Genomic DNA, 72089 nt, shown 5'->3' with positions numbered 1-72089 from the left:
ATACTAAGAATGTTGCAATAGGATTGGTCCAGAGCTGATCACGTGATGAAGCGTAGTTTTGCCCATCACATCACCTGAGAAGAAAAGTTCGTTACACTCTATGTTGATAGTCCCTTTTGTTTCGCTGATCCCCACACAGTCCACATAGTCCTAACGCAAGATGAGTACGCGCGAAATAAAAGTGCGTTGCACTATGGACTATCATGTGACCTAGGTCACTTGATAGTACACAGTGCGACGCACTTTCACTTCGGTGCCGCGCGGTGCGCGCAGCAACTTCATTGTTTTGTCATCTACGCGCACACGTAGCCTAAGCCCTGGAAGGATACCTAAAGACAGCTAAAACGGTTTCAGATGTGGAATAAAATGGAAATTTCTAGGACCCTAGATGTGGAATATAAAGCAAATAATCAACTTTCAGTTTCAGGCGATGAGACAAACTATCACTTCCTCGGCGATCTGAATGTGTACGCTATCTTTCCTCAGCTGCGCTTCGGAAAGATAGCTACATCCAGATCGCCTCGGAAGTGATAGTTTGTCCCATCACCTTCACCAACGTTGATTATATGCTTATTAGTCACATTTATCACATTGTAATATTTCATGGGGTAATTGTGCAATTTAGTTATAACCGAAACTTTCTGAAACTTCAAAAATGTGCGATACGTACAATAATAAATCATATTATTTTACACGTACTGAAGAATTGTTTTTAAAGCTAGACATTATCATATTTGTATAAAATTATCATAAAAACAAACGTCAATTACATGTATATCTTCACAAAAGAATGATTACCTAATATCTTTAAAGAATATTTCATTTACATTTCTGATGTGAGTATGCATGAAACACTGTATTCCCATAAAATGTATATTCTTTTTTTTTATAGACATAAGTATAAATCTTATCACTTAAAGAAGCAATGATATATGCAAGTTCAGTTGATTGCCTGTTGTTCGTTCATGTACTTTTTTTTTAGCTCTTTAGTTTGTTTTGGTTTTGTTTATGTTTGTTGCAATTGTAATAAGAGTAGTAAACAGGGGGGGGGGGGGGGGGTAGCCTTGATAGGTCAAAGGCTTTTGCTAATCCAGCACGTCTGCTGGGCTTTCTTGTGTCAAATCTGATAATTATGATGTCATCTGATCTTGTTTCTACCTATGATATGTTGTGCTGTTTTTCATGTATGTTAAAAAGATGTGAAATAGTTGAGCCCCACAATTGGGAACAGCTGTTTCGCACATGCGTAGAACTCCCCCCCCCCCCCCCCCTAATAGGCACGTCGTATCATTAGTGTCGCAGATTTATAAAGTTACATGCGACGAACGTACCGCCATGAATCTTTTAATTGTATACTTTGCAACTGGATGACGCTTGACTATGCAGTAGAAAAGAAAGAAAACTCGAGGATTTCCTTTTTTTCTCATCGGTTGAGCAATTAAAGGCGCTAATTTTGACACATGCTATTTCAGTTTCTTTATGCAATCTGTCAGAATTAACAGCACTGATAATTCTTCGTAGAGCGCGCTTGATTGCATAAATCATACGCACGCATGCATTAATTATGTAACGAGTGATTACCCCCAATGAATAACTGAGTGATGTTGCGTAATACGACACCGACCGCAATGTGTACGAGCATTATTCGTTGGGTACTAGTACGTGTTCCGAAGGATGTATGTCTTTCTTACCCATTAACATTGCCAAGAGCAAAAAGGTCAAATTGTTGATTTGCATCATTGCATTCTTGGTTGTTATTGTCCTTTGTTACCCAAAGCATACTCATTTACATGAAAGGAGAGAAATGTTAGGTACTACATACAAGGTAAACCAATTCATTACACAATGATAGGGATAGTACTTAATATATTCAGCGTTGCCCCTTTCATTACTGTCCTTCCGAGTCCTGGAATAATCTGATAAAACAATTATCGTTCCCAACACATATGAGGTTAAATTGAAATGTTGCAAAGGAATATGGCTTATATGGAAACTTTAGACCTAAACATTGTGCATTAACTGCATATTTCTAAGCGAGTCATGTTTTGATGTAGGTAAGCCATTTAAGAGCTGACAATCCCATGCAATGTATTGTTTTCTAGCTTTGTTATGTAGAAAATGACCTCTGATATTTGAATGGAGTTAGAATATTAGATTGATAGTTAAACACATCTTTATTTGACACTTACAAGAATAGTTGTTGAGATTTTGTTTTATTTATGCCTCTTAATGAAATTTGTATCTTTTTATATTGTAAACTGTGATATTAATGTATCCGTACTGTTTTGGGTGCACCATGTGGGTTGGGGAGGATGGCCTGAGGACCCAAGTCATTTACTTGGCTCTTTCCAGACCCGGGCTGACCAACCCGGTGCACCCATAAATGTCCATTGTGTGTTCTGATTTTGAATATTGTAATATTGATATTTGTGACTGAAAGCCGAATAAACAATAATAATAATAATAATGATAATATAATAATAATAATAATAATGATAATAATATAATATAATAATATTATTATTATTAATGATGATAATAATAATATTATTATTAATAAGATTAATAGTAATAGTAATAATGATAATAATGATAATAATGATAATAATTCAATGTCATGAGAATATCTAGTAAGGCCGGTACTCTGAAAGCCACACTCCGTATATTCCAAATGTGCATTCACTATGCACATGGAATCGAACGTGCGAGGAATGCAGTGAAAAAGCTGCCTAGGATTTCACGACTGGGTAATTCCCAATTACACTTTGCTTTATCAAAAATGTTTCTTCTCTTCAGTATTTTTGAAACAGTGATCGTCACTGGCTTTCATTTTTCCTTAAAAAACGTAAATAAGAGTGAACGTCCCCAAAATAAAAAGAAGTAAGTCATGAAGAATGTATTTATGTTTATGATTGGCGCAGTCTTATTGATTTTTATACGGAATAGCTATACTCTCTTGACATTGATTTCAATACATACACAACAAAACACGTAGGTCCCCTTAATCAAAATAACGTAACTTTTTAGAGAAAAAAGAAACAAACCAAAACCCCACATCAGCGCCATCTTAATTAAGGGGTAGTTACTTTTGTTGTTGTTGTGTGTGGAATGTCCCTTTTTGTGTGAGTTGTCATAATGAATCTCTTGAAATGATACAAATTTACTGCCAAATTTCCAGAAAATGACATGACAAGTTTCAGGTCAAAATGTTCGAGCTGATCATAAAAGCTAACGCTCCATCAGTCATTACGTCTGAGAGCCGGTGTACCGCCTGTCAGTCAAGAGAAACCGTTAGCGGTTCAGACACGGTGAACATTCGCTGAACGATCAGAACCTGAGCTTCTCAGAACTAGGGAGGCATTGTGCCTCCAGGCACAGCCATCAAACACTCGTTTCTCGTCTGAATTTCCTTCGTGTTTTCACTCTCCGCGCCTCGGCTCCATGCCCTGTTTTCCGTGGGCGATAGACTAACATGTCAACGGTTCTGTAATTTCATGAGTGGTATTTTTCCTTCCGGCAAAGCAGCAGGTCTGTGATGAAGTCATGGACAAGTTGGCCAGCTTACTTTAATTGAACTGTGGTCGAAGCGATGCACGATGACATGGATGTCTCTACTGACAATGCTTGCATTCATTCCCTGGTATCTGTACCTGCATAAAACTTTTGCGTCGCAGAGAATGCACGCACGGAAGGATTTGCGCAGTATCATCCGCAACCACCTTTCGAACTTTTCGGTCATTTCATTTTCAAGTTGCTACGGATAATACCAATTCTGGGGAGCCACGAAATACTTTTTGGCGCTTGCGACACTGCAAGTCTGGCAATATTATCAATGCCGTGCTTCTGCCCAGGCAAGCTTTCTATGTAACGACGCGGCAGTAATCAGCGAAGTTTCTTATTGCGCCCTTTTGCACGTAGTGGTTTGTTAACTTCGTAGAATGCACGTGACTATAATGTTATTACCGTTACCCTTCGAATTGCTTTGATATCAAGAGGTAAACGGAGAGAGAACAGTGAAAGAAGTGCGCTGGGAGAGGAAACGGTTTTATTCTCACAGTGATTTGTTATTTGCGGTCGTGAGTGTATGATAATGTGCGTGCGTCTGTGAGTGGGCACGCGCGCGCTGCGGGGGGGGGGGGGGTTGTTAAAGGTAAGGTATAGTTTTGGCTATCTAAAGACCTAACTTCAGGTTTCTAACATTTCTTTTATAATGAAATATGAAATAGCATGCAATTCAAGGAGGTATTCAACATTTATTTGATGAAAATTGGTTTAGAAATGGCGGATTTATCCAAAACAGAGCGATCCTGGTAAAAAATGGAACCCACCTTTTATTAGGATTGCTTTGTTTTACATTGTTTTGGGATGTCTCAGCAATGCCAAAACTGATTTTCATATAATAAACTTTGAATTCCTCTCAGAATGGTATGCTCTGTATTATTTCATAGGTGGTTTCGGAATTCTTGGTATCTCGCAAAAAGTTGAAAGGCCAATTCTCATTTCCACCAATACTACACCATCCCTTTAAGTGGTGTTGACGCGGATTCCCGACGCTACGTCACTCTGATATCGGTTTCTTACTCCTGAAACAACACACTTATATGATCGGATTTCACTCGCTGAAGAGCAATGAATGTCTCAATCACGCCCAGTTCGACCCATAGCAGAGAAATTGTAGAAGGGGTTCCCTTTCCTTCCGATAGCTATGGCTTTAATCACAATTTGTCTAGCGCCTTTATTTCTTTCCAGCATTTACACAACATACTTCCCCTCCTCTCTCTCTTTCTCTATCTCTCACACTCAGTCACACACACACACACACACACACACACACAGTCGGAGCTGTTCAAGACAAGTTGCTTGTTGTCTCCATCATAAATAAACAAAAATGTAATCAATTGATAAACTGGAGGGAAAAAAGGTTGCCTTCCTTCAAATACTAATTACCAAAGTAGCTCCTGATTGATTTGCAAAGCTTAGCATTTTATCTGAATAAATGTTTCTCGTGCCATGCCTGCATTCTGTTATTTTTCCTATTTCCTTGTCTATCTACTCCTTCATTCTGTCTGTTTTTATCAAACTGGATGTCCTTTTGCTCATTTGAAGATTTTTTAAAGACCTGCGAAATCTCTTAGGACATTCGCAAATGTGGTTGCCTTTTATGATATGGGTTCTTGTTTACATGTTTTGTTTTGCCTATGAAACAATTCCCTTTCATAATAACTGATAACGTGTCTGCGTGTCCGTCAATCAAAATCCTCCATCTGCCCCGACTCAAAAATGAATATATGAATGTTAAAATAAAATCAAGCAAACAAACAAACCAAACACACATCATAATCAATGATGTTGCTATCTAATGCTTTAATTGGTATAGAGTAGAAAATAAGTCTTGTTAAGTTATTAAGTTGTTTTGTTCGGGGTTTTTTTGTTGGAGGCATTACCTCTTGTTCGACAACATATAGGATGGTGGTCTCAGATCAAGATCAATATGCTGAAAGGATTTCATTTAAAAAAAAAAGACAAACACGACAATGTAGAATTGTACATGGGCTGGTTTGACGACGGTGTTAAGGACTCTTATAACCTTTGCTTTTGATCGGCTAGGGAGAAAAAAAAAGCAAGTGCACTCATAGATGAACCAGAACATTGTTGGGGGATCTGTGTTTTTGTCGTAGATGCGTCAAGAAGAGTATCTGGTGTCCCTCTTACCTCCTATACCGTGGTTCGCTCACCCCGTGAAACCTGTCAAAACCCATACATCTGACCTATCAATTCTTCGATACTTCACCCATTCGCTTCGCTATAAATACCACCATGCGAGCCGAAAAACCGGTTTCACGTAAGCAGATAACGAGTGCAATAACAGATTTCACACACCGCACGGGGCAAGCAGCTTTCCAACGTGCCCCTTTACCCCACAAATAGAAATACTCTATACGGGGCGAAAGTTTAGACGTTCAGAGTTTGCACTTGAGAAGTGAAATGTCATTTTTATTACCAATAGCGTAATGCTCTTGAATTTGATACTCCATATGCAAGCAGCTTGTAATACAATTTTATTGTTGCCGGTATGTAAAGTGTAAGTGAAAAGTAATTTTTTTTTAAGAAAGCTGTTCTTGCATATTCGCCATACTTTCTAAGTCAAAGCGGCCTCAAAAACTTAAGCTCCGTGAAGTAAAAACAGTAATCGATTTCCATTCCAGATTGACCAATCAGATTTGAGTGCTGGGGGATCGCGATTGATCGCTGTGATTAGTGATTGATGGCTTCGTGTCATGTTCCAGGGCCACAGGGACGAGCCAGACACGGTGCTGAATTCGAACTGCCTCATGTCACTGACTCATGTGATAATATGTTGTTCCGTAGGCCTCTCGGGGCTGGAGTAGGGAAGACGTAAGCATCGTTTTAGTCTCTTCGGGTCGAAAGGGTCATGACCATCATAATGTAGTACTGAACTTTAAAAACTATATAGCGTCTAATAATGACGGGTGAAAGTATACGTGGGAAGCTTTCACGGAGCCATCGTCGAAAACTTGCAGATGCCGATGCTCGATCAACTTCTCGATCTACATTTCGACTATTGATATTTTGCTTGTTTGTTTGTCTGCCTGTCTGTTTGTTTGTTTGTCTGTCTGTCTGTCTGTCTGTCTGTCTGTATAGTAATTCTACTCCTGAAGTCCGCACGATCGTGTGGAGGAAACCTTGACCGTTAATCAAGCGTTTCCTGGAATAGAATATCAACTCACGTAACCAAACGTAATGAAGATCGGAGAGAGCGCTGGTCGCACCTGATTTTGAATGACTTGCTCTTCTATCATTCCCCATTCTTTTTCTGTTCATCTTTTTCAAACAAAATCTTTCTTCATTCTGAAGAGACATTGTGAACATCTCCATTTTCCCATCCTCCCCGTCTTCTTTTTTTAATGCTTCTTATTTCATATATGACTGGCTCATTGTTTGTGGCTGGTATCATAGAATAATACTCATTACTGTTTCACAGGTGAAGTCTCTTTTTTACCATCCCACGTTCAACTTTCTACCATTTTGTAAAGAACGAGTTTTTTTTTTCACTCGTTGAATGTATCTCTTTAGAGTATAGACCTTCACCTCTTTCTTTATTCCGAATCTGAGAGATGATTTCTTCGTCATAGACATTTTCATGAGGTTCAATACATATCAAAATCACCATATAGCTTCCTCGATTAGGTAGTGCATATAGTGAGTCGTAGGATCCCCTGTTATATGGTATACTTTCAGTAACTATCAAATTGCAAACCTGACTAAGGTTTAGTGAGTGTTTGCGTATATGTGCATGTACACATGTGTACTATAGTGCGAACAGAAAGTCTTCATTGAAAACAAAAATCCTTGATCGAAGTCCGACGAAAATGTGAAGTTGTCCAGGTCTAGAATTCTACTTCCTTTTCAGCAACAATAACAACTTCAACTAGAAATGTCGCTATGGCGACTGGTATGCCTCCGCAATAATGCATGATTCTCCTAAGAGGTCTATATAGTACGTCTTGACAACGTGTGATGACAGTTTAACATAACTAGCAAAATATTGAAATGACATTATTGTCACATATATGTTGAATGTTCGCTTTCCTTGAACTAAGTTTAATTGGATGAATGGCTATATTTTCTAAGAGAGCATGTATTTGGGGATTTGAGGATCTTTACTTGACTTTTGACTCTTTATAAGTTTATATGCATTGAGTAATTTTCAAGGGATGGAGAAAAAGTATAATTTCAGTATTAAATAGTAAATTGTTCGCATTTAACCTGGCATTTGAGCCTTGACCTTTGACCTTATGACCCTAATATTCCCAAGAGAATCACTGTCAGGCAGAACATGAATAAATAAGTACTGAGTTTCATGATACCTTGAGTCACTTCCTATAGATATGGAAGAAGTGAAATTTACCACTTTCACATGACCTTTGAAATTTTGACCTTCGACTTTTTTTGGCAAAAGACTTCCCAGAGAATCTGAAATGTGTAATACATGTAAACACTAAGTTTCAAGAAAAATCCTGCAGGTATTTCATAAACATTAGGGGAAAAAGCAAAATTTTGAGGGATTAATCTTGATCTTTGACCCCCTGATCTTTGACCCCATGAACCCCAAATTCCCTAGATAATCACCTCCAGTCAGTATATATGTATATGTACTAAGTTCCATGAAGATACCTTGAACCACTTCCGAGATATGGAGAAAAAAAAAGAAATCTTAAAATTTTCACCTGACCTTTGACCTTTGAACTTTGACCTCACGACCCAAAACTCTGTCTAGATAATCTTCATATGGTGGTACATGTACACACTAAGTTTCAAGAAAATACCTTCAGGTATTGCATAGATATGGGGGAAATAGTGAAATTTTGAGCACTTGACCTTGACCTTTATTGACCTTTGATCTTGAGCATGTGCACCCAAAAGTTGATAGGCACAACTTCGCCCACTCATACATACACATGTCAAGTTTCATTAGGATACCTCAAACGGATTTTCAGTTACGCTGTCCACAAAATCGATTACGGACGGACGGACGGACGGAAGGACGGACAACCCGAAAACATAATGCCTCCAGCGACACTTCGTGGCGGAGGCATAACAAAAATGAACGCACTTGTCATTTTTAGCCTAGCAAAATATAAAATGGTATCTGGAGCTAAAACCCTCTGCAGTGATGGGAAACGTGCAGAATAATGGGTGCACTTCCCTATTGTCCATTGTAAGTCAGCTTCAATTCATGAACGCCATCACAAGAGACGGTAAAACATTCACATTTTACTGCCATGCTCCATCAACAAAATAACAAATGTACGGTCAAACAACTGAACGTAGAATGCCCCGGTAATTACATAATTTAAAACTGGCGAAAATTAGAAATGAACGCTTAAATGTGCACCTAATGTTCTGATTAAGCGAAAACGAACATGAGGGATTACACGAAATCTTAGAACTTTTATTTCATTGTTGTTTTGAAGTAATGTCTTCAAAAAAAGAACCTGAGCACCCATATTGAATTTTTGTATGATAACAAACATATTTCAGACATTAGAGTTTATTAAGCAAAATTTATTTTTATTCATGCGGCGCATCAACTACCCATCTTAAGTCGTTAATTTGGCAGGATTCTAACACATTTTTATTCTCTTGATTAAAAGCTTTAAGAGCCTTATCCACTATATTGTCGCCCGTTGGAGTTCCACCGTGTTTACACTGCTTTTAGATAAAGAAGATACAGGCGTCTTAAAAGGTGGGCGAAAAGATGAGTGGAATATTACAACAATTTTTTTTACGGCAAGTGAAAATAAACAAAATAAAGTGAAGCAGAAGAAAATAAGCAGAAAGACAAAACAGCCAGATTTTATTCTCTTGACAAAAAGCTATAGAGCCTTATCCACTACATTGTCGCCCGTTGGAGTTCTATCGTGTTTACATTGCTTTTAGATAAGGAGGAGATGCAGGCGTCTTAAAAAAAGTGGTCGAAAAGATGAGTGCAATATTACAACAATTTTTACGGCAAGTGAAAATAAACAAAATAAAGTGAAGCAGAAGAAAATAAGCAGAAAGACAAAACAGCCAGATTTTATTCTCTTGACAAAAAGCTATAAGAGCCTTATCCACTACATTGTCGCCCGTTGGAGTTCTATCGTGTTTACATTGCTTTTAGATAAAGGAGGAGATGCAGGCGTCTTAAAAAAAGTGGTCGAAAAGATGAGTGCAATATTACAACAATTTTTACGGCAAGTGAAAATAAACAAAATAAAGTGAAAGCAGAAGAAAAACAAACAGAAAGACAAAACAGCCAGATGGAGAAAGCAATGAAATGAGACATGAAAACGAGTCATTTTCTTTTTTGCTCGTATAACCTGTAGTGAATACGCAAGCAAATGAAAGGCAGATTTGTAAAGAGCAAATCGATTGTGGTATCGCAAATGGCCTGCGGGCAGAATAACCTCATCTGTATCAATTTCGCGAAGCTCTATCCGAAGTCTACTGAATTCGGCACAATTTGTGCGTCTTTGCATATCTCTCTTTTTTTCTTTTTTTTTTCTTTTTTTGGTCTTTTCAAATATTGTACAAGCGAGGATTTCTCAGTTCGCTCAATTCTATGTAACTACATTATGTAAACGGAATTCACGGTTTGATTTACTTACAGGAGTTGACTACCTGTGACAAATCCGTTCAATCAAGAAATGCCAGTTTTAACATGGTTATAGTGAAAATAGACTGATGGTTATCGTTTCATCTAGGGACAACACAAAAATGATAATCAAGGTAACAAACGAATTCATTTCTGCTGGAAGATTGCAATTTGGTTAGGATTGGTTTGGTTATTGCAGAGTGATTTGGTAGTGTGAATTAGTTTCTGTATAATACTTTTTCAAAGGACAGTGACATGTAACGCAAAGTATGAAAAATCTTACTATGAAAATGAAACAAAATATGCATTAAGACGGAAAAATTAAATGTTATGGTATGGTGAACATTGTCTATCATATACACAAACTATAAGTATATAAATTAACATCACAATTTATCATAACAGTTATTGCATTATAATTGCAAGAAGGGTAAAAGCACAAGACTGACTTGGAATGAACCAACATGGTGTCATCTGCTTATTTTCTTGTTGTTCGTTTGATTTTTGTATCGCAAACTTGGAAACCTGTCATGGGAATATTTTGGTGATTGAAGGAATAATCATGCGTGAAATCGGAATCTCTACGAATGCAGCAGAAGTACAGTAAACAGACTAAAGACATTTCCTTCGCATGCAAAAAAAAAAACCCAACAAGAAACACCACAAACAACAGTTACAAATAGGACTTTGTTTCTAAAATGACATCACTGTCGCATGACTTTTAAGACCGTTTGTGATGTTGATATGAAACGAACTTGCAAAGGATGACTGTATACCAACAGTCAAAGTCTTTTAAATCTTTTTGTATTTTGCTCGACACGTTTCAGTTGTTCTTTTTAAAAAGTCAATATCCTTTCTTCCCTGCATGGTTTATTCAATGTCAGCTCTCCACTGTAACACTCTTTCAACTAAAAACTAAATTTTGTCTCACGCGTGATTTGTAAATGTAAAGGCAGTTTATCTCGCATGGTTAGCACCAACGTAAGCTTTTGTCGCCTCGGCTTAGTTATATTTCTTTAACCCCTGACCACTGAGACTCCTGACATCTTAATGGGGCAGCCTAAAAAAAGACGGCAGGCCAACGTGAAGCACCGAGCAACATTGAGTGAGGTTCATTTATTCGACGACCCGAGCGGCACGAAAACGTCAATGGCTTTAATTGGACTATAAACCCGCCTGTCGTTACGCGAAACATCGAGTGTCAAGATTCCTACAAATCGGGGTAGAACATCACCGCAAGCTTTCCATATTTTCTGCTTACTGAACTCCTTACGCATGATTAATTATCAAACGCCGAGACAGCAGAAAAAAATATAGATACTGGGGTATTTAGTATCAGTGTCCTTGGCATTCAAGCATTAACATTAATCATGTCATGAGCAAAACGAGGGGGAGTGAGAGCGATCGAACGAGAGCAATGAGGCCAAAATTAACAGTCAAACCAACGTATAGGTATAGAGAAAAGGGGAGAACTAAGAACACAAATCCGATTTATGGAAAGATACGGATATACATTATGGGCGTATCATTCCTAACAAATTAATGGTTTTGACGCAGATACACATCCGCTGCAGGAAAGGAGTTGAATGATCATTCACTGTTCTTGTTAACACATGTCGTAGTTTTGTGTAGAAAAGCGCCACATGATAGTGTGGTGCGATTTACAGTGTCTTGAATAAACTTGCTGGCGTGTAGAATGCAAGCTGTTTTTTAGCTTGAGTTGGTTTTGTCAAAACCCTCTCTTTCCCTCCCCCTTTTCTCTCACTTTTTACCCTCTCTCCTTTTTTTTTTTTCTCCTTCCCTCTATGTGCAGGGCAAGAAGCGCACGAGATCACGCACACACTGAGAGCACACACATACACACACACAGTGCACACACACACACGCCCGGCCGAGTTTTTCGCCACTTCATATTCCTCTCAGTTGCTGCTATCTACCACAGACGACAGCAGTGGCGCCCAGCTTGCATTGAATGCGAGTGGGCGGGCTTGGACGGACTTGTCGATTCTAACTTCCCAAAAGCACCCGGCTCTCCCATCTCTGTGCGCGCTGGAAAGGTATTAGAGGAATTACACTACTAGTGCGGGGGATCGTCGCCAGGGTGATTGTTGTGCTTGTTGTAATTTTTCCTCTCACTTTCTTCTTCTTATTTGTTTGGGTGGATACCACAAGAAGAGGGGGAAACAAGTTTTTACTCGGCGTGCAACTGGGCTTTCAGTTGCTTCATTCCTTGGTCGAAGAAGGCGTGCTCAACATTCCGGCGCGGCATGAGCGATCGGCCCCTCGCAAGTTTAGGTATGCTCGCTAAACTCAAACAGATTTACGCTCCTAGAAAGTTGTGGACACAACATTCACAGCTGTTGTGCCGTCCTTGTCTACCAGGTTTCCAACCAATCGTGACAATGTCTCGTTCTTTCATTCTTTTCATTGAGATAAAACGACCGCTGTTGCTTTGTAATTAAGTGTAGTACTGGAATGGTCTGTAGAGCGAACAGAGAATTGTGTTTGTACTAAAATTAGACGTATTTATGTTCCAGTCAAACATAGGTCAACAATATAATAGAGCATCGCAGAGTGACTCAGTAGCTGAGCAATGCGAGTTTTCAATACTTGTAAACAAGCGTTCGGTGATGATCAAAAAGTATGTGGGACCATCGTAGAAACTCACTAGCAATATCATCTATTTGTCCTATATCGAGTCTACGTTTTAAACTAGTGTTGTGGGATGCCTGCGTGCCATCGTTTGCGATTAAGAACATTACAACAAACCAACGCTAATTCCACGCAATACATTTTATTTGTATCAAAACTAATTGAGACTAGGCGTAAGAGAGCTGTAGTGACTGTTTATGTTTTGTATATTAATCAACTTCATTCTAACCGGTAGATACAAAAGTTCCATGTACGACTCACTCAGCAAAATAGATCAATCACACATAAAGGTTGACGGACAATGTTACACTGATAATTTGTAAAAAGAAGCTAGGTAAAGATTTCTGCTCACGTGATGTAGACCGTTCAGTATAAACAGTAGGCATGATAGTCGAAGTAGACATACAAGTAACATCGATATTTTTTCCGAGTAATATAGTTATAGCAATAGTTGGCTAATATTATCATTAAGAGTATTGTTATCATTGTAGTAATGCAATAGTGGTGACATATCTATTTTCAAGTATATCTAAATGTGAATTGTAATAGTAGTGACAAGCCCATTTTAAGTACAGCTAAGTGTGTTATATAAGGCTTACTATAATGTTTTGTATTTCATTGCAGAACACATAGAGTAGAATCAAATGAACCTGTTTTGTACTATATTGGACGGCCAATCTACTGCTTAATTATTGATTCAAGTTCTTTCTAATGCATCACAAATGCCATTAACTCCGAAAGAATAGTAATTACCATTATGTCAACGACGGGTAACGGTAATGTATACAAGCCATTACGAGAGTATCACTGATGATAATGAGCATACTTGCTTAATTAAAGTTATATTGGTGGAAATGGTACACATTCTAAAGTGCTGTATGTAGTCGTTGTCACTATTATGATATTGTAAAGATTACGTCATTGTTTTAATTCTGAACGAATCCTAAGTCTGTTTATCATTTGTTTCTTTGGCAAATCAGTTTACTATCACTGAATTATACGGATAGTTTCTTCCGAGGACCTGATAACGATGTATTCTATACTCATCAGTGCATACTTAATGCAATTTCAATACATGCATAGCTTGTTGCTACGTCGTGCAAGCTTCAGACAAGTCCTGTCCAATTTTTCTGGTTGTCAGGAAAAGTCGTTGTTTTAAAAACATCCAGACATGACAATTGGAAAGGCTAGTAAGTGCTCTATCGCAGTATCGTAAAAAAAAAACTGTGACATCAAAACAAGAGATTCTGGATTTGAATGCGACCCAACGAGTACATCATTGGACGAAATCTCTCTTTAGGCTGCTAAAGAATATAAATGGGAGTGTGTTCCGCGGAAATGATACTGGCAGGTTTCTTTTAAAGACCACTGACGAAAACTTATTAAGGTGCTTTTATTTGGCTAAATAAGGCCATGGTATCCTGTTAACATGAGTATTGCCATTATCAGTATCATTTAAATACCCATATCATTAACGTCATCAATCTTTAATCACAATTATCACAATACTTATAATTAGAATTATTGTAATCGTTGCTACTGTCATTTCATTATCATTATCACTTTTATTTTGTTTGCCAACGCAGCCTCCACGGAGGAACCATACACACTGGATATCCACGTGAGCATGGAGGAGGAGGAGGAAGGCGATGAGGAGGAGGAAGGGGGAGACCCGGATGATGACGAAAGGCGGAGGGAGGCTGAGGACGAGTTGGCGGTAATTGGAGACGACAGCGAGGAATACCCGGGGTCACGGATACCGACCCCGCCATCCTCGGCGGGACTCCACCCGACCAACACCAGCAACAGCCCAAGCAGCATTCTCTCCCAGCTGGATTCTAACACGGAATATGACGCGCTGCCACCCGCCACGCCTCACTCGGGCCACGACGAACCTGTCTACTACATCGGCAGCGGCGAAGCACACGGCTTGCCCACTGCCAAGCACGGCGACGGTCTGCTCCACCGCCTGGCTATCCGCGCGATTCACCTCTACGCCTCCGACACGGACGTCGATACGAACCCGTCGTCGTCGTTGGACGATAGCAGCAGCTTCGGCCCCGAGCACACGGGCCGAGAGGTCCGCCTCCTCATTAACGACAGCGAACCCCTGCTCAGGATTATAGATTACAACTCGGGCGCGAAGTTGCTCTCCTTAAACTGGAATGGCGTGAATAAAGTTTTCCTCACACCGGCCTGTGGGGAGCAGATCATTGTGATTTCAGTCGGATCGCCAATCTCTACGAGTGGGACTACGCAGCTCCAACATGACGTAGATTTTGTCTTCTTTGCCTGTGCTTCGAGACGACAGGTAAGTCAGAGTAGCCTTATTCTACAAAACTGACACCTACTGAGGGTGGAAAACTTCTCTTACCCTCATATTTCTCTTGTTACTCCGACAAGACTGTAATTGCAACTCCCAAAATACATATACATAGAGGAAACTGAACAACAGAAAATTTTCCACGAACGACAATGGCATAATAAATATAATGGAAGCTACGAATGTGCAAAAACTTAGAAATATGAATTGAACCGGAAATTGGTCTTTATCAAAGCAGTGGTATTGCCTACTGTGCATTAGAATAATAACAACACCAACAACGAAACAGCGGGTGTTTTTTTCAGGAATTATGAATGCTAAAATTCTGATTCATGAATTTGGGTACTAAGTATATGGATGGAGCTGTAATAAGCCCAGCAGCTCACCTTTGGAAAGAAAATCCCAGTCCCCAAAATACATTATCACCATGGTAATGCAGTATTAATAGTCTTGCATCACCTGTTGATGTCATTTTTTTCTTGTTTCAAACGACCAGAGACTTTCTCAAAAGTATTATGCTCTACATGTTTAAGGTTGCTCTTAGCATAATCATTCATGGCCTATATTTCCATTTGCAAATCCGTGCGAAGGCGACCGTACACACACACACGCACGTAAACGCACACGCACGCACACACACACAAACATACACAAAAACAAATACATCTAGATAACACTGTACAAACAATATTATGCCACCATATTCATCATATCGTCGATATGTTGAATTATTGATCAGTTTCCATGGAAATGTGCCTTTCCTTGGCATTTCGTTATGTGACCTCCCATTTCCAACGGAGTGAGGTCTTTACTCCAGTCTTGTGTGGAGATTTGTTTTTAAATAACATATCAAATGGCTTCTCGCTAATCTCGCGGGCTTGTGTACTATCTTACTACTTGCATGCGTGAAAAACCAAGAAGTTGAGCGAAAGGGTATTAGCTCGCATTACTTCTGAATGACATTGCAACGGAGAGAGATGTGGACAAGAAAATACCTTATACCGCATGCATATACTTAACGAATCTCACTTCCGACGTTAAGTAATGCTCGTGTTTGTGCACGTTGAAATGTAAGATTACCGTACGTGATGGATCGCCTGTTCTGCTACTCGATCAGAAAGGGAAGAGTCCGAGCTAGTAAGTGCGCGAGAGACCCATAAACTGGTCCCAATCACAAATCGGATTCGCGCTGTCTGTTTCACGATCCTTTTCTCAACCTCTGTTGAAAGCATGCTTTATCTGCTATCAGCAAGAAAATGAGATAAAGTATGTGCGAGTGAGAGATAGAGAGATAGATAGATGAATAGATGAATAGAATGAGAGGGGGAGTGATGTTTAATAAGGGAATGCATGTTACCTTCGATTCGTTCGCTGGGACGTGTTTATGATTCACTTCATTGAAGAGTAGGGCTATTCAAACCTGTAGAAACTAATGACTTGTTAAAGAACGATTACGCAACCTATATAGTCACTCCATCAATAGCACCGTCGCATGCAGAAAATTGCCTTCTCCAAATCACTGTAGGGGCCAACATCGTTTATTTTCTTTACAGTCGGGCGTCTTAATAATATTATGGTTAATAATCATATTCGTGCAAACTATAATAGCAGATGTAATATGTGTTTTCTACTCATTTACCCTGAAAGACTTGTCTTCTACTTCATACAGAGCATTCTTCAAGAGTATTTGAAGAATATTCCTATTACAATGTCTCATTTTCAATGCATAAGGTTACATGGAATCATAATGAAACATTATCCTCACATAAGTTTTCAGCTGTTCGCCATGCCTTCTCTCTGATAGAAGTTTCTAATTCTTCGTGATTTTGTGTCTTAGACGCATATAATGTATGTGCGTGCGTGTGTGTGTGTGTGTGTGCGTGTGTGTGTGCGTGTGTGTGTGCGTGTTGAGCATGTATGTGTGTACTGATATTGCATTATAGATACGACACTTTATACATGGACCATTCCACAGAACAATATTCATAACTGCTGTCAATGAGGCCAAGCAGCCACACATTTTTGGAAGCATGTTCGATGTGTCGAGTTTAGCGGACTGATGGTAAAAAAAAAAAAGAAAAGGAAAAATGAAAAAAGGTTTAGCTTTAAATTCAGAGTAGGGCCGTGTCCCCACGTAGTTGTGCCTGATGTGCTTGTTTTTATTTTATTTGGCGCCTATGCAATACCATACGTGTGTGTGTATCAACATGGCATGCCTGTTTGTGTGTTTTGTGCGCAACGTGAGTGTGTGAGAAGAATTTACGCCCACGCCGAGGTTAAATCATGTCATGCAAATTCCCACTTTAAGATTCCATCCTTTCCAGCCGGTCCGCTGATCATATTATCAACCTAAGTGAATTAAGTGATGCGAATTTCATAGATACTAAATAAAACATGGGGAAATAGAAACGCCATAAAACTTTCTGCAATATTCACGGGAGGAAAACGGCAAAGGTTGTATATGTGCCTCGGGATTAACATAATGTGTCCTTTGAAGCAATCAACGTGGAATATGATATCGAGCTCGAAGGAAGAAGAAGCCCTGTTACCAAGGATAAAATAGAATCATGCATTACCCGCAAAAGATCACATCAAGAGAGATAGAGGGAGAGAGAAGAGATGGCGAGAGATGTATTTTTCCTTTGCGGTTGATATTCAACCATGATACATAAAACCACTACTGAATTAAGATGTCATAGACGATGTAGTTTCCAGTGATATTGACAGAATCATTATGAAAATCCAACTTAACGGTCATCTGTAATGAAAATAGTAAGTATAGTACAGTGTAGTAAGTGGTGTAAGTCTCATCGGAATCAGAGGAAATCATGGGAATGGCAAGTTTAACATGTTTTCAGGGAAAAGTATTATTTTTTTTATTGAACATAACAGTTGAATTATGCAAATGAAATGACAGGATGATTTCCTCAGCACTCATCCAGTGATCTGCACAAAAATAGTTTGTATATCAATACAACTCGGCAACTTAGCTCCTCCCTATTGTAAGTCACCAGTGCTGTAACCACTCTGATATCTTCATGATATGAGGATATGAATTCAAACGTTTTCATTACAATGTACCCTCTGCATTTCACATTGAAAGCCTGTCCATAGGTATGCGTGGGTGAAATTTGTGCATATTTTGACTCATATGCACAGAAAATGATAAGGAAAAAAGAAATCAGTGCATGGAGACTGTGTGTTCATGTTCATAGAAGACTTCGGGTCTTGTGAGATAATCTCTATCAGCTCATGTATGTTGTACGACCATTCCCACTGTTTTATGGAAACATATAAAGAGCTTGCTCCCAAAAGGCGCTAAATCCATCATTTCCAGTGGATTAAGCGCCTTTTGGAAGCAAGCTCTTCATATACATTTATAGAGTTTAACATAGAGTTCCATTATAACTTTTTTATTCCATCACAGAATTATTATGTCAAAGTTGAAAGTAATTTTTACCGTTCTGTTTATGTGGTTTATATGCTTATTGTTGTTATGTCATCAGCGAGTTCTTTCTTCTGAGGGGGATGCTAATCACACAAAACAACAACAGCAGCAAAAACAACAACAACAACAACAACACCTATTTATTAGACTAATGAGTGGTTCGTTTTCACAAATACAATGTATATGAAACTTATTCATTTCTTTTGTGAAGAAAAACCTTGTGGATAATTATGTAGGGCCTAATGATATCTCCGTAGAGATATCATAACATATGATTCCTTGTATTTAAACTATATATGGAAGCAGAATGAACCGATATGGAATAAAATAGTTTGTAAAGTAAAGTGATTTCAAGTTTCAACATACACGTCACGTTTGTTTGTATGTTTAGCGCATTACATAGTACATGCATGCGAATGATCTGAGAATTATACCCGTGAGAAAAACAAATTGACTGCTCGTTGCATACGCCATGTAATAGAGACTACTTATTCAATTTGGGATTTAATGAGGGGGAACAACAACAACGCAATTCCATAGCTACCAGTTTCTGGGAAAATGGCTATATTTCATACAAGTGTGGCCATTGTTTGTTCTGACATATCTGAAACGAACCAATTTGCCTCCAATGGACCCATACCGCGCCGAAATCGGCGGGGGACGACACGGTAAGCGGAGCGGGTCAACACAATGTTACACGGAGCGGCGTTATTCAGCAAGCCCGTGAAGTACAAAGATGTTATGATCCGAGTTCGAGCTTGGCAGGGTCAGATTTTACAATCAAACATTAAACGAGTGTAGGCCTATTTCATTCCCCCTTGTTCGTTTACGAATCTATGCAGTAAGAAAAAAAAAGAACTAGAGGTAGAAAACAACAACAAACTCCGAACACATTTGCCTAGTCTGCAAATGGTTAGTTTAGTTTAGTTTAGTTTAGATACAGTTTAGATTTCCTGCATTTACACAGCAGCTATTTACAAGCACAAAGCTCGCCCGACATACCAACTACTAGTGAATGCTTATTTATTCAAAAATTGTATTCAGCATGTACATGTAAATAACTTTCTTTCTGATACTCTCTAAAATACAACAATACATGGATTCCAGTTTTTACGTTTTCAGTTTTTTTTTTTTTTTTCTATGGCGGGAAAGCCTCCTTCAAAATAGATGTCGGGAGCAGTTATTATTGTGTCTTACAGTCGTGCGTGGAAATGAAATGAGTGAACTTGTCTGTAAAATGTGTCCTTCATATGCCCTCATAAAGGAAAGAACACCGAAGAAATTGAAGTGTCCTATCAAAGCTCCTTGGAGCCTTTTGCTTATCCTATTCAAGAACCTCCTCAACTTATACTTCACTGATCGTTGCTGATAGGGCTTTGACCTTTTTAACAGACCCAATCATCTAGATGTTCCGCGTGACTCTTATTAAAGTAGAAAGATACCTGCTGTACGAGAGAATTCGAGGCGGTCCTCGTTGACAACGTGCCACGAATGTCATTTGAAATTCTTTTAGATCTCAACCTCTTAAGGATCATTCCCTAGAACATATACCACATCACTTTGTCCTACCAAAAGATTCTAGAATAACTCGGGGAAAAAGTCACGGCAATACCGGGCTGAAAATAAGTAATTGGCTATGATTTATAAGGGGGAATTTCCATCTAAAAAAAAAAACACACACACACAAAAACAAACACCACTATGTTTGGAGGCTGGACACGCTCTCTTTCAAATTCATATTCAAATTCAAAGAAAGTTTTATTTCCAATAGCACATTTTCGTTGATAAATGTTCAAGGAGAAAAAAAGTGCAATGTGTTACAACAATAATATACAGTATATTACAGTGCAGTAACCCACTATGTATATAGTGGGTTTTTTCTTTCTTTCGGACCGAGAGGGACTATGGAACTTGTTTCTTTAACCTTAGATTCATGAGACTCCTGGAAAAGGTGGGGTGAAACTGACCCCTGTTTGAGCTGATAACCCCTGGCAAACTTCAGGACTGAAGTGGAACAAATTGATCTTTCTTTGATATGAATCAAGAAAAAAAAAATCACTCATCCTTGCATCTTTATGATAGAGTATTTTGAAATTTGTATATTGTTTACAGGTATGAGAACAGAAAATTATCAAGGAGGCGCTGACAGGCGAGCCCTAGTATTTCCTTGACAGCAGCATGTCGCGATGCTTTGTCATTCATTATACAATATTACTTATTCGCTATCCAAAAAGCAACTATGATATGACGGTTACAAGGCGCTTAGATTTACCGACGCATCGATGTTAGTTACGTAAAATTCTGAATAAGTCTGTGCGACCTATCATTTTCAGCTATGGACCGAATGTAGTAGTGACACATCTATTGATTGAAATGCGTCTGACGTAAATTTTTATTTTCGTTTAAGTCATCCGTATAATTTGTCATGATATTGTAAAAATTATTCTCTGCTACATTGTTTCTACTTTTCCAATATTGTTGCTCATTGTATGTTGTATCAGCGTCTGCATTATCATAGTGAACAAAAAGACTACCATTGCTGTCTAAGGGCATAGCAAAACGGGTAGAGGGACGTAATGCACAGGGCGGTGATGGGACGGGCACGCGTACATTTTCTCTCATTAAAATCTCGCATTTCATGAGCGCGCAAGTACCCTCTCATGTTAAGATCAAAGTAAAGCCAAAGCAAACAAACCAACAGACATAAGGTCAGCATGTTTAACTCCAAACTCAAACTCTTACCATGTCATCTGCCATCATTTGAGATTTGTTAATGGATGTGGTACTCCAACTCAATAAAAGCGCAACGGAGCGCTAGTGTTATCTTTTCGCTCTGCATTTTGATTAACGCTTATCACGCGAGAGAAAAAAAAAGAACGCTAAGTGCAACGCACCAACAGGTCTGTGCTCTATACGTCGCGCATGCTTCTGCATCCAAACTTCCGTTCGTTTTTTTTTCTGCTTTGTTCCAGCGACGCATTCGCAGAATCCGCGAATAGAGACCGCCTTCAAAATCAAGCATCCGCTTAAGACGGCAATCTCCTGTATTTCTTTCTTATCAATTTGATTAGATAATAATAATAATAACGATATGGATTTTCCAATTGTATGATTAGTGTATTGTATTCCCTGATTAGTGGAATGTGATGTTTTTTCAATGTACCACATGTTTTTGGAAAATTCCTTTGAAATGTTACATTTATTTTATGAAAAAATTAACAATTCAAATCAAATCAAATCAAATCAAATCAAATCCATCGTTAGTTTTCTCTCTCTCTCAGTCGCTGTCCGCCGTGTGTCCCTCTATATAGCTTTCCAGTGGAGGACATAAAAACGTATACTCTTGCCCTCCCTTTACTGGTTTCAGAGGAGGTCTGTGTTGCCATGGCGACAGGAGGAAAGGAAGGGAGAAAGGGGCAGGGTCACAGCGACAGCCATCAACGGCGCGAATGTAGTGACGGACTCGCCAATGTTAAACATCGCAATATTTTTTATTTATAAATATTTGTGTGTGATATCAAATAGAGAAATATTCACTGCAACCTTCCGATGCACTAACCGTCTCCCTTGAAGGTGCTCTTCATGAAAGGAATTGATAAAAAGCATTGTATGAGAGGTATGTGGAGTACAAACACCCACAAGGTGTGCAGAAATGAGGATTGATAGACATTGGAGATAATGTTTTAATTGCAGAGTTTTCATAGTAGTGTGCGGTAACTGCATGAGTATGGGATGCATTATTAGCACGTAGCAAAACTCTCAATTTGGAAACTAACTCTTAGACCTTCAGGTTTGTATTAAAAAAGTCCCCCTCCATAATTTATATGTTTAATACTGTGAGGGCGTATCTCTCTCTCTCTCTCTCTCTCTCTCTCTCTCTCTCTCTCTCTCTTTAGTAACTCTGGTATACCTTACCAAACTTCGATTCATTAAAAGCTTCTGTGAAGTAACTTTAATTCAGAAATACGCATGTTTTAGTCGAGGCATGAATCTTGTTTACGTCTCTGGTCTGTCAATTAAGAGAATTCTCAATAAGATTGGTTTACAGCACTGACAGAGCCGGATATTCAACTTATATACATGTATATGTATATATAGATATGGCAATATGATAATCCACCTGCGAAAGTATCAGCCTTTCAGTGTACTTGGAGAGGCGTACACAGAGTTCTGATCCTTCCACTGTAACGGTCTACAGAGCATTTGCGCAGTCAGAAATATTACCTTTTATGTGGGGGGGGGGGGGGGGGGGTGGTCTCCAGAATGTCTTATCATGGTCCCATTGGCGTCCTCCGCTTCAACTTTGAAGTGTTCTGTGATTTCGCACGATGGGTCATATGAATACAGAATCGAGTAAATGCAATGTTCCGTATGTCACTTTATATCTGTAAAAATAGTCCAGTTATAAGTCTGTCTGGTAAGAAAGAGTAAAGTCTCATGAGTACAACATTGCAAATTTGATCATAATCGGACAAAAATTATGGGAGCTATGTGAAATTGTGAATTTTCGCTAGTTTCTGCAGAACAGCTCTCGTATACAGTTGATATCAATTTGAAAATGAGTGAACCAATGATGTCATCAACTCGCAATTTTCATCTGATCGTAGATAACAACAATAACAACAACAACAATGACAAAAGACTGGGGCGTAATCTGTTTGAATGAAAAAACTGTAAATTTCAAAATTCTATTTTCAAACCATATGGCAAGTTTTGAGGTGATGACATCATCACTTCACTCTTTTTATTTTCATAATTGCAATATGGACTGTTCAAGAACAGTTTCCTAAGAAATTAGCGAAATTTCAATATGTCATTTAACGTCTTTATTTTTATCCGATTTTGATCAAATTTTCATTGTTATTATGAGAAAACATTTACGTTTTCTTTTCAGACCAAGTATAAACTGCACTGGAATTCCCTTTTAAGAATCGACAATGCCATCCTATTAATCCTTCTTCACGGTATGAGAAAGTATCCCCTGTAAAAAGTACCAAAAAAAAAAAAGAACTGAAATACGCTAAAAACAGCGAAGAAACACAATGTAGAAGGACTGAGGTCCTCCTCTTTGAAATATTAAGCAATAATTTCGACACCAGCATTATGTGAGTGGAATTATTCTGCGTGGGTTAACGAAAAAACAACAACAAACAAAACCCAACTCAGGGTATGTGTATATGATCTACTTGCGGATCGGCTACTCACTTATTTGAAATGTAATAGAAATTGACCTGGGCGGAACGCGACGGAGTGTATTTCGAACTGTGTCATCCATAAGCGTGATTGAAAGAAATTGCATTTGCATTGCAATAGATGTGACTTTTATCTTCTGAGTGGGCAGAGGTCTTAATAATAAAGAGACGGCCGCCGCTCAAGGGGGGAAAAGTATTGGTGGCTCAATATTTTGACTTCTGAAATCATTCTGTCCGGTGTGATTTGTAGCAGTTCTCTTTTTCTAATTCTTTTTTTTTTTTTGGGGGGGGGGGGCAAATCGAGTAGAAGATGGGGGGGGGGAGTAGTTTCCAGAGTATTCGGTTCGTCGTCGTAATTCCAATTAAAAGCATTCCATCAAATTCCGTCAAAACGTTCCATCAACAAGTATAGATAAATTGCAATCTAGGAATCGGGCAACCACGAAATGCCTCAAAGATTCATTTTTTTTTATTGGAAAGAGTACGCCATACAGTACTATTACCCCTCATTGCGCCACACTCAGCGAGGCCGAGGAATAGTTGTTAAAGTATGAAGCCATTCTATATCCACCTTAACTAGGTCTGTCGCAATTAGATGTAGAAATTTAACTAGGTAATGTTCCTATCGCACCACAGCTCTCCCATGTCTTTCTCAATAAAAGTAATATGATACTATTACCTTCATCTATGATCTTCAACCTGTTCTACGTCACCACACTGCATTGCTAAATCGTCATAATTCAAACAATTTGGTGTGAGGAATGTATTCTTTTTTATTTTTACGTCAAAAAGGATATTCAGTGAAAATTTTATCAGGTTGAGGCTATTCGTACATCATTACCTTACATGATATGCGTGTTTTCCTTTAAGACTAATCATTCGTGTTATGAGAAAACATTTTGAAATTATGAAATCTTCTATCTTTTCATAGTTTGTGCCTGCTTTTTATATATTGCCCCGGCTCTGTTTATTAGATTTTGTCGATTCTTGAACATGTGGTCATGCATGTACTTTAAACGCATTTATGTGTTTCGAATATTCCTCCGCTTTTGTTACAATGCACAAATGAATAAAGTTTATATTCATTCAGGCATTCAACTGCTATCCATAGAATGGCTCGTTTGCAAACGGACCTCATTTTATCGCAATTATATTATCTTCAATTGTGCTGGGCTTTTAGTCATTCTGCTTGGGTTTTTTTTTTGCGTGTGTGTTGTGGGTAATCGAAAGACATTTCTTTCCCGTGGGCGTAGTTTGAAAGGTCACTCGTTTGGTAAGTTTTGATAACGGCAGAGCGTTGCAAAATGTTACATTTGAAAGCAATCAACTCCATATTTGAAGGCCCAAAGTGTCTCTGAAACTTCAGATCGATCCGGCGATTAGCGTCTTTAAAAACAAAACAAAACAAAACAAAACGAAACACACACACACACACACACACACAAATCGGAAAAAAATTAGAGACGATTATCTCTGCTTGGGTTACCGATGACATATCACGTCTACCTAACAGCGTGTGGATTTTGGTTAGTTGGTTTGTATTACAATTTTGTAAATTCACAGTAGCGTAGGGGCCTATACCTAAAAACTGAGCAGACTATTGCTAGTGAATCGTGCAAATGACACAACATATAGGTAGTGATTAATGAGATGTGCTTGGTTAATGAGCCACTATTTACTGCTATAAACAGCAATTGCTCTTCCATTAAAAGCTATTTTCGTCTATCAATAAACAGCATGTATCGCGTGGTCCATATTGATTATATAATATATCCATAAAACATTAGAATTGTATACGCTCGACATCAGTGATTCTAAGCTGATATACCTTGTTAAGGGTCATCGAAGGATGCGCTAATTTTAGAAGACAAAATTTCGTTTTCATTTCCCCTCTTACGACTCATCGAATTACTTTTATACGTTGTAGATAGGGACAGTATAGCTGTATATTCCTCACTTTTGACTCGAAGGGGCTAGGGTAGAGTCAAGGGAAGGATGCCGCATAAGATTTGACCATTTTCGTCGATATGAATTCACGTTTGCGATTTAAGCATATCAATGTATTGCTTACATTCTTTTTTTTTCATTTTCAAAGAAACCATTGCAAATCTAATAAACCCTCACACAGCCCTTAAAGGACAAGTTCACCTTCATAAACATAAGGATTGAGAGAATATAGCAATATTGGTAGAACACACCATTGAAAGTTTGAGGAAAATCAGACAATCCGTTCAAAAGTTATGATTTTTTGAAGTTTTTGTGCAGTACCCGCTGGATGAGAAGACTACTGCAGTGTATGAATAACTTAGATGTCACATGCGTACAACAATATAAGGAAAATATAAAGAGAATTTCACAAAATTCCATCTTTTGAAAAAAGTACACATTCCCCTGACTCGTTACCGACAAATGTTATGGGTAATATTATTCCCCCTGCCTTTAGAAAGAGGCAAGGTAAGTGCTCTTTTATTATGCGAAAAAAGTGAAAATATGTTGAATTTTCTTTTACATTTTCTTTATACTGTTGTACGCATATGACTCACAAGCTGTAGTAGTCTCCTCATCCAGCGGTTCCAACACAAAAATTTAAAAAATTCATAACTTATGCATCGATTGTCCAATTTTCCTCAAACTTTCACTGATGTGTTCTACTAATATTGTTGCATTTTCTCAATCCTTATGTTTATGAAGGTGAACTTGTCCTTTAACTGCACACAAACACATGCGCCCGCCCGCACGCACACACGCCAACACACACATACACATTCACACACACTCACACTTTTTCCCCAATGGTAGTAAGTCATTTATATTCAGATAATACAAAGGCAATACTATAGACTGATTCGCACACACACTGACACACACACACACACGCACACACACACACACACAAACAATTACATACAAACAATTTGTCAAACAAAAACAAAACAAAGCATTCTGAAAGCAATCTCCCTAGCAGCAACAGACACCTACCTGCTGTGTTTGGGGGACAATAATTTGGTGGAAGGTGTGGAGCAGGAACTATCAGAGCGAAAAATTCAACACGTCAGGTATCAGGCTCGTCATCCTGTGCATATATTCATTAAGTGTGTAATCGACAGCAAATTACAACAGTAGCCTGGGCATTTGAAGGACGGGGCGGGGGGGGGGGGTGTGGAGGAGGGAGGTGGAGGCGTACAGCTCTATAGTACGACTTGTTCATTTTGCCCTATTTGCACAAAGTATTTCCCCAACATTGTGTCATTGTGTTTATGAATATTTCATCGATCTGCTTGATGCTTACAAGAGTGACTTTAATGACACCAGCGGCTAAGAGACAATGAGTGAAATAATGCGTGTCACTCACACTGAATGCACTATTAAAAATGTGTATGCACACGCCAAGTCGTGAATAGTCCCGTGAGCTGTGAGAGCTGACACTACAACATGGAACAGCCATGTCTGTTCCGGGAGGAAAAATCTGGTCGTTTCAGGATCAAAGATTTCAGATCCGCCATTTTGCAGTATCGATGGCAGTCGCAGGGCCCTGCTTTTCCATTTAATTGGCATGTGGGTAAGCAGTTAGCGCTGATGATTTGAATATGAGATGTGTTTCGCACGTTTTCCTACACAAACAGCCCATCAGACCGAACTGTTTTGCGTTTGTATATAGTGCGAGGCAATCTTGCCTCACAGTGTACATGTGTCTTTAGAGGAACTGGTAATCATTACAGGGCGGAAAAAGACAACAAATGGCTATCAAGCAAGCTGCGGATATAAAGATTAAAAACTCTTGGCGTGACATTATTTTTCTCGTACAAAAAGATGTTGTAAGATACGTCAACGTTGACCATCATCGTGGCACTAACAGGGAATCTCGTCTGTGCATTATTCTCATCTCAACAGACACCATCTGTTGATTGCAACAGCCTTTTAATATGTTTTTTTTTCACACAACAGAAAAAATCACTTCGCAGTTGCACTTGTGATCGAAAATGACTTCTATGTTTTTTTTTTACTGTCTGTCAGAGAGGAAGGAACCTTATATTCATGCAGATGATGTTATGCAGGTACTGTAAATAGTTATGGAGAAACAATATGCCCCATGATTTCTGCATACTAATAGTCACGACATCATTGCGACCCGGAGTGTTCGTATCAATTCCCACTTCACTGTACACATTTGGGCGATTCCTTTCAACATTTTGGCTTCTTTTGGGGACTACGAGCAGCTAACACTGGACGATCATCCACTTCCAGTTTTCTGTACTACAAATTGAAACAAAGAACGACGATCTTTTCACTGTCATCCCCTGAGAATACCTTAGTATCAGCCCTGAGTGACCCATGAATCGCTCGATTATGTAATGTATGCAGATTTTATCCATGCTTTCTTCACAAAAGTTGCTCTTGACAACCACAAAGCTTGCCGGAGGCTTGCCCTACCTAGCAACAACTAAGTGAATTCCTGGCTTTTGGAACTAAATGGAATGGAGCAGGTGAATGAAAAAACCTGCATAATATAAGCAAGTTGATAAGCCTTTCCTGCAATAATAAGCCTTGTTTCTTTTTTTCTCAGTTGGTTTGAGGCACTTCACTCGTTTTCAAAGCGACATAATGCATATAGATTTACACGACGTAACAAATCATGGAATTCATCAATATGTTCAAAGGATATGAACTTGTGTAGAATGCATGGTCCCTCAGTCCCTCAATCAACACTTGGGAAAGCATCCATCTAACTACTCTTCATTGAAAGTATTAACAATCTTTTTTTTATTGCTATTGCCAAATACCACTTTCCCTATCAGGTGGATATTGACATTGCCAATTACCACTTTCGCTCTCAGGTGGATATAAAAAGAGGACTTGAATGATCATGACATAACAGATGCTCATCTCAGCGAATGTAAAATCCAACATGCCCGTGTTGCCACAAATAACCTGTTTCTGCTCATGCGCAAAGTGAAACCCCGAACTGGCTTATATCTATGATATGTCAGATCCTTGCTCCTCCTATCGCATGATTCATCCAGCAGTTCGAAGAAAAACTTAATTGCCTAAATGTTTTCGCGCCTCGTCAATGCGATCGTGTTTCCACACACATGCCCTGCCTTCATCGTATTTTTTGTTCAGTTGTGTTTTCTCTCCGACTTGTTCTCCGTTTCTGTCTCAAACGAACCCCTTTTCTTACATCTAAGGGTGTCTACTAGCTGTTGTCTAAACTGGAATCGTACTTTGCTCTGTTCTTTTTTTTTTCTCATTCGGTTTATTCGGTTCATCAAAGTTCATTCGGTGTAATGCACTTGGCCTCCCATCACAATGATATTACGGTTTTAACACTTTTTTATCTGTGAATTTTGCTGTCATCTTCGCCCCTGAGTGACATAAAAGTGTGATAATAATTTCAACATCCCCCGTCTGTGGGCAAATGATGTATAACGCGCCACTAAAATCTTGTTTTCTTCCTTCTACGAACCAACCGCAGTATAAGCAGAACCAAATTTATGCACTATTGACAGGTGACCTTGTGTATGGACAATATTGTTGTATAATTTCACTCACTCTCTCTCTACTTTCCCAATCTGTACTTGAATATTGTCTCTTGCCTTTAATGATGACAACACAGTGAACATCTTCTGCAACGAGTTGATTTTTGTCTCAGTTTGTGCTTTGGTTTTGTCCTTTCCCGTATTACTGCCCACAGGCAACTTTTTAACGACTTGAACTAGAAGCAGAAAGAGAGAGAGAGAGAGAGATGGGGGGGGGGGAAGAGAAGAAAAACATAACAGAAGGAATCAGTCTAGAAATTGGCAAAAAGAAAGACGCAACGAGAACAATTCTTCAAGGTGACAATGTGCATATGAGGGAGGAAACGGAGCTGAAAACTCTGCGGACGTGTTTCGCCTAGGGCAAACCATGTGGATCTCTCACACAAGACAATGCGGACGCTCGCTTCTTTGGAGCACCCGTCACGTCACATCCGCCCTTCCACTATTAGTGGGCTGCTGCGAACCGGGGTGGGCTTCGCAGCCCCTGTTTTGGTTACGAACACACACACACACACACACACACACACACACACACACACACACACACACACACACACACAATACATTCGGTCTGTAAACACATTTGGACTGTAAACATTTTTGATAAGGAAATGAGAGGAAATCTAAAAGTATGGAAACCTATTAAACTCCAAAACTTTCCTTGAAATGAGGAAAAACTAAAGATAAAGGCAAAAGTTAAAGCTTCTTTTCTTGTACATAATGTATGTATATTCATATGAGCCTCAAAACATGAGCTTGCTTCCAAACGGCGCTAAATCCATCATATATCAACGGATTTAGCGCCTTTTTGGTTGAAAGCTCTTCAATATATGTTTTGAGGCTCCCAGGAATATGGCAATAAATACTAATGTGCAAAATGCTGGTAATTTTAATCGGTTTTCATTTGGTTTCCTCGTTTCTGCTCATTGAGCAGTTGCGATTATGAACTGGACACGAACTCCCCAATCATCCTGCATCGCTGATCCTTGCTTCCTTAAGTGAATATGTTACAAATGGGGAGAAATTGTTTTGAACAAAGTCGGTGAAATGTATGGAGCAGACAAGGACAAAGTCGGACCAGCAGTGTTGTCATGTAGGTGATGATGATAATGATGCTGATAATAACTGTGGTGACACTAAATAAAAAATAACCGCACTGATAATGACAGCATTGAACAATTGTAATCGTACCGTTGTCCTCATTTGTAACTTCAGATGAAAACCTCAAATGCAACTCTCTCTCTGTTCCGAAAATTAGTTTACCAAATTTTACAGACAATGATTCTTTCTGAATACCGCCCTATATTCTGGAATACATTCCACAATCATAAATTCGTAGATAGAAATAGGAATAGATTCGTAAATCTGGCACGGTAACTCATCGAAGCCCCTCTCAAATCTACATATAGACATCTTAAAAATCAGGGTGAATAGAAGCAATAGGTTGTGTAATTTCTTTTTAGTTGAATTGTGTCGACCTGCATTTTATATATAAGAATTTCATGAAGCTTGTAGAGAAAACTTATTCATCATTACACGCTGTTATGGTACTAATAGTAATACTAATATCAATAATGAAATAGACAACAACAATGATAACACAGCTAAAAGCATACGTGATAGCGTTTGTGGCATTTCGTTTTGACAGAAAATATGTGTGTATGTTTGCAGTTTACGTAAAGTGTCCTCAGCAAAGTGTCCTACATGCCTAGAGCTTCGTGGGCGGGTTTTACGCACTCAATGCCTTCGCGTCCGGCAGATAGTCGTCCGGGAAATACTGCTCTGACGTAGACGCTTCCCTTCCATCCCGCCGGCGATAATTTTCTGACAAGCGAGGCAATAATCCTCAAGTTTAACACGAGCCGCGTCTTTAACCCTCCACTTCTCGGAAGGGGATTTTGTCCCTGACAAAATGTGTCGATCTGGCGGTGTTTGGGTTAGGTCATGAGCAGATTCTTTAAGGCAACTAACTGCGCGGACAGATGCTGTCGATGTGTGGGTGTCTTCTTTTTTTTTTCTTTCAGTATTTCCTTCTTTTTCTTTCCTCAAATTTTCGTCGATGGAAACATTGGTTGTTTTGATTCGGCCACTCACTCAGAATTTCTTGTTATTATTCCCTTGTTTGGCAGTAGATGGCTGAGTTTACTCACCCGACATGCTTGAATTGATCAAACCACTTTAAATTCGCTAGGATTAGCGGTTGCCGTGGGGACTTCTTTATTGGAGCCCAGGTAATGAAGATAAAACAACGCAATTCTTAATCTGGGAAAATGCACACAATCGACTTAGTGGTGCTGTTCAAGTATTCGAGATAACGATGATTCAAGATTTCGAAACCCACCGGACAATGCTTCTGTCTCTACATTGCCTCTGATGGGATACATTCTTTTCTCTCTTTCCCTCTCTCCCTCTCTCTCTCTCTCTCTCTCTCTCTCTCTCTCTCACTCTCTCTTCTTTTATTAGTATGCTTTATCTACTGTCCTTAGGGACAAAATGAAAGGGCATATGTTTGTAGGTTGTGTATGCAGTAAGAAAGGGAAAGATAAGTACATACACCGTATGCCCCCCCCCCAAAAAAAAAAAAATACAACGGGACCCTCCGCAATGATAACTTAAAATGAAAATAGTGAATCAACCCAAATACAACTTCAGGGCATATGAAACCATAACTTGTTACCCAAATCTTACAGAAAACCCCAACCGATTTGCTTCAGTGATCAAAGAGAAATGAGGAGTTTTTTACAGCATGTCAGGAATCCCTTTCCTCCAAGTTCTGTCCTTTGTATTCACACATGAAGTTCCAAGAGCATCCAAATGCTAAACTTGGAAGAATCAGACCCATGACATGCTTTACAACGATTCACATTTCTCTATGACCACTTAACCAAATTGAATGGGGTTTTCTGCAAAATATAGCTAAGATGTTTGATATAAGATTTTGAAGTAGCATTTAGACAGTTTAATCATACTGAAAGTTATCAATGCAAAAATCCGAGTGTATTTTTTTGATGGAAATACTGTATACATACTATATAATGCGAGAGATCGATCCAGACCGATACGTAGGCGGTGTCTCATTGTGGAGCATACGTGGATAAAATCAAGTTTGAGGCGATATATATATATATATATATATATATATGAAGAGCATCCAAAAAGCGCCAAATCCATAATTTTCAATGGATTTAGCGCCTTTTGGTTGAAAGCTCTTCGTATACAGATATATAGGCAAGGAGGGAGATATATTAGAAGAGCAGTGATTGAGAAAGATTACAGAATGATTGTAAGGAAAGCCATGTACCATTTATTTAGCACATGTTCTTTATGATATTATAATAGAGTTCTGTTGGCTTTTATAGCTCTTTGCATGAGACGTACGCTCATGTGGATACATCCGCCTCTGCACAAAGTAAAGAGACAAAACAAGAAAACAAGAAAAAGGACGAGGAAAGCATAAGACATTTCAGTCATCTTGATTTCGCCTTTATATCAGATTTAAAGGAGTGATGTTGTGTCAATGGAGTCAATGATCCCGACAGTTTGTTCTGACTTCGTTGGTGAGTGGTAAATAAATGTGCAGAAGTCGCGAAAGGTCGTGATTAATGTATGTCCAAGAAATATCTATAGGGCCGTACATGCAAAATGACTAAAGCCAAGAGTCCTTTTGAGCTCAGATTGACAATCCACGTAGCAACTGGGTGTGGGGGTGCTGAAGTATTCAATAAATACTGGAATGATTTATCAGATCAACTAGATAATGACTTCAACATAAAGTTTCAACAAAACGAAAATTGTAACTAGTGAGCTCTTTAAGCGAAATTTCTAACATGTCTTCTTAACACTAGGCATCTATTTCAAACAATCTTAAGCTAGAAGCACATACCCTATATAGAGATGAACCACATTAATGCACATTTAGGACTTTCAATGCGGGCTTTGGCATTTCTCCACCTCCGCGAATAACACCGCTCCCCCACCCATATACCAAAGAGGCAAGAAACAACGAAAAAAGAATATGAGATCCAGTGTGCAAGGCAGCCAGTGATATCATCCATGAATATGAATATTTCAATACCATCTTGCACGGATTCGAAAACCTGATATCCCTTTCCAGATCGAAAAAAAAGACACACTGCTTAACCCTCACACACTCACCTAATACCAATGCCATTATGCGCGAGTGAGTCGCCAGTGGTAATGAGGGCTCTTTGCACCCAACGTTTAAATTTTGTATCCCCGAGACGTGGTGCTCTCGATTTCATTGACGCTATTTTCGTTTTAACCCTTTCAAGGCCGATCAGTTATCGTTACCATCGTGGTCTAACACGATGGTCTTTGCGTTTGGTTGTGACGGGGTTAAAGAGCCCGGTTTGAAAGATCACGAATTGCCCGCAGAAGACTGAATAATCAAAGATGTCGCAGGACATCGACAAGAGCGAAAATTTGTCGTCTCATTTTTCACCGGCGGAAAAAAAGGAAGCATAAGCTGCCCAAAACGATGTAAAGTGAGATACTTTACTGCGCCCGTCCGAACCCTGCGATCACGACAAGCAACGTGTAATTCAATATACGGGGAGAATTTCTTAAGAAGTCAAGATTTTGTTACCCTGTTTGAGTGAGGAACGGAAAGAGGGAGGGGGTTCCAAAGAAAGAAAGAAAAAAGAAAGAAAGAAAGAAATGAAGAGAGCCGAAAGTGCGTGAGTTCCACTATCTGCAAACACAGGCAAGAACTTACCGAAGTATTTTGCGAAATAGGTTATGGGGTTTGAGCATGATAAGGGAATGGTTCATAATAAATTATGCTCTTAACACAATATTTATCTTTTCAAACTTTAGAAAGTTCTGAAGGTCTGTACACACACTGATGATAATGTCATAATCGCAATGATGAAATTATAAAGTAGTAAGATCACCTTCAACCTGCAAAACAGTCCCGTCAGTAAATACTTGAAGAAGCAATGAATAGGTGTGTGTACATTTTGAACAGCCCAAAAGGACACGCTGAACTTTTCGAGCGGATAACAAATTCAGACCGCCAGTAGGTTCGACACATTGTTTTCTTTGGGCGCCCATGAATTTGTCGATTTCAAGGTTCGTTGAACCTGGCGTGTGCGTGGCTGTCGGACAGTTCGAGGGGGTCATAAAATCGACTTTGACAAGAGCAAGACACGGACATGACTCTGCCATGCCAGGATTGTATACAAATTGATTCATATCATTGATTGATGGATGAATGCGGCACTTGAATCCAGACAATCCCGTATATTGGCCTTGCCAGTTGCGTCTCTTCAAGAATGTATTCCCTGCCCGTTTTCATTTTTCTGTCTCCTCTCTCTCTCCCTCCCTATCTAGCTCTCTCTCTCTCTTTCTTAGTAGCTCTCTCTCGTCCTCCCTCTCGCATTCTCTTCCATCTGCCTTTTTCCTCTTACCTCTTTTTCTCTCCCTCTATTTTCCTCTTGTTCTCTCTCTTTCCATTCGTTTGTTTTACTCATTTTCTCTCCCTTTTGTGATATAATTATGTTTATCATAACTCTCACCTACTCTAGCAACCCCCCCCCCGCTTGTCTCTCCCGTTCTTTTCTGCCTCTCTACTTGTGTTACAGAGATGAGAGAAGAAAAAAAAAACCCGAGATAGAATGTGTTCTTGTAGTATTGATTGCCATCTATATACTACGAGACACTCACTCAAGAATGATAGGGATAGATTTGTAGACATGAAATATAGGCACCAATCGATACGAGATGGGGGAAAAAGATAAAGCAAGCAAACCGCGAGCTATAAAGGAAGAAGAAATTGAATTTTCCCGTTGAAACCGTCTTCTTAAATTCTATTCATTATGTCCCATTTACTGGTAAGTGTTGGAATTGACAATGAAACGATGATTTATCTTCCTCTTGGCAATCCAAGCGTGTGGTCTCTATGTAATGGAAGGAACACAAACGCGAGAGAAATCCAGAATAAATATCACGTAGAGTGATTTATGTGTGTGTGTGTGTGTGTATCTATTTTCTGTGTGTGTGTGTGTGTGTGTGTGTGTGTGTTTGTCTGTCTGTGTCTATGATTACATTTCGAATATATTACAAATGTATATGCGTGAAATCCGCGTTGTGCATATATTTACTATCTTTCATCACTATTAACCAATACGCTGAGACATAGCCTCTCTCTGTCTGTTTGTTTCTCTCTCTCTCTCCCCCCTCTCTCTCTCTCATATAAAGAAATAACGTATTTGATCAGACGTCTTCAAAGTTCAAAGTTCAAATTTCAAATTATTTTCATTTCCATCAAATAACAGAGACATTATTTACAATACACGAGCAGAACATATTTGTAATAATTGCAAAAACGTAAATCAACGAAATACATGTGAAATTGAATAACAAAATGAAGAAAACATAATTGTATTTGTATATATATATATATATATATATATATATATATATATATGCATAGTACAAATTAAATAAGGATGGGAATGGAACTGGAGGGTCCCACTAAGAAGCAAAGCTTGTACGATGTCCCTTGAAGACTAATTGCCCCAGGTGTCTGTCCTCCTCAGATCTCAACAGAAACAAACGATCGAGGAGCTTTGTCATCATAATCACTCCGCAGGAAATAGGTTTTTCTGGGAAATTAGTGCCTATCTATATAATATGATAACTTACGATTTTCCAACCCAGGATCTCAGTTTTAGTAACAGTCCGTAAAGAATACTGGTGCTAAACCTGCATTGAAGCAGAAAATCATCATGTTGTCTTGGTAAGATGTTAACATCCTGTGTGACTATATAATACTGCATTCTTCGTGAAGAAGAATGGGACTTAACGTCTTAATCAATTTGATGGGTTGAAGGGTTGACCCCCACCTCCCAATCTTGGGCAGAAAATTCCATAGCTTTAGTTGATTTGTCATATCTTTATAATAATTGTATGGGATTTAAAATGATGGTGTGTGTGGTGTGTGTGGTGTGGGTGCGTGTGTGTGTGTGTGTGTGTGTGTGTGTGAGTGTGTGTGTGTGTGTATGTGTGTGTGTGTATGTGTGTGTGTTAGCCCCACACGTCCCTCGTTTCAAGGCCCATGACATGCAGCCTGTCTTTTGCAGCTTGTTTTCAAGACGCGTCCTTTCATCCGCAACATAAAATCAAATCATCTTCTAAAATAGTTAAAAGAAAAACAAAAGCTAACAAACAAAACCACTCTTGCCTGTTACAAAACGTTTCAAGACATCATTCAGTTGTCCGCCATTAGGCTAAAACTCCAAACCCGTCCGCTTTGTGAAGCAGCCATGAAGAGCAGCGTCGAGGTTCGGACGTGCACGCGCAGCAGCCCAAACGGGTGCTCTGACTGCGCTTTACAGGCAAGCACCCGCAAGACCCGAGTCAAAATCGCTTTGACGCTGTGTGCACGTCAGTGCTCATTTACGTCAAGTAAATTCTCGAGCCCAACGGGCGGTTGGAAGGAATTATACGATTACGGCGCCTAGACGCCTAACCGTGTCTATCTAGCTGTCTGTCTGTGCCTTGCCTTGTAAGTTAGTCTCTCTGCGTCTTCTAGTTTGTCAGATGACTCGACTCGTTCCCTATTCCTGGGCATTACTTAGAAGTGTTTCTATACGGAAGGGGGAGACGGGGGAAAGGGGGGGGGGGGGGATAGTGTTGTGTGTCGCCCACTCCTCATGCAACCTGTAACTATTGTTTGATTAATGCATTCTTTGTATGAATGTAGGGCCTATGTATATCTTATATACATATTATATGCGATAATATATGCATTTTTCGGTGTGTGTCTATTTGTGCGTTAGTGGAATGACTTGAATACCTGAAATGAATGTCAATAAATGTCACGTCCACTTGGCGATTTAGGGTAATATAAATAGTAATTAGCAGTGGTCTCAACTTCACTTATGTATTATATAATCACTTTATCAGAATGATAAATTATCATTCTGATAAAGGGATTTAAGCATGACTGAAAGTGGGAAAAGTTTCTAAGAGCACCATTTAAAACACGTTCATATGAATGAATACCAGCGTCAATTTTTATCCAACTTGTTATTCTTCTGACATACACGTGAACGTCCCCGGATTACTCATATAGTACTAAGACATGATGGTCCTGATGCTCCACACCCATACGTCTGTTTGTTGTTGTTCTGTTGTTGTTGTTGTTGTTGTTGTTGTTTTGTTTTTGTTTTTTTTTTTTGGGGGGGGGGGGGCTACAATTGCTTCAAGCTAATGAGAGTCTCGCCTTCTGCATAAATCACAATTTTATTAATTTTACTAAGCTAGATTTAATCGAATATTATCTACTTTCACTTAACTTTTTTTCTAATAATTCGGCCAATTTGTCATCTATATTATCACAGTCATTGTCAATATTACTGTGAAATAAATGCAGAAAAAGAAAAAACATAATCATGCCTAATAACATAACGAGTGATTTGACGTTCATGAACAGTTCATGAGCTCTCTAGAAATAAAGCCAAGGTGTCTTCACAGCTATAATATAGATAATATAAAATTCATTTTCATTTTCAACAATTCTCATTATTACCATTGATAGCATTATCACCGTCATCAAAAATGTCAATTTATCATCATTATCATCATAATCACTATCTGCATTATACTCCTCAGGCCTGGCCTATTGGATGGTGATGCGATTTTACACACAAGAAAAAATAGTTCATAATGCGTATCGAAAAGATATTTGTCTCTCTTTCTTCGGCTTCCGAACCGGGGTAGAGAGGAACAGGGCGTAGGTGGTGGGGTGCCCCCGGTTACTGGATATTATGTCAGTGGTGCTTGCTTTTACCGCCAGTTGTTTACCGACTGGCGCGGTTTGTCACTTAGTCCAGCCGTGTACACACATTGGAGGGGCGCGACAAGAGGTCGACGCATCCAGCCGGCGACAAAATCAGATTTTATTCGTCAGAGACAAAAAGTCAAGGTAAAAGCGAGTTCGTATGACTCGCCTCCAACTGGGATAGACAGATCACATAAGAAGAACATGGAGGGAGAGAGAAAGAGAGAGAGTGAGAGGGAGAGAGAGAGAGAGAGAGAGGGAGGAAAGTATAGTAAACTATTTTGGCAAGTTTTGTTGGCCTCACGAGCTGGGGAATTGAACGCTTGTTCATCCCCTTGTATTTGGCAGGCGACACGCCACCGCGCCCAATGTACCGTGCATGCGTGCATGCGTAAACACCCACATGGAATAGGTCAGTTCACCTGCAAGAGGAGGAGAAAAAGAACAGAGTCAGAAACGAAGAGACATGCGTTTAGAGAGAAGAAGAGTGAGAAAATGAGAAATAGAGTATTCATAAGACCAAAGACGAGATGACGAGGGATGGAAGAAAAACGAGAGAAATGAATGTAGAAATAAAGAAGGAAAAACTCAAATTAAAGAAAACAAGAACAGAGAGAAATAGAGATGAGAAAGTAAATGGCAGTGAAAACAGAGAAAGAATGATAAATGAGATCAAGAAAAGGAATAATCAAGGAAAGAAAGGAGAACGAAAAATGAATAGAATTGGAATGCCATTGACACTTTAACGGAGATGATGGTTATAATGATGATGATGAGGAGTTCTAAGTTCTAAGTTTAAATACATTCACATTCAAACTGAAGAAGTTGTTCATAAATTCCTATATAGTTAAATGAGTTATATTTTAGTTACCCTTAATTTTGAGCTTTCTTTTTTATTCGTTATACTCATTCTTTTCTTTTATCTATTACTTTCCTACATTATGTACATATACCTCGGTGATCCATCGCACCATGTGCCTCGCGTGTGCCGGTATAGACCATTCGTCTCTTCTCCTTTCTCGCCTCTTTCCTGTCCTCTTGTCTCTTTCTGTTTCTTCTTTCAAAATAATTTCCTCTTTTCCTCTTTTTCCTTCACTCTGTTTTGTTTTTCTCTCTCTATCTTTCTCTTTACAAGAGAGGTTGCTTGTGTTTGTTTGTCCGTCTGTTTGTTTGTGTAGGTCTGTATGTGTTGTGCGCCGTTTATATTATATGTCTAGCTAATTGCTTTTTGATGTTATTTAGTCTTTTTGTCCACGAGGAGACTACAAAATACAAGCTTAGCTTTTTAGCATGTCTCCTCCATTTCCTGCAACTTTAGTTTTAATTCAATTTTCATTTGCTTTTTTGATGCGTATAATAGTATTGTTAACTTCACGTATTTTTCTTTGTTACTACATTGTATTGATGTTGTGTTATTTTGTGTATGAAAATGTTGTTGGTAATAAAATAAATGAAACGAAATGAAATGAAATGAGGATGATATTGATATCGCAACAGAGAGTAAAAGGAAAGAGACTGCTCATGAAATAGCGGCAGGATAGGTACTTCTGTGAGAGGTGTAAAGGTTGCGCAAATGGACCTCGAAATTTAAGAGCCATGCCATGTCGCCTGTTTTCATTGGCAGGGCACACACAGTTTAACAATAATAACGACACACCCGTAAATCGATCAGTCCACAGTGTGGAGCAGAGCAGGGAAATGGACAAAAGAGGATTGTCAATGAGAAGAACGTGATAATAACTTCTGAAAAATGGAGGGATTGAAGAAAAGCTGAGGAGCTTATATGATTTCTATGAAAGAGAAATGTGTCATTTTTATAGAGCAGGATTTAGAAAACAATTTGCAGAAGGGGGGGGGGCACAAATTGTCGGAATGGTAAAATAACTCAAATGGATTGCAGTTGCATGGAAGAGTAGAGAAGTTTTGTGTTTGTTTTGTTACGCTGTGTGCTTGATTGTACGGTCCCTTCTGAAAATATTACTTTCACAAGTGCAGCAGTACATTTACAGCAATGAAGAAAGTAAAGAAACTCTTGCGTACAAGTTACGCTGTTTCGTGCGTTTGCCACCAGCCGTAATGAATGTGCGTGTCATGATACGGCAGGAAAAAACAAACAAACAAACAAACACACTGCACTTTCTGTTGCTGGGATTTAGCCCAAAGATATCGCAGAGGAGATACTGTTTTAAATCCAGCGGAGCTATCAGATACAAGTCCCAAGTGTCTGTTTCTGATTGGTCGGAGTTCAAGTTACGCTTAATCGTTATGTCCAGTTTATGAACGTTACATTTGTACGCAACAGGACCCCAGGACCCATGTCGGCATTCCCGGCTTATCGCCATTTCTCGAGAGCCTCGCGATTTCAGCTTCCGGAACGTGTTAAAGGAAGAAGGGGAAGACGAAAGGAAAAAACGCGTATTACCTGTAGGTGAGTACGGGTCTACTCTCGTCCCGTGCAAGTCTATTGAACTCAAAGGGTGACTAGAAGCAACTAGTACTTGTGACGGCTGGGAGCAGGGAGGTGTTTGCTGGGAGGATGGTAACACCTGTTGCGTTCAAAGATGAGTTTTTCTTTCTTTCATTTATTCATTCATTCATTCTTTCTTTCTTTTTTTCTTTCTCCTTCTTCTTCTTCTTCTTCTTCTTCTTCTTCGGTAGACAACAAGCTATTCTGAACGATATCTATAATTCTGAAAGTCAGGGGTGTGAAGGGAAAGGCAAATATCATAAATCTAACTAGCCTCAAAGGAATGCCACTGTTGTATATAATAGTAGCTTCTCTTTCGGAGTTGGATTATGGTGATTTCTGCGAGCTTGCCGTCGTTGTTTATTTGTTCGTTGTTTGATTATTTTGATTATCTATGTCTTTTGCAAATGCTAAGTAAATAATAATGATAATAAAAATAGATAATAATAATAATAATAATAATAACAATAGGAAAGAATCCTTCAAAGAATAGAAAGATTAAATCCTGAATCCAGACGGTGCGAATCAGTACCGAAATTTAATCATCTGTTCCTTGCGTCATTATCAACTTTACCTGAAAAGTTCTTCCAAATCCGTTCTTAGCTTTTTGAGTTATTTCGTAAATAGACAGACAGACAAACAAACAAACAAACAAAAAAGTTCCTCCTTGGCGGAGGTGTACAATACCCTGCAGTCAGGGGCTTGATTGCTTCAATTCAATTCAATTCAATTCAATTCAATCATAGTTTATTTCCAATCATCGAAAATCAAAAAAACATAATACAAAGTATACATGTGATGAAATATTGTTCAAACGTTTGCATAAGATTCATGTAATATATATACGAGACATATTGTAGAACAACATATGACATGTACAATATTTAGGAAAACACTGTATAAATACTTCGTGGGCGAGCGGAAAATAAATTCGATTATGGAAAATAGTGATCCACTAAAAAGCATAGCTTGTCGGACGTGGATCGCTAGACAAATAATGAGTAAATTATATTCTATTCTATAACAATATACATGTAATTATTTTGAGATACACCGGTTGGGAAAAAATATAGAATACCAATGCTAGTGCCCGGACACTGCTCACTGAACCACGTGTACCGGGAAAATATGACAAGGACAAGACGTTCGTACACACATTCAATTACCCACACGTATACACTGTAAGACGCGAGACAGTACCGAGAGGAGAGAAGACGGTAACAATACAAGTCTACGAAGAGCAAGAGACAGGAAAGGAAGAGGAGAGAAGAAAGAAGAGAAGTCTGCACACAGAACACGCCAAGTGCTGCGACATCAGGACAAGTGAAGGCTCAAGCATAAATCAAAACAATTTAAATCATCTAAGATTATAAGTAGAAAGTAAATATTTTCTGAGTTTGTATTTAAATGTAACAACTTTGGGGGAATCTTTTAAACTATTATCTAAATTATTCCAAAGTCTGGGTCCGGTATAAAGAAATGTATTTTGGGCATGTGCGGTTCTCATTAATGGAAGATGAAATTCGTCGGATCGTCGCGTGGGATAGTTATGAACATGACTATTTCGATGAAATGAATCATGGAATATTTTAGGTAAAAAGTTACTGTTGTAATTAAACATAAACTGGCCAAGTTGAAACACATACAAATCATTTACTTTTAATATTTTATGGTCAGAAAACAAAGCATCTGTATGTTCTCGGGTATGTAAATGAAAAACAATTCTAAGCGCTTTCTTTTGCAGTAAAAGAAGTATTGCTTGAGCGCAATACTATTATTATTATCAATAATATTATTGTTACCATTGTTATCATCATCATTATTATCATCAGCATTAGCATTAACATTATTAGCATTATTTAATAGGTTTGAGGGTCGTGCATGAGCAGAAACGTGTTGTCTGAACAAAGACCGCTACGCTACGTCTGCAGTCTTTAGAAAGCATGAAATATGACAATTCTGTAAGACTTCTTCCAGAAAGAGTCTTTTTTTTCTCCATTTTCAAAAGGGTTATTGAAATGAGCAGCCATGATTGCGGGCCTTCCGTGGAAACCCCCCCCCCCCACAAAAAGACAAACAAATCAATCAATGAAAAAGAAAGAAGTGTTGTTATTGGAGGTCATTCGAAATTTGTACAGCACATCTGATGGTCACTATAATACCTCATTTCATATGACCAAGTTAATGACCACGGGATATATTTCTGTATCTCTTTTCATAGGGTCGATGAGCAGACGGCACCTCCGTAGAGATAAAGAACACTTCGGGGGAATCTTATGTTATGATGCTTCCAACAGAGACGATCCGTCGAAAACCTTAATCATATCAATTGCGTGTCACTGTCAAGATCACGAAGGAGCTTAGTATTTTTTTTTCTTTTTAATGAACGGGATTGCTTATCAGAACTCGGGATTCACATAAACAGAGTGTGCTTACCTTTCTTTCCGGGAAATCGTAAAACGGCAACGCTACGACTCTTGAAAGTCAAGCACCTAAATTATGCACAGATTGGCATTCTTCCGTGGCGTTTAAAGTTTAGGGCCGCGTGAGGCAGTGCCAGAGCTCGGATGGTGCCAGGAGCCGTGCACGTCATCGCACACACAGTTAACACTCTTGAGAGCCGGTGTGCAAATGGAGTGATACTATATCGGTATCAGATCGGGATGGCATTTCGGCGTAAGCCAATTTGCTCCAGGAATACTTGGCAAGCTTTAACAGCATTATCAGATTTCCCCCCCCCCCTTTTTTTTTTGAGAATACATAACTTCCTGTCTTGGAGGACGTCCAATGCGATGCTGTGTATACCTCGGTATACACCATATCTTCTCCTAAGGGGTACCCTTCTCATTCTCGTAATGTTAAAGGGAAAGTCCAGACGATTTTCATAATCTCACATCATGTTGTACATAAATTAACAGCTCCATGTGTAAATCTGTGGAATTCATTGTGACCCTTGAGCAGAGAAACATACTCTGAAAAAACCCAAACAAATTACACTGAACAAGGATGGTGACATAAGAGGCTCACATATTTCAGAAATGTAGCGATGTAATTACATTGCAATACCACTTGCTTAACAAGTTCACCGGTGTAGAATATTATGCATGTTTTCTTCTTTTTGTTCTGCTTCCTTTGAGCCCCCGCCCATGCTTCTTATGGTGATCTGCCACGTCGTCATCCTTGTTCAGTGTGATTTGTCATAAATTTTGAAACCATTCTTATTCTTCATCCCAACCGCTATCTGAAATTCTGAAACTCTGTACCCAGTGTAACCAATTTATAGTTGTTCAAATTAATGTTTAAGTCTGAAAATCATTCAGAATTCTTCTTTAAAAGTGGAAGACACGAAACCCGTCACGTGCTGCAGATACAATAGATATACGTAGACTATGATTGCTGACATTTCGCGGAATATCAAGTGATAATTGTCTGAGCTCACAACTATATATTAATTTTACGAGTGGGCAGTGCCTAAAGGTTGCCACGGTGTCTGCTATCGCGTCACGTCATCTCGGAAACATTGTATGAGGCCAAATGATAGCAATATGAGTTATGGCACATCGTTTCTTTGAAAGCTTTAAGACCGTGCATGCAGCCGACCAATTGTAACAGGTTATTCAGGTTTCCCTGTTGCTTTTTTTTTTTTTTTGCTTTCTTCTTCCTAACCATGTGCATAATTTACAAAACTTTCTGATAACGAAGCTGAAAAGGTAATCGGTAGGTATTTATCACTAGGCACATATTGAATGTTCGTCTTTTTCATACGTCAGTCCTGTTTTGCACACACACACACACACACACACACACACACACACACACAACACACACAAATATTGACAACTTTTAGCGTTCGGAGTTAAATCCGCCCCCCCCCCCCAAAAAAAGGAAACAACTCAACTCTATTCTCACTGCCGTAAAGCTAGACAAGTCAATGACGCTTTTAAATAGTCGTGATGGTCGTTCTGAGAACGCTATATAGTCTAATGAGTCAATCTTTCTCATTGGGATGTTCTTCCTCCCGAGTTTGTTCGGGAAATGCTTCACTAATGGGTCACTTTTCGCTGTAAGGTATTCGTCATCCCCTGTTAGTGTTTTCTCCTTGATCTATTTTGCGTTATGGTCTCCGATACTTTCCTTTCTGCTCTCTCCTGCTCTTTTACTCAGTGGTTTCTATATCTCTTTGCATGGAAATTACTTGTGGGCCCTTCAGTGATTGCAATTTCCTTTGTGCATTTTTCTTCTCTGGTTTTTAGCTATAGATTCAAGGTTTGTATCATTTTTTGTGACGATAAGATTAAGTTTATGTGAAATACAAACACATGCACGCCCCCGCTCATATGAATGTTTCCGAGAAAAGGACAAAGAGCAAGAAAGAGAGAGAATAATGTGAAAGCGAGAACAAAAGATGGATAAAAACTACATTACCTTGACATTTCAGATGACTGACCAATCGTTTTAAAAGTCAACTGACGGTAAGCATTGATAGTTTACCTATTTTGGTTGATAACCGCCGCAATGTTTGTTTCTAACCAGTGTCTTTCGTTTCGATCTCAGGATCGACAATTACATTTAGCGCGCAGAGTGAGCAATAGCACCATGGATTCTTTGAAAAAAAAAAACAAGTTACATCTCCAATGAGGTAAAGATAAAGATACAACTGTCAGATTGATGTTTGTTGGTCTTTAACTGCTCACTGTAGAACAGTGCATGATTTCAGATTCTCAACAAGACCAGAAATGGAAAAGGAGAAGGATGGAGACAATGCAAACAGGCAAGAAAGCGATATTGAAGGAGCAAGGTGTTTTTATATTCCATCACTGTCTAGTTCAAATCCACCCACACACAGTGCACTATATTCTCTTTGGAGTGAAAAAATTCGAAGACATACACGAACATCTGATATTTGCTCAAGTTGTTTTGATTGTCATGGTGTCCATGGGACTGTTTCTATTTATTTTTTTTTTTGTAGTCAAGGAACTTTCGCCATGATCGTCGAGGAAGAAGAGCGAGAACAAAAGGGTAGCGGAGGACAGACAAAGGGGAAAGGGGGAGGGGCAGCTCTTGAAGCCTTTGAATAACTGTTAAACAGGTGACTTTATACATGAGGCAAGGAGGGAAGGGGGAGGAGGAGGGGTGAACTAGACTTAGTCGAGGTCAAGCAAAGAGAACCATGCATCCTATTTTTATAGTGGATCAAACCTGGCGAGTCGCTTTGCATCGCTGGGTGGGTTGGATACACCCTCTTCGTCCAGATCTACCTATATCCAGGGGCCTGTTGCATAAAAGTTACTGTTGTGGTAACTTTGCCATCCAGTGTTAACTACCATGGCAACAATACTCAACAGCCAATCGAAATCAAGAATCCCATGGAAGTTACCATTGAATGGCAAAGTTACCATAATAGTAACTTTTATGCAACCGGGCCCAGATGTGCATTTTTTAGTCAGTCATAGTCTCACAATCCGTCGTTGAGTCCGGGAGTCTGTTCCACAAGCAAGGAGCTGCTGACATATTATGCTTCACCTCCCCATTATCATGATGATCTCAGAGTGCGTTGTAGCGCGTTGATGGAATGAAATATGCATAATGGTGCAAAATAATGTTTTTTTTTCCTAATTCTATAATTATCGTTACAAACAGTTTTACTACCATTATCATTATTGCCAGTATTGGTATTGTCATTATCCTCATCGTCGTCGTCATCATCGTTATCATCGTATCTCCCTCCCAAAATGGCTCTTTCCCCAATGTTAGCCAGTTAAATCATGGCATTTCAATAAAAACATGAAAATGAAATGATGATAATGAACCACATTTGTTTGGGAGGTTGCATGATTTAATTATTGACTGCTTCAATGCCAAAGTTTAAAAGAAAATCTTGTTGTTTTTATTCATAAAATCCTTAATAATCTCTTTCCTGATTTTCTGATTTATCAAGTTGACACATAAATATCTAATTACACTCTCAGGAGTTTGGCATTCAAAGTGCTGTCACCAAAACCCAAAACCAATCTCTGAAAAAAAGTAACACCATTTAGAGTGCAGCTCAACTATTTAACCAATTATCGGGAACCACGAGTAGCACAATTCTTGGAGGATATCGATTCTATTTTCTTACTTGAATTAGGAGTTCTTCTATTGTATATAGTGTGACAAGTCTGTCCTGAATTATTCTATTTCCGAGATGCTCTCTTTGCGATTTACTGCTTTTGTATTAAATGTTCAGTTCAGTGTTGTGTGAGTTTATAGTATGTTGCTTTTTCTCATCTTTTTTGTTTCAGTTTAATGACATATTGTTTATGTAATATCTTATACGTTGATTGTGTCACTGTTTTTATATACTGAACAGACTTGCTGAAAAACAGCCACACGGCTGCGTGAAAGTATTTCACTCATTGTATCAAACAAAGAAGCAAACAAATAAACAATCAAACAACATACAAACTTCTGAGGGAAATCTGAACAAGCATATGCAAAGTTTGGCTTTGAACTCGGTACCTTCATTCTTCTTTGTTGACAAGCCACAGCGCAGTTCTGTAATGGCGTTGCTGTTGGTCATTTTTGATGCATCAGGAATATTAGGTCTAAGGAGTTCCTGAAGTGCTGGGGAGTGCTACTCGTTGCTTCCGAGTTGTAACCATTCCCTGTGGATGTAGCACGTAGTAAATCATGTTCCAATAAGCAATGAGGTTAGTGGTCACGTCGCTGAAGCACGAAGCCTCAGTCCCACCCACATAGACGACACAATATCACCACTTTCACAAAATGCAGTCTGTCGCAAAACAAATCTTATTATGTCCTCATAAAGTAATAAACAATAATTAAAGAGGCTTCCTAGACAACATTATGACCAACATGAAAAAAACAACAACACATAAATCTCAGAGAACTAAATAGAGGGAAAAAAAGAAAAAAATGGAGAGCCAAGAGAGGGACAGATCTGCTAACCAACCACTCAGCTAGTTAGTATATCATATTGGAGAGAGAGAGAGAAAGAGGGGGGGGGGATCGAGAGAGATGGGGTGGGATGATGAATCAAGGCGTAAAGGCTCTCCTGCTGTGCGCACACCGATGTTGTAATGGAATCCATCGAGATAATATCATAACCCTGCATGGATCCCCTAGATTACCGAACATTCCCTCGAAGCTCAGATAGGTACACCTTTATGCCACCTCTAGAAGGTAAAAGTGTAGGCCTACACAAAAATGTATCTATACTGCTCGGAATACTGTCGACAAAAATAAGGAATAAACAAGTAATGAGATCAGACGTCATGCCGATATGTCGGACCGTGATTGGTTGAAAGCCAATTTGTGCTCGGCTGGTGTCACTCATTTTCAATGTGACTTTTTAAATGACATGCAATACAACTGCCTCCACTCCACATACAATGGAATGCATCACCATTTAAAACGAAGAGAAACGAACACACAGAAAAGTACCATCGATCAAATCAACTGACAAATGTCATTCCCACTACCTCGCAATCCCATGAGTGAGGTGCTTGTATATCTTTCTTTAAAATTCACGGCTTTACGGCATCAGCCGCCGAATCCATAAGCCGTTCCTTCAACGATCATTCTGAACTCTGAAGCACGGATCCTTGATCACAGTTCGAATCGCTTTGTGATAGAAGTCGAACTTGCGAATGTGAATGTGTGTGTGTGTGCGTGTGTGCGCGCGCGTGTGTGTGTGTGTTTGTGTGTGGGTATGAGTGTGTGTTGTATGTTTGTGTTTTCCAGCTGATTTTTTTTTCCAAGGGTGTATTATAATGTGTCTTGAAGTCTCAGATTTTGATGGAGCGTGAAGCTTGTGACAAACAGTTTTAACATAATCCCTCCAAGGAAGAAACTTTGGTAATCTGTGCTTGAGGAGTTCGTTCAAAGTTCAAATCTATTTTCATTTCCATCAAATAAACATAGAAAATTATATACAATGCATATTTGTAATAATTGCAAAAATGTAAGTGAACAAAATACATGTGATAATGAGTAATATAATGAAGAAAACATGACTATATAACACACACACACACACACACACACACACACACACACACACATATATATATATATATATATATATATATATATATATATATATACATGTGCATATTACAAATTAAATAAAGATGGGAATGGATGTGGCGGGTCCAGCTTAAAAGCAAAGCTTGTGCGATATGGGACCCTTAAGAAATACATAAGAGAATGAAAAGTGAATGAATGAAACTACAAACAGATATAAAACAAAATCAAAGGAACCAATGTCGACCGATATGAGATCAAATTAGGAAGGAAAAAAAGAATGCTGTTGATGCCTCTATACAATAGTGTCTGCGCTAAGCCGAGGTCGTTGAAAAAGGTATTACCGTTTCGAAAATGTCGCGAAAAAGGGAGTTTGAAACTTCAAGGTCTAGTATATCATCGCCATTTAAAGGTGCTGGTTGTATATTTCAAGTTTTGCCCAGTATCTGCTTCATTTCTCATGCATGCAGATAACAACATATTTAAGCTGTCTAAAAGAATCAGGTTCCAGGTCGACCACGCCGGTTCCATTTTGCAGTTCTTTGAAATGCAGTTACAAGACATACAATTATGAAAAAAAGTAAGGCTTCATGATAGTGACCTTGTACTATTCGGATTACTTGCTGACTATCATTGTTACGTCATAAAATAATCTCTTCGAAGGGCCCCTCCTCCAATAAGGAAAATTCCGCAATATGTTAAAAAATTGTCTTCAATGATTATTGCGTGCATTTAGATAAGACTGTGGAATCAGAACGGCTAAGTTGACTCTCCTCTATCCAACTCTCATTTGCAATGTATATAGGGCGGACTTTCTTTCATTTCAAGGTGATACGTAGCCCTTTTTGGAAATTGTCCCAGCTGCCCTATATCATCATCATCATCATCATTATCATCTATACCACCACCACTCTCCCCCTCCTCCTCTTTATCTCTCCTTCTCTCTCTCTTTTCTCTCTTGATGTCGTGCCACCAAATTTCCAAGAAGGTTATCTTTTTTGTGGCCACGTCGGGCAACTAAGAATTAAAATGAATTTATATATTTCCTTTCATTTCGGGCCACTTCAATATTTCTTTTTCGGGCCATAAAACTGTCAGATCTAAAGATCTTAGTAGCCCTTATTGGCCATCAGAGAGTGTTCGTGTCGAGCCCTATTATCATAATGCATACACATGAGTTATGTGTAGTCATATACGTATAACTATGTTGTGCGTTTATGTATGATAATGATAATGCGATAGAATGGCAAAAAAAAAATGTTTCCGTCGTGTAATGATGCATTAAGTATAGATGTTTATGTGTGTGTGTGTGTGTGTGTGTGTGTGTGTGTGTGTGTGTGCGGGCGTGTGTGTGTGCATGTTAAGTGCAGACAAGAATAGTATATGAATATATTCTCTTGTATATGTACATAAATATAATTATATATATATATATACAAAAAATGAATATATATATATACAATTTGTATATACATATATATATATGTATATATATATATATATATATATATATATATATATTTAATATATATGTTGATAAGGTAGTCCACGTGTTGGCAAGATAAAAAGATAAGTAACAAAGCTGCAACAAAGTTCATGCTGTATTCACCAACGGTTTATTTCGCCTTATTGGCCATCAGAGAGTGATGGCCAATAAGGTACTGATATTATATACTGATGTTATATACTGATATTATATACTGATGTTATATAGTCGTGTTTTTTTTCCTTCGCCTTATTTAATATATATATATATATTTAATATATATATATATAGAGAGAGAGAGAGAGATAGAGAGAGAGAGAGAATAAAAGAGGTTATGTGACGAATAAAATGAGGCATCATAAAAACGGTACAACAATGCTCAAAATTAAACTACGCGGAAAACGCGATTAATCACAATTCGTCATGTCTCACTTAATCGGAACTAATGGACTGAAATTTTCCAAATGAGAGTGAATGACGACTTTTAATTGATTTTCTGTTCAAAGAGGGAAGACGACGAATTCTATCCTTGATATTTTGCTGTGACTTAATTTACTCAACTTCGCTCTAGGTGTTTAGTACCCTTTGATTTTTGTAGTGAATACAAGAATAATGTCCGTACATTCCCAGGGAAAACGTAATTATTTTTTTTCCAGGAATGCAACAGACGTAGATGATTGTGACTAATATGATTAATTCAATCATTATGATAATGTTAACTCAATCACAGTATACCCGCCATTGAATAGAGATTTTTGGAAAGTATTGTCAGGTTTTTTTTTCTTTTCAATTATAATGCATATAATGACTGAAACGCCAACTGATTCCACCATCCGTGCCAAAGCGTATGACAGTATGTGTGCATGTGTGTGTGTTTGTGTGTTTGTTACGGGGCTATCTCCTGCGTTTGTATCTTCTTTCGCCTTATCTTCCTCGGCGAGAGAGAGAGAGAGAAAATAGTAGCAAGATACATAGACGGATGGATGGATAGATAGATAGATAGATGGATAGATAGATAGACATAGATAGACAAAGATAAGTGGATCTCGCCAATTTATTATGAATAGACTGAATTCGTAACCATGGCAGGGCATTACTCTTTTGCTGCTACCCTTCATTTTTTAACTTTAAGCTATCAACGTTTTGTGGAGACGACTGCGGTTTGAATGTACAGTAACTATAAAAGCTGGTACACTCCTGCCAGGTAGTCAAACACGAAATGTCTCGATCATTATCACGTACATGGCGGTTACTAGTATCTTCTTTAACATCTTACCACGATAGCTTGCTCGTTTTGCAGCTGTGTGTCTCGGCTTGTGTGTGTGTGTGTGTGTGTGTGTGTGTGTGTGTGTGTTTGTGTGTAATGGTCTGCCTTTAAAAATGCGTTTGAGTGTTAATCTATGTTTGCGCTTTATCATTGTGTGACAATGACAATGACAATGACAATGACAATGACAATGACAATGACAATTTTATTTATCTCATGTCACCCAATCAGGGTATTGGAGATAACCATGTGAATTATACATTTGAGATTACATATCGACAAAAAAAAAAAAACAACAAACAAACAAACAAACAAACAAACAAACAAACAAAAAACCAAAAAAAAATAATAGATAAATAAATAAAGAAAAAGAAAATAAATGTGTGTATATTCGTGTCTGTGTGTGTGCGCGCGCGCGTGCGTCTGTAGACAGAAGAATATAATATGTATTATACGTGTATTATCATTGTCAAGCAGCTGCGGGCATAAAAGTACATGCAAGGTGTAAATTCGAAAGTCAAGATTTTATCACCGGCCACCAGCCGCCAATTCTAGCTGTGACCTGTGTGAGCTCGTGCAGAGGGCCATTTCAGTTTTGATTGCTCCTTTTTGTTCGCTATACCGATGTTAATTTGGGATGAAGCCTCGGGCCAATTTTTACGATACCAGCGTCAGCTTGGTTTGCGACAAACTCCGACACGCTCGTTGCTGCATAAATTGTTTCATTTCTCACCGTTTATGACCTATCCAAAGCAAAAATGACATGTCATCGGAGCATGTCACGTTGTTTTAATTTCAACAGGCGGTTATTATCAGTTATACTTTTCTTTCTTTCGTTAGGCGTGTTCGTAAAAAACATGCGCTTATATGTGGAACGCGCACACATCAGTACCGGCACTTAGGGAGCAGAACTTAAACGCGCGGAGCAACAGTGCCTATCTCTTATAGAGATAATATGAACTGACTTATCGAAATACGTATACTTTCAGGGGCTATCTCACGTGAATTATGGCTTTTTTGTGTGTATTCTAGCTGCACACTATCTTGATTTCCAGGGTATTGGTACACTTAAATGCCTGTCATCCAGCGAGCATGGGACCAACAGCCGTAATTCCCCTCCAAAGGGCTAGGTGCAGGGGATAAGCGCCTTGCCTTGTGGCACGACTACTGCAGCCAGGGAACTCGGGCCTCGGACCTCGGACTGACGGTCCGAAGTCTCATCCACTGAGGCACACAACAGCGAGCGCCTCAATCAGATACGATTTATGTATGTAAATATAAATATATAATTATGAACATTTCGTCGCTCCCATGTGGAGCGATGATCACACAAGATTAAACGCAATTATTACGAGAGAACATGGAAGTGTAGGAGCGTAATGCAGTGTTCGCAGCAGAGATCGGCATCAGCGCGCTGACATCTCGCCCTAAAGGCCCATCGAAAGTAGGATATTGGTTTTGCTCGCGGGGACAGAATTAAGGTGCACTTAAGGTGGAACGTGAATTAACGGCGGGGAGATAACGTCGCAACTTATCCGATCAGATAATGTGGGGATATTCGGCGGAGAAGTGCTCAGTCTCGCAAGTGTGCATGTTGATCAGGGTGCTCCTCGTTGCTACAGGAAAAAAACCCCAACAACAATAACAACAGACAACTGAGAGCATTCAATGAGAAGTAAAGACAGGATGACCCCCCCCCCCCCCCCCAAAAAAAAAAAGAAGAAGCAGAAGAAGAAGAAGAAGAAGTAGTAGTAATTATGGAACAGAAAGGAACAGAGGGAATGGTGAAAGAGAAGAGAGATAGACAGAATTAAGATTTGAAAATTATATATACATATATATATATATAGGGCCTATATATATATATATATATATATGAGTGTGCTTGTGTGTGTGTCTGTGCATGTGTATGTATGTCTGTGTGTAGTCGTGTGTGTTCCTTCGTGTGCGTGTCAGTCTAAGGGCTCTCTTCTGCGTTTGTATCTTCTCTCGCCCTATCTTTACTCCTCGATGCGCTTTGAGCAAAATTAAAAAGAAAAATCCCCCAAACGGAAATGACCGGCTCTGTAAAGTTCACAATTGGCAAGTCGAAATTGAATTTGAAATGAAAATCATTTAAGAGGTTTTGATAGAATACGGCTACTTTTTTGACTTCATCTCTTCCGACTTGAAAAGATGAACTGGCTTGAAAAAAATAGTGAGCGCAGTTGGTTGTCTGCTCTGCATTCGCTATAAAAGTGTTCCATCCTTGTCTTTCCGCCTCAGGAGGGGGGGGGGGGGGGGGGCAGGTGGGTTTGATGAGAATGTATTGTACCCATTCCATTCGGTCTCGCTCAGTGCTGGTGTAACCGCTATGCAACTCAAAATTCATTGACACAATAACCGCCATACGCAAGTTGTCTACTTTAGTAGTTATTATCTGTGTTTGTTTGTTTGTTTTTTGCTGATTCTCTTTCTTTTATAAGATCTAGATTTCAATATCTTAAATCCACACACAAAAAAATAAGAATGATTCTTTGTCTTGCATCTTTTGCAGAATTTGGTATAGAGTGTGCCATTTCAACATTAGTTTGATATCTATGGCTGCAGTTTTCTTGGAAACGGCCTTGGGGAGCAGACTTCCCTGCTCCTATAATGAGAAACAGCCTGCATTTTACTTAAATGTTTTTTCCCCTCGGGAAAATTGATCCGTTATAAAGTGGCAGGTTGTCATTAGTTAGAATGTTAACTACACACGTTCGTACTTACGCAGACACACGAACTAATATATAGAAAGTATAGCACACACAGAAAATCACGAACATTCTGTCATAATGGTTTCAATTTGACGGTTAACTCTTTTCTCCCATAATAATGATTCCCTACACTTCAGACGTCAGAGGAAACAAGATATCTAGGTCTTTGGTCGTTCTTAAATGTCTGTGGGGGAGGGGGTACCATCTTCCCGCTCCTGGTGCTGCCAAGGGAGTAATGTCAATCCTTTCCTTTATGTCCTCGGTCGTAAAAAACAAAAACAAAAACAAAAAAAAAAAACAAAAAAAAAATCCCAAGAAACACATGCGTACATTCCGGCCCACCATATCTCAGTTACTAGAGAGTGGAATACCGCACGAATTTAAACACACAATAAAACACACACAGACACACACACTCAAACACACTCAAACACATACACAGACACATTTGCGCGCACACACACACTTGCACACACACACTTACACACACACAAACACACACATACACACACACACACACACACACACACACACACACACACGAGGCTGACTATCTCATCACTATTATTATTAAAGACAAAATAATGTGTGCATCCCGGTAGAGGCTTCTATAGTGTGTAAATACGTGCGCGTCGGGTGAGAGGATTATGCGCTAATCTCTGCTGTCACATCACGTTCGAGACTGAGCGTGACAAGAAAAGCGAACAAATCGACCCGACGCCTCTTAGTTCGAGAGTCGAGGCTGCCCGCCGCATAAACTCGACTTTCAAACAAAGGATTAGACAGCCACGCTAGATTCATGACGTCTCTATCCATCTCAAGATCAGTCTCCCTATCGGTCTGGGGAGGAGGGGGGGGGGGGGGGGGGGAGGGGTGGTTATGCCTGAAGTTCAACCAGCAAAGTCAACAAGTAGGGGAATACCTCCACTGAATAAACACTTCAAACAGAAATAGAATGATAATGGCATTCTTACTTCCATGCTGAACGTAACGTTTAAAATTACCTTGTTCCTGGTGCTGTAATGCATGCTTTTCCAGGTTACTTTGTATTCAGTGATGATATTTCGCTCAAAAGCTGATTTCGTCAAAGCCTTGCTTTGTATGCGATTTGTATATGGGTAGGGCGTGACACTTGTATTCTTATACATTTTATGTCTATGTCTGCGCTGCCATAGATGTGGAGCGAGTAAATACAGGCAGACACCTCGACACTTAACCCTGATGTTCTTATGCAATCCGTACAAAAAACTCGGCTTGCATAATCCATTATGGGGCGCTGTGTCATAGTGGATAAGACTCCCGACTCCCGATCGGAGGACCCGAGTTCGAATCCCGCCTATATAGTGCTTACGTCCTTGGACAAGATGTTTTCACCCACTATGTCCCTCTCGACCCAGGTGTATAAAATGGGTACCTGGCCAAGTTAGGGTAATAATGATAGAAAGGCCCTCTGGTAGAGCAGTGGCAACACTGAAGAGGCTACCCTGGGTAAATGAGACCTTATTATTATTATCCACTCCAGTCTATTGAACTTCAATCCTCACCATATTGAAGGATGCTTGGTGTCAAAGTTCCTTTTCAGCGATGGGTAAGGTCTACCAACATGTGTATTGAAACTGCCATCACTATTCACAGCTTGTTGTATAAAGAGGCACGGGAGCTCTGGGATTGTGGCTTAGAGGAAGTTGTTATCATTATATATATATATATATATATATATACACTGCAAAAAGTCCGGTGTTGAAATAGTGAACACCGAGCTGGTGTTAAATATTCGTCGGGCTCATTTATGGTGTTAAATTAACACCTACGGGTGTCATTTCCAAATTTTAAACTGTTTTTTTGAAGAGTTTCTTAGTAACTGCACTTCTTGTTGATTTTTAATTTAAACAAGACGATCAAGAATTTTACATTAAAATACTAGATTTTTGAAAAAATGTGAAAATAAATTTACACCAAAGTAACACCAGCTGGTGTGGTCCCTTATTGAAGCTGGACGGGTGTTAAACCATTGATATTAACACCAGCAAATATCAAATCAACACCATGTGGTGTCATTTTTGAATTAACACCAGTACAGTGTCAAAATAACACCAGGTACAGTGTCAAATTAACACCACGAAGTGTCAGGTGAACACTTTTCAACACCATCACAGTGCATTTTTAACACCTGTGGGTGTGGTCCTTTACTGAAGTTTGATCGGTGTTAGATTTAACACCAGTGGTGTTAAATCTAACACCGATGTTTTTACAGTGTATATATATATATAGTTTTGTTACTTATCTTTTTATCTTGCCAACACGTGGACTACCTTATCAACACATATATATATATATATATATATATATATATATATATATATATATATATTTGTAGCTACAGCGAGGGCACTCGCTCCGGACGATAAAGGGTTTGGTCTCCACGCGCAAGTCTTTTTTCACATCACCCAACATAATGTGCCATGGTTGTGCTGTTCTGGGCAGCCCTGTCCCCTTCAGATTTTAGAGAAGGCGGCTGGCTAGAAAAGACTACGCTGCAAAGGGATCATTCATGCAGAACACCCAGGAGTCAATAAAAGAGATGCAACCCCCGGATGGATGGGCGGAATTTTCCCTCCTGGTCACCATGAGTGGATGCGCAGCACAAGCCACCGCATAAGCCACAAGAAAACACAAGACGAGTTTCAACACTTATACAACAAAAAAGTAATACAATTGACTTTCGTAGAAATAGAATAGCTTAACATCTAGTGAGTCATCTTGGGTACCATCTAGAAGGCCATCTTGGAGCCCAATTTGGATGTCACTGTGGCTTATTAAAGTCATTAATCATAACTTGTGTTTGTAAGTGTGAGACTTTCATCTATTGAAGAGGACGTTAATATCAACCTTTTCAGGGTATCCTGTCAGGCATTCATCATGGGATATTTTAGTATAGATTGCTATCGTGGAAGCCATTTTGAATACCGCTCTAGCTGATTTGACACATTCCCTTAACTGAAATAAACATGTTCTTATGGAAATGAAATACGAATTATTGGTTTCATAACTCCAATCATTTTTAGCACACCATTTTTTTTCACCATTTATTAGGAACTGTAGGAAATCAGGAAACGAATTTGAGGATACAGTATATGTCAAAAGCTTCAAGGAAACAAAAGTTGCGCCATGCAGATTCGGATTCAGCACCCTCGAAAAGGAGTAAACACCGTCATTTTGTTTCGATCTTCACTATTCATAAAGAGATATGATTAAATTTGAGATATTATGTAGTGGCGCCATTTTGGCGGCCATTTTGGTGACTAGTTCATCGGTCATCTTGAATATCTCAAAGCAGTTAAGGACGAAAGAGCTGAATCATTCAGCTTCGGATTAAGTGCCCTCGAAATAGGATTTAGATATCGAATGGTTTTCATTTTCACTGTTTATAAGGAAGTAATATGGGAATCTTAGTTTTTGTCGCCCATTGGCTGCCATTTTGAATATCTCAAAACCCTCAAGGATACAAGTGTTGCATAATCTTTAAAAAAAAAAAAATCTTCATTTTGTTAAGAAATTATGGGCGTATAAGGTCAAACAAGGAGTAGCCTATAAAACCCATACTCTATGTTTTACATACGTTCTTTGAAAATTATTGCTTACGTTTACAAAGTGACACACCGAGGTCGATGCTAACGCAGCTGTCATTTTCCGGCTGCATTTTAGGAACGTGGTTTTACAATGGATCGACCGACCAAATACTGCAATGACCCTCCAGAGATGTAAAGATGTTATTTGTTAATCCTTAGAATGATTTGATTGACACGATCCGGAGTTTGTGGCCAAAGTTTATGGTAGCACAATCAATAATGTCCTCAAACTATGTCATGTATTTGACACTTCTGCAGACTGCAAAATGACAGTGTGGATAAAGAATAATTTGAATGGCAAGTCTTTGTCTCGAGTAAATGGGTGTCCATACCATATTCTGTCAACGTTTGTGCGGAACATGAACAGCCGGCTAATGAGAAAGATTGTAAGAAATCCACAATTTTCGAAAGAGACGCACGTCAGCCCACACTTTCATACATTCACAAACTTTGCAAACAAGCAACCAGAATGAGCTCGAAGTCATAAAGATCATGAAATGTCCCATTCTTCCTGATCAAAAAAAAAAAAAAAAAGGCGTAAGTGAAAAATCCACAATCTACCACAAACTTCGATCGAGGACGATGGGAGTATATTCCTGCAGGAGTATTGCCCTTGTCTTTATCAGTAATCTATCTAGCTTGTCTATAGCTACCCATATCTAAATCTTTCTGTCAGCCGTTTCTCAGTGTATAAAATATATTACCATGGGAAGCGGCGTGGTAACTTCTGTGCAGAATAATGCATTAAAAAAATGTCGGATGCATACTGACTGCAGGCGATCGGAGGACCTGTTACAAATCATGACGCTCCCTGTACGTACGCCTTGCAGCCTACTTTCCGGTCACGACCCCTGGCACTTTATGATTGATGCGACGGCTCATGATATTAATAAGGCAATTAAAACCCGTCGTATAATTAAGTAGTGCCTCCGTTAATGGCGAACAAGGACGAAGGTCGGGGGAGGGGGAAATAAGAAAGATGAGAAAGAGAGAAATAGAGGGGGAGAGGGAGAGAGGGAGAGAGGGAGAGAAAAAGGAGAAGAGAGGGAGAGGGAAAGACTTGGGACTTTCTAGACGAGCAGACTCTCTCTCGATAACCTCCTTATGTTGGTTAGAAAATTAACCTACATATCGGCGAAATTTCTGTGCGATTTTTTTTTTTTTTTTGTGCGCTCGTCACTGCTCGCCGAAAAAAGTTTTATGCATACTACCGCCGACTGCAAGATCGAAGTGAAACGAATTGTGTTGGTATTAATTTTTGCCTTAAATTGATAGAGAAAGAGGACTTAACAAATTCGTTTGTGTGTTTGTTTGTTTGTTTTTTGCGTCACCGACTACAGCGTACTTGACTGTTTTCGTCATGGGGAATAATCGACGGATATTTTGGATTTTCTCTTGAACGCGTAATCATTTTTCTTTTTCAATTGGGGCAGGGACAATATAATTTCTTTATTTAGCAGATGATGGCCATAATTGAACAATATTTTTTGACACATGTTTTCTCAAGAAGCGCAATAGCAGTAGATGCCCAAGAAGAAACACACTAATTTGTTTGAAATCATCTGCGAACATTAACATGTAAGAATGTTTGTAGGCCCTATGTATAATGAATACATGAGTTTGTCAATCTACTACATGTACTAGTAATCGGTCTGTGTGTCCAATATAATTATACACACAAACACACACGCACACAAATGATACATACATTCATGCAAGCATACATACACACATACTTACAAACCTTCATCCTTTGTGAATATGTATGCGTGTTAAAATAAGTAAAATATTCTGAGTGTACATAATAAGATATCTTGCAGCTATTCCCTCAACCTTTTTTTTTCTGAAAGAACATTTTGCCCACTTGACTCCAGGACATTTATCATTTAGAAATTGCCGTCATATACTGTATGAAATCGAACAGCATCTTCAATTTTTTCATTTGTCATTCCTTTCCTCTGGAAAAGTATGATTTCTATCTCATCTCGATCTGCCATTGACTTGATTTCGCTTGATGCGTCTGAATCCCGCCAAATCCTCGTGAATAATTCATAGGACCGGGACCGAGCCGTGCCCGCCGAGATTTGAGGCTGGCATCGCGGAGGATCGCCGACTAACGGGTCACGGGACAACGGGGGAATGACATTATACTCACAGCTTATACCTCATCCAATCCCCCTCAACAAGTCTACTCCCCCCCCCCCCCCCAAAAAAAAAAAAAAAGTCTTCCTCATTCCTCTTCAAACCGCCCCATCTTCCTTGATCAAATATGATGTTAAGTATATAGGCCTCCTTGCGATAGTTTAAACCCTCCTTATAGCAAAAGGAACAGGGAGTTTCTTCTGTCTATGAACCTCCTTCACACACATCAACAAACAAACAGACATACAAACAAACAAACAAACAGACATACAAACAAACAAACAAACAAGAATTAGCTAATTATTACAGATGATATGTACATATGTCTTCCAATGAAATAGACAAAAATTAGCATCAGTTTAATAGTAATCTATGCAACACAAAAATTAGGCCCACAGGACATAATTATGATACATTTACTTACACGCACAGAAATATTACGATGATATATATATATATATATATATATATATATATATATATATATAATCGTAAGTATGACAATGATTTAACTATGTTCCATATACAAAAAAAAAAGACATGAAATATTCATATTTCATTGCCTGTAGTATATCTTGCATGTGGACGCGCGTATACGAGCGTAACTAGGTGCAAAATGTCTCACTTACACTCCGGAGACAGGAAACGAATACATGAATGAGCTTATTATCTCACAGACGAGCAAAGCTAAGTCTCCCTCGATCCATATAATGCACGTTTATCTGAAAATCAATTGCGTGAAACTAATTGCAGACAATTTGGATTTTTTTTTTTATTCCTTTGTTGGTGATTTATACCAGGATGAGACGATGATAAAAAGAAGTTGGGTGAAATGGAGATTTTCGTCTTTTAATCACGAGTGAACAGCGTCCTCACTCAAACCAAATCAAATACTGTACAAGAATATCTTCTCATTCTCTCCCTCTTTCGCTTTGACGTGATACTACAGAGGTGTGATGACTAATTTTGGAATAGATGCTATCACAATCAAATATTGAACAAACCAGCTACGAGTATATATAGAGAAGTGTTACTGGTAATTGTACTACTCTCGTTGTGCCGTTTTAAGCAGACATGATTAATTCTCAATGTCCAAATAAAAAACAAACAAACACACAACAAACAGGTGGGATCACTTAACTAAAAACTAAGCAGTGCTACAACACATTACTATCGACAGAATGATGCCTTTCCTGGCATCGCGGGGCGGGGGGGGGGGGCATTATCTTCGGAAGGATAGATCTAGGAGGGCAATTACCTTTACATATTTCAGTGACAGCCGATTGCGAATATTCTGTTATTGAAATCTTTCCTGTGACAATAGGAAAGTCAATAGTTTAACTGGAAAATTGATCGATGACGTGTATGTACAAGTGGAGATACATTAGTCGGAGAGTATATTATTTAATGGCTCTGCTACATGAAATGTGAGCGCAGTGTACAAGAATGTACGCAATATATATGGCAAGCCGTGCACGCCTCTGCGAATGAGCAGTCGCCGCATGTCTTTAAAAACATCTTTCTAATATTCTAAACGCGTGTATGCGTTGCAGCTAGTTCAGCCCGTCATCAGAACTTATCATTCTGATGTATAGGCGTACAGATGTTATAAACATAAAAGAGCCTCATGGTTTCGCTACGGGCAAAATTTGAACGAAATCATAATACATGCATGTCCACAGTGCTGACATGGGACCATGATCGATACCCAAAAAAGTCTGTGTAACCGTGGATGACCTCAGAACCCTCATTTACATCTAATTACATCTAATTAACATATCAAGTTACGCCCCTATCCTAAGTTAGGAGAGAAATAAGGATCTCTGACGTCATTATCCCTATTTCTCCTCCTACGCGTAGTATTACAGAATACCAATCGCGTATTTTGGAGTAAGAGCTGTCCTTTAGGACAGAATACCACCCCGGAAGAATCAAAGCAACATTTTGAAGTGGGATGTGTGTCGTCTATTTTTACAGTGACTTACGTCAAGTGTAATGTTATTTGCTACAACCTCTAGAGAGGGTCACAAAGCAAGTGGATTCGAGAACCCTCCGTAACATTGGCGAATACATCATGCCTGCTCCGGAAAAAAAAAATCATTTGTATTAATCTTGACTTCTAACGTTTACTGTTTCCTTATGGTTGCACGTGACGAACCTAGTCGTTAAAGAAATAATTACATTGACTGGGAACAGCGGGTGCTCATGATTTTGTCATGGGCGACCCAGGTAGCAATACTGATGTATTGCAAATAATTATTTTCACCTTCATGCCTTCATGCAGCGTCATGTGTAAATGTTCGCTTGGTCAGGTATTTCACACGCTCCCTCCATCCGTTTTGTCGGTATCTTTAAAGCAAGCTTTATATGCTCTCAACATAAAGGAAGACAATCAGTATATCGTCGATATAATTATCTCTTCGGCTTACTGGATAAATCAGAGTTGAAAACCTTTACTTAGACTTATCTTTAACGAGCTAGATAAAAGCCAGGCAAAAAAGGAGAGAGAATGAGAGAGGGAGAAAGAAAAAAACAACAACAAAGAGGACTAGCGCGGAAGGATATCATGTCTGCAATTAGACGGAAAAAGACGACAGATCGTAAAGGAAGGAGTCGAGTCCGCGCTGAGAGATAGTCCGGTCAAGGTCTCTCATGTTGATCTATGTGTCTTCGAACATCTACCATCCTCACCCCCCCCCCCCTTTACCTACTCATTTCTGACATTTACATCTCTGCCATCCATGCCTTAACCTGGTACTTCATCATAGCAGGAGAGAGGGATGGCGAATTTAATGGTGAGCGCAGGGGGGGGGGGGGGGGACTGAGGGAGAGATGATAATATAGAAAGGGATACAGGGGACGTTGATATCGATAGGTTGAGAAATATAAAGATACACGAAAAATATTGTCGATGATTAGACAGATATATTGATAGACAACGAGCAGAATGAATTTATTGATATCAAAAGAAAGGATTGAAAAATGTTTGAAAAAGAGAGATAATAGATTGATTGATAAACATTTCATGTGACTGAGACGGCAAATGAAGGAAATTGACAGAGCAAGAATTAAGAAAGAGATAGAGAGGGAGAGAAAGAGAGAAAAAGACAGAGAGGGGAGAAAGGTAGAATTTGTTTCAGGCACTAACGATGAAAAGTCATTACTTTAGATACTACTCAGCAGCCTAATATTTATGAGTCCATTTTCATGAAATGGCATCGTTAATCAGCAGAGCCCGTTGCCGAGTGGGGTGACGCTGTCCCCCCTTCCATACCCCACGACTCCGCAACGCATTAACGATAATGCGTGCTAGAATGTATCGCCGTGATGAGAGCGCTCCAGGCCGACGTTTCGGATGCTTGCTATACGTATGAGGAGAAGATGAAGGAGGAGGAGGAGGAGAAGGAGGAGGATGAGGGAGGGGTTGGGTGAGGAGGAGATATATTTTTGAAAGATCTTTTGGGTGGTACGTGACTGTTGATGTGGCTCGTCCCGTAAGAGTCATCCGCCAATTTGCCATTCTGGGAAATATTTTTGCAGCTCGCGCCTCCGAGAGGTTGCCATCAACAATCTTTTATTTTCATCTTGTTCTTAAAGAGGAGAAGGCTATATTAACACGTCACGGTTCTGGAGACCACATGAGGCGGGTGAGATGCCGGTCAGAGAAAGAGGCAAACAGCAGCAGAAATTGCCACCCGTTTAGCAAATATTCGCCCGGTGCGCTGATGTGAGTGCAAATAAAGCATGAGGAATTTCGATCCCTTGTCATGTTTTTTTTTTTTTTTTTGTCTTCACTCCCACGCGTTGTCAGGTGAAAGAAATGTATAGAAAAAAAACACATGAAAGGAAGAATATATTCAAGAGCCGCTCCGAGCGAATTAGTTCACCTTGGAACATCACTCAAAAATTGTTGTAATGGTCATCGCCTTCTTCATCATTAACATTTATGGCAATATGCAATAACCGTTGTCATTTCCATCATCGTCAGCTTCATCTCCCGTCAATATTGGCGTCATCATCCCTGTAGTTAAAACGCGTCAATATCGACATCAACATCGTCATTACTAAAGAGTAACTAACTAGTATTATCTCTGTCATCATCAGCATTTCTTAAGACGCCGTCAAATTATCGTTGGTATACACTTTGTTGCATGCACCACTCCTGTCACTTTCCATTTAATCATCACAACTCAAATCGCAGGAGTCCGTATAAAAGTATAGGAGATGTGCATTATTGGAGGGAGGATGTAGGGAGGGGTCGGTGACATTTCAAAAGCTATACGAAAGACGTCCGCTTTTGGGTCCTTGTCAATCGAGAGTCAACGAAAAGTGGTGGCGAATCGACGCCGTCCGTATTGCGCACAGGTGGAAAGGAATAATGGTGAGGATGGGATTGTGAAAAGAGTGACGCGGAAAGAGATGAAGGGATGTGTAATCGTGCAAAATGCAAGACGGGAAATGTAGCAAGTCAAGTTTCCGATATCCATGTAAAGCAGGAGGTTATACGCTGTAAAGGAAGAAGCCACGGCTTAAATAGAATTTCAGATTTTTTGCCCACTCCTTGCAGGGAAGGACATGCAGAAATGCACTTTCGAATGCCCCAAAGGATTAGGTATAAAAGAAAATAAGAAGACGGACGAAAAAGCAAAGAGCAAAGGTAGCGCGGTGTTTCGTTACGCCATGTTGTAGCTTCGTCTTTTGCTCGCACTCAAGGAGGAAGCAGAGCCCACTCGTATACCTCTGCCTTCGGATGGTCGGCGAAAGAAAACAGTTAAAAGCAAGGGAGAAAACGACACCAGCTCATGAAATGGCTGTCGGGATGGCCATGTATTACCCTTATTTTCGTCTTACCGCCACTCCAAAAACGAGCGGCCATCTTAAGGAGCTCGCGCCAAGTATCACTGAGAAACGCACACCGCCTATTGATCGTGGGCTAAAATGATTATGGAAAGTGCATGACTCGAGAGAAGGGCAGCCGGCTTCTGAATCTTTGCTCCTTGGCGGAAGGAGTTCATCGCCAAAATGGAGTCCCTTATCTTCCCGTTTTCTTATTTGGATTATTTTTCTCTGTCTTTCAGCGTCGGGCCGCTGTATTGTTTTCTCTCCACTATATTTGTGGAAAGATGACGTCATTAGGGCCTCTCGATGCGAAGGTCGGACACTAGTCCATGGGGATTCGTGCGTTTGTTCGTTTTCTCTTTCGTTTCGCTTTATTTTGTTTTGTTTCGTTTTTATGTGAAATGTCTTTCAAGTTTAACATCTCAAACGTCCGCCAGCCTGACACAGGCAGATGGAAATGGCTATAGAAAGGATTGCGTAATCGATACAAGCGTCTGAAATTTCGAACATGCAAGGAGTATCTCTCTGGTGGCTGATAATCTAATTTGGGGTGTCATCTTACTCGTAAATGAAAACGTGTTGGTCGCGGGGAGTGACGAGCAATATCCATACAACATTTCTTCTGTTAACATCTAGTACCCCGTTTGCTGTCCAAAATAAACTTACCGGTCGAAAATAAACGAAACGGCATACAATGCTTCCCAGTTTAAAGTTCTTCCTTGTGAATGTTTCTCGAAATGTATAATGTTGCTAGGTCATATTTTCTCTACGTTATCTTGTAATTTGCTATGAAGTAGTCATAGAAGACACATTATGTAATGCGGATGTACTATTTTGAAACGAATGTGATTCTAATATATTTCGCTTTATGTTTGTATGCTGGCTGATTTGTATGAATTACCCATTTTCTACTAATTTGTTTATTCATTTATCTATTCATTCATTTACTTAAAAGTCTACCCCCTCATTTATTCACCGGTCCATCTTTCTATATCTCTGTCTATCTTTCTATCTGTTCATTTGGGGAATTCGGAACTTTTGCTTTCCAATGTGCTGACTATACTGGTGAGCTGAGCAAAATATCCGTATCCGTTGTAAGAATCCATAAAAAAGATAAGAAATAAAAAACAAAAATCCAGGGGTTTTTTTTCGGGGGGGGGGGGGGGGGTCTTTATTTTTCATTTTTGGCAACAACGTATGGAAGAAGTTTCACATAGAATGAAATTAACATGTTGAGTGCGGGCCGGGGAAGTGGGTATTATGTGGGTTTTCTCATCTCCATTAATCTTGTCCATTATACTCTTCCTCAGATATTGTCTGTTGTCGTCATGGAATTTGTAATTTGATCAACTCAACATCACACAACCAAAATGTTTGACGGTCCGAGACGAATTTGAAATAAAACAAGAAAAAAAAAAACCACCAAAAACAAAAATGTAAGATAACTTGCCCATGCTTATGGCACAAATTATATGCGATGATACTCTATCCACCGTCAACATGATCACAATCAAGCATGCACGAAACGAAAAAGTCTGAATTACATTTGTTGACATATTTCATAAATTGGCGTTCAGAAGACGCCAAATGAAAACGAAACTCGTCTTTTTTCAATTTCGTTGCTCGTGTGCTCTAGCACAGACCCATTGTTTGCAAGTCTCTCATCTCCCAAAGACGACTTTGAAGAGTGCCATTTCCCACTCATTTTGAGGGGGATTTTTAATTTATTTTTTTGAAGTGAGACAGCGTTGTTATCGCGATATTGACACACTCAAGCACAAATTGGTGAACAAAATGATTTATTCACATAAGTGTACTCCTTCAGATGAATTGTGCAATAATCCTGCAACCGCTGAAGGCGTCTGCATGAAGAGTATAAATTATGTGAATTCGAAGCCGATGTGGTTTTTGTTTCTTCAAACTTCAGATAGAAAAACCGCTCACGCGGACGTGATATTCCATAGATATCAAGTCTACGCGTGATCAACATGATATTCTGGTGGAATTGAGCTACGTGTAATTTGATACAATTACTGTGTGATTCTATAATTTAATTCGTCAAAACTTTTTGTCGAAACAGGAAAAAAATCGAATAACAGAGCAAGAATCAAAACCAAACGAAAATAAAAAGGTGTTACGAAATCTTACATTTTCTCGTCGGGCGTAACTGTATATTCAGATGAGTTCAGGGGATTACAATCATCGGCTGTATTTGTGTCAAATTATTATTTTTTATTTCTTTTAAAACGAAATAAAAATAAATCATGCGTATAGTGTTTTCGTCAGGTCATCGTAAAGGTGTGATAAAATGGCAGTGGCGACTTTGAGGAAGTTGGGATGTAGAGACGAATTAATTATCGCCAAAAGGGCACATTTTTTATAGTATTTTTGTGTATGAACCACTGGAAGAGTTGATAGAAAATAACATCTTCCCCGGGTGGTTGTAGCAACCGATATTACAATTTCGCGAAAGCGCGGAAACCTTGAATTACCTTACGTGTAAGAGATATCACTAGATACCTCCTTGGGAAGATTAAACATGTAATGGAGTTTCTCGTGAAAGGGGTAGTAGGAAGCTGTCAGCCAAGCTATAACAAGTTAATATTTGAGTACAAAAACAATTCTCTGATAGTGTCTTGGTAAGATACAGATGGAACATTTTTCCTTCCTTGGCGATGGCGTTGTCATTGTATCCATGTGTTTTGCTGTTGTTGTTGTTGTTGTTGTTGGTTTTTTTTTTTTTGGGGGGGGGGGGGAGGAGGGATGCTGGTAGCAACACGCCGTTGTGGGTAGGCAAGTAAAGCGAATAACGAAAAGGATCGAACGAGCCCAATTCTATAGCGACTCTCTTTGGTCAACATTACACCGAAGGGAGCGGGATAAGCTACAGCAGCTGACATCTCACCTTCGTTGCTCATACTTACCCTTCTCCATTAGTATACGGAGACATCTCTGTACACACGCGCACACACACACAATTTTTAAAATTCTGTATTCGAGTTTCGTTCAGTACCACAGAATTCATATCTACAAAACAAAACATACAAAGACAAACATCATTATACACAAAACATTGTCAAATCTTACAGATCTATGACTCATTTGATCAAAACGAAATCAGTGTTGTTGTTGTTTTGGTTTTTTTTTAGCACACAACAACTGTTCATTTTCGCAAAATGCCCAAACTGGGGACACGATATTTTGCTCTAGGCAATCGGGCACATGCCACCACTTGTTTCTAATTTTTTGGTGTTTTTTTTTTTTGCGATAAACTGACCAAATGAAACTGAAAAACTATCAAAATGAAATTGAAATTCAGTTTAGTAGGTAAAAGATAAGCCTACCAGGCTCCATGCAGTGTATAGGCGCAGACACCATAATCAAGAAATTAGTGTAAACATTTCCGAATTTCCCTACGCGGACAATCTGAAGTATACTATCAATTCAGCCTAAACGCAGGTCCCAAGCATGCAAACACGGACAGGTGCACCACATACCCCCCCCCCCCCCCCCCAACGCCCCACACGAACACACAACGCCCCCTTCCATCCACACACATATGTATGTATATATGTATGTATGTATGTATGTATGTATGTATGTATGTATGTATATATGTATGTACGTATGTATGTATAGATATATATATATATAATATATATATATATATACATATATATATATATATATATATATATATATATATATATATATAACATTTTATCTAATATACTCCACATGAACAAGTGGGCATATTTATACTGAAGTTCATCTACAGTTTAACTTCAGTGGATTTTGTTCTTGAAAGTCTTTCAAGATACCTTACCTTCAGACCTGGATTAAAACATCATGATTATAAACTACCAGACCAAGGGGGGGGGGGGGAGGGGGGAGGTGACGGACAGTCTCTCATGCATTGGTTTGGAGGAATGCTTGGTCTTTATGAACTTAATGTTGTCCCTTCCTCCGCTTTGATGGTGACAAAGAGCATTATGAACTCACAATACCTTCTAAATTGAAATACTGGAAAACAGGAAACACCAGCCAACAGGTAGAGCAGCATAAAGGTCTGCCTGTTCCCGTGGGGGCTGAAGGGGGGGGGGGGTGTCTAACGGTGGGATGTGGGACACGCCGGCTATGTGAGACAAACAGCATTAACCAGGTGTGTGCTTGACTACTGATACTTTTATAAGTTTTTATATATTCTTTTCCCAGTCAGTCAATCCGTTTCCTCATTTAAACTGATACGGAGTAACAGTCTTTTGATGCCGGCCTATCTTGGAGTCTATTTTTGAGAGGGGAGCGTTGCAAAGACACAACGGAAAGACCTTGGAAGACGGAAGAGAATATTGGCGCAGGGAGGGGAGAGGGTGGATGAAAAGTGTGAAGAAGGTAGAGAGGGGAGGGAGAACGTGAGAGAAAGAGAAAGACAGAGGGGAAGAGATAGATAAAGAAAGAGAAAGATACTCGTTAAGTCGTATCTCTTAACAAGCCAAGGGTAAATCGTTCCAAAATGGGCCCACTGTAAACACGCGCTCATCTCGTCTCATTGAGTGAAGCCGCCGTCACACCACCACAGTGCATCAATCCACACGCCGCGCCGTTATACTGTGAAGTGAGGGCGGCTTTTATAAAAGGCGCGGGAAAAAAACCCCAGACCGGACTTGGCATGCTGCGGGAAAACAAATTGCTCAATCAAACCCATTATTTCCACAGTCGACCTCACGCTTGAAACATACTTGCACGTGCTCAAAAAGCATGCCTGATAGACCGCTGCTCTTACCTTCGCATTAAAGGAGGAGATCGCTTCATACCTTGTCCGCCGAGCACCAACTTCAAATTTCATTTTTGGGCACAAGGGGTCATCGATTTGAGATGAATAAAGAGAAGCAAACTCTAGACTTTTTTTTTACCACGATAATTGTCATATCTATGATTTAATTCTGTTTTGATTCACAAAATTGCTTTTCTTTGATTGTACGGGTATGTTCCCCTAAAAATAATAATGATAATTCCCTCTAGATGGATTGTCATGGATTGCTAACAATTTCAATGTTATTGGCATTAAATATATCAGTGTAGTAATCAAAAATCCACTCGCTTATTTGTCAGTGGTCCATGCAGTCATAGCAATGCGGTGATTTCCAGCGTAGCAACAACAAATGCTCCAACCAGAATTCCTATTCGAATATTTGGAAAAAAGACAACCATATGAACAAATCATTGAAAATTTTGATAAACTTTAATATCTGTTACAAATAACCAGCTGGATTTTCATAATTTTGCATTTAAAAAGATGCTCAGACATTAATTTACTTTGTAAGTGTTTACACTTTCCATTTTTCACATATAATTTTTCCATCAAAACCACACCATTTTTCAATGATGCTCAATATTTAGAGGGAGAGCTAAAAATATGTGTTTTGCGTGTCTTCCCAACAGGGCTGAAAGGAAGACAACATAACTTTTTACCTAAGATTTCTCAAATATCAGGTGATGATAACGGTATCCGACTGAACCAATTTTCACCACAAAGGGTTTTCTTTGATTATTCTATCTTCTCTCTGCAGTTCCCATGCCCGAATATACACAGTCATGTACACACGCACAGAGAGAGAGAGAGAGAGAGAAACATACAGACACACACACGCATAAACACACACATAAATGAAGAGCTTGCTTCCAAAAGGCGCTAAAAGCAAGCTCTTCATATATTATATATATACAATGTATTTATATATATATATATACCGGGAGCACCGGTCTAGTAATCCGGAGGTCTCGGGTTCGAATCCCGATGAAAACCCATTTTCTTTGCTCAAAGTTTTCGCTATTTATTATTACAATTGTTTCTGGTCAGTTTTTCCTTCCTTGTTTCAAAATATATTCCAAAAAGCTGCATCGCTTCGGCGATCCCTCACATTTATTCCAAAGTTGATTTACATCATTTGGGTTTATGTCAGGTTAATGTGTGTGTGTGTGTGGCACACATACACACACCATAGCTTCTGACCACACGAGCAAAGAAAGTTAAGGGTTTGGGACGAACACCGATCTAGGGCTTTCAATATAGCTCAGTCGGTAGAGCACCGGTCTAGTAATCCGGAGGTCTCGGGTTCGAATCCCGATGAAAACCCATTTTCTTTGCTCAAAGTTTTCGCTATTTATTATTACAATTGTTTCTGGTCAGTTTTTCCTTCCTTGTTTCAAAAAAAGAATATATATATATATATATATATATATATATATATATATGTTTGTGTGTGTGTGTGTGTGTGTGTGTGAATGCATGGAGGTGTTATATATTTATAATGGAGGAATATAAGAGGAACAGTGACAGGAATAATACTTCTTCGTACTCGCACTAAAACTGACGAAATATACCATGATTATATAGTACGCCGCGAGTTTTCCAACAGAACCATTTATTAGTAATCCGACACCATCGCATATCACACACTGTGAGAACACATCGATATATCAAGACTCGGCAAATTGATGAGAATGGAACAGCAGCGCCACGTCGATGACACACATCCCTCTGTCGGGATACAATCGATATGCGACATGCTGGGAGAAAAGAAAATTGAATCAAAGTAGACGCGACATGAATGCCGTCTCTTCAATTTCTGTCACGCATTGGACGTGAAAGCGTCAAACCGCTCCTTTTTTTTTCTCCCCCACCCCCATGCTTGTACACAGCTATGGGGAGGTGGATCTATAACTATAGCTTTTATCTCAATTTTTGTACAGCTATCATCAATCTCAGTAATTTACATTAAATCATCGCAAATGACAGATAACTGTTTTTTAGTAGTTGTTAAAGATTGCATGATTCGCAATTCAACGTGACTAAAACTCGGCTTTAATGTCCTTGTTGTTATCAGTAGCCACAGACCGTGCAATGTTGTACTGTTATGAATAATAAATAATGGATTTTGGTCTAGATCAATTTAGTATTATGTAAGTACTACATCCATGTACAAATGCGGTGATAGCTAGTTAAGATTCAAATCTTGATCAAACTTTGATGAGCGTTGCCAAAGGAACAGAATTTTGATATACTGGCTAAAGAAGGAAGCAATTTGCAGTGTTGTAAAGTGTTTAGAAGGTTTTTTTAATGTGTATTTGTTTTGTCTTGCTGGTTTATATTTTTCGAAATGAAAGCTGAAATGTGGCATTGTGTTTTCTGCAAGAAAGGATATACATGCATTATTTGTGACACATCGGTAACCAGAGATTTAAAAGTTATATCATTGACCCATTTTCCTTGTCTGTCAAAGGTATAAGAGTCAGTGTAACGTGTTATTGCAACAATTCATTGATTTATCGGAATACTGATTATTATGTCCAATAATTTCATTTCATTTCATTTCATTTAT

At 39.1% G+C, this 72089-nt stretch overlaps 1 protein-coding gene across 1 annotated transcript; it reads left to right on the top strand.

Annotated features, from left to right (window-relative positions):
- Positions 1–12191: 12191 nt before the first annotated feature.
- LOC139708955 (uncharacterized) lies at positions 12192–56756 on the top strand. The gene is made up of 3 exons (XM_071620924.1): positions 12192–12454; positions 14398–15122; positions 56604–56756. The coding sequence occupies exons 1-3, from the start codon at positions 12427–12429 to the stop codon at positions 56754–56756; spliced, it is 906 nt and encodes a 301-aa protein (XP_071477025.1). The 5' UTR covers positions 12192–12426.
- Positions 56757–72089: the final 15333 nt, after the last annotated feature.

Source organism: Diadema antillarum, unplaced genomic scaffold, assembly GCF_040938485.1.
Source record: "Diadema antillarum isolate AM-2024a unplaced genomic scaffold, OU_Dant_1.0 seq00001391_RagTag, whole genome shotgun sequence".
Taxonomy (NCBI): domain Eukaryota; kingdom Metazoa; phylum Echinodermata; class Echinoidea; order Diadematoida; family Diadematidae; genus Diadema; species Diadema antillarum.
Note: the sequence above shows the minus strand (reverse complement) of the source record. Positions and strands in the feature narration are given on the sequence as shown.

Coding starts and splice junctions, on each gene's coding strand:
- LOC139708955 (XM_071620924.1), top strand. CDS start 12,427: ATGAGCGATCGGCCCCTCGCAAGTTTAG. Junction 12,455..14,397: donor TCGGCCCCTCGCAAGTTTAG/GTATGCTCGCTA, acceptor TTGCCAACGCAG/CCTCCACGGAGGAACCATAC. Junction 15,123..56,603: donor CCTGTGCTTCGAGACGACAG/GTAAGTCAGAGT, acceptor TTCAGATTTTAG/AGAAGGCGGCTGGCTAGAAA.